Source organism: Lytechinus pictus, chromosome 4 (genome assembly GCF_037042905.1).
Source record: "Lytechinus pictus isolate F3 Inbred chromosome 4, Lp3.0, whole genome shotgun sequence".
Taxonomy (NCBI): domain Eukaryota; kingdom Metazoa; phylum Echinodermata; class Echinoidea; order Temnopleuroida; family Toxopneustidae; genus Lytechinus; species Lytechinus pictus.
In genome coordinates, this window is record NC_087248.1 from 23,649,277 (window position 1) to 23,714,763 (window position 65,487).

The 65,487-nt window shown below is 35.9% G+C and overlaps 2 protein-coding genes and 1 long non-coding RNA gene across 4 annotated transcripts in view; all 3 read right to left on the reverse strand.

The window, feature by feature from the left end:
* Window positions 1-20,662: 20,662 nt before the first annotated feature.
* Window positions 20,663-22,700, reverse strand: LOC129259312 (axoneme-associated protein mst101(2)-like). The gene is made up of 2 exons (XM_054897608.2): window positions 22,688-22,700; window positions 20,663-22,308 (listed from the first exon to the last, which is right to left on the reverse strand). The coding sequence occupies exons 1-2, from the start codon at window positions 22,698-22,700 to the stop codon at window positions 20,672-20,674; spliced, it is 1,650 nt and encodes a 549-aa protein (XP_054753583.2). The 3' UTR covers window positions 20,663-20,671.
* A 7,726-nt stretch (window positions 22,701-30,426) lies between these two features.
* On the reverse strand, window positions 30,427-50,950 carry LOC129258795 (glyoxylate/hydroxypyruvate reductase B-like). Of its 2 annotated transcripts, none has more exons than XM_064098677.1 (6): window positions 50,816-50,950; window positions 44,092-44,341; window positions 39,675-39,834; window positions 38,194-38,386; window positions 36,290-36,462; window positions 30,427-32,256 (listed from the first exon to the last, which is right to left on the reverse strand). In XM_064098677.1, exons 2-6 carry the CDS (start codon window positions 44,311-44,313, stop codon window positions 32,027-32,029), a joined length of 978 nt encoding a protein of 325 aa, XP_063954747.1. In that variant the 5' UTR covers window positions 44,314-44,341; window positions 50,816-50,950; the 3' UTR covers window positions 30,427-32,026. The 2 variants fall into 2 exon arrangements, with proteins under 2 accessions (XP_063954747.1, XP_063954748.1); XM_064098678.1 differs by having other exon boundaries at window positions 49,695-50,824.
* An 11,421-nt stretch (window positions 50,951-62,371) lies between these two features.
* Window positions 62,372-65,487, reverse strand: part of LOC135153987 (uncharacterized) — a 4,225-nt gene continuing 1,109 nt past the window's right edge. Inside the window, exons 2-4 of the long non-coding RNA XR_010293454.1 lie at window positions 64,415-64,516; window positions 63,894-64,013; window positions 62,372-63,406 (exon numbers count right to left, since the gene is read on the reverse strand). This is a non-coding gene — a long non-coding RNA (uncharacterized LOC135153987). The remainder of the gene's footprint in view (window positions 63,407-63,893; window positions 64,014-64,414; window positions 64,517-65,487) is intronic.

Genomic DNA, 65,487 nt, shown 5'->3' on the forward strand with positions numbered 1-65,487 from the left:
ATTTGCTGAAATCTTTCATGTGACCAGTTATTTATTTTAGTTAAGAGGAAAATTTGCAAATGATTGGTACTGATGACAAATTCTGTCCATTCATAAATTGTACACAACTCTGATAGGCCAATCTATTACCCCTAAAATGAAAATGCAGTAACTCTAATTTGCCACACCCCCCCCCAAAAAAAAAATAATGATGCTTTTATTCAAAGTATTAATAATAATTAATCAAAATTCACTAGTAGCTTTGATATATCCTTAAAAATCTTAAATGTGCATCTATCATAAATTAAATCACACATGATATTCAATGATTACATAATAAAGCATGTCACTGAATGGTGAATTTCATTGATTTCAAAATATTATTACATTATCAAACAAATCAAATAAATGTGATTGGAGGCAAATCTGCATTATTAAAAAAAAAGATAATGGCTGAGAAAAGGGATAATAAAAGAAAGAGGAAATGTATTATATACAGGTTTTTTCAACACAAATGACCTTTCAGCAAAATAATTTTGCCTGGGAGCAAGACTACATTGATGGATGAATTTTCTGAGTGCTGTGCTTTGCTAAGTTCTGTCATTTAAAATGGATGACTTGGGGATTGTACTAGTGCATGGGGTATCTAGCATTTTTTGTACTTTACTTTTGTCTTTTCTAACCTTGCTCCTCTCATCCTCCCTCCCATGGCAACTGGACTACTAGCCCCCTCCCCCTTTCCAGCATCTTCTATGTTACCCACTGAGGTTCCATTACATTTGCTCTGGCGACAATTGCTCGGATGGAAAATCTGCACGTTTAACCGAACATAACATCTAACCTCAAAAACTCAATGAACCATAATCATTATCTTAGCATTATTCTGAACCCCCAAAATTCTCATTACAATCTTATGTCGCAGGAGCATATGTCGTGCCCCCCCCCCTTGAACTGTCTTGCATTTTGGAATGAATTCACATCGGACAGCAGAAAATGCTCAGAAGAGATTCAGCATCATCAAGATCTTTAATAACCAAAAATAATTTATGTAAGGGTGCCGACTTGTAATGCTACATGTAGTTCGTTTAAACTGGCCATTGGCTACTTATGGAAACTACGGAATCCATCAAAAATTAGATGCATTCTTCCACTGCCCCCTTTTTTTTTCTTTTTTTTTTTAAATTCATATTTATTTCAAAATATCTTTCAACCATATAAAACATACAGTAACATAACATATTAAATAGTAATATGTAAAATAATGTATGATTTAAATACAGCATAATCAAAATGATACGTCTACAGCAAAATTATATCTCTCCATCTACTATCTACCATCATGCATGCTTGCTTGCTTGAAACTCACCTCACCTGCAAGAGCTAAAGCTATCATGATGTCACTGTATATAAAAAGGGCTGACATAAACCAAGAGGTATCCCCTGGTATCTTGACTCCCTTGCAATATACCTTTGCCCACAAGGAGGCTGAAGGGGGAGGGGGGGGGCTTTATCCCCTATCCCCTATAGATTCTGATAATTATATTATTCTCTTTACAGTCAAAATTTAATTGAAGGGGAAAGACTTTTCTTTTGATAATGGTAGTGACTTTTAAACTTTTGTTGTTTTTTGTCAGAATTAAATCTTTTGATGGGAAAGTTCTTCCAAACTACCCATTTTCTTGCCCCTCCTGATCAAATTTGCCAGATACATACCCACTACCAAATGTTGCCCCTGGACTTGGGATGGGATGAGAAAGTAGGTCACATCAAGAATGCAAAGTTCAGAGCAATAAATGACAGACGATATTGCTCCCTTGACAGTAACCCAAGGGCAATTTGCATGAACCATTCTTTGAGCAAATACATGAAATTCAAGCTTTTTCCCCAATCTCCAATGCTTGCCATAGAAAGTGGTTTCTGTGACCATTTTAAAGCTCTTTGACTGAAAGGGAACTTGGCACGACCCGAGATTCGAGACGACTGTGCCCGATCAAGTGTCAATTCGACGAGTTAACAACCTAATGTATTAGGGGAATGGCCACAGTTAATCCTAATCACAAGGCCTACTATGTAATCCATAGATTTTTGTTTTACATCTAGCAGCATCTCGATCGAAGTACAGTAGTACCATGGAGCTATTACTGTAATAGCTCCATGGTATGGTGGTACTTAAAAGTTAGTGAACCCAACTGGAAAATGAAATTATATAAAGTGTTCAAATTCTGCCATGTTTTAGATATTCAAAATTTATGAAGTCAGGTGATAACATATTTCATTCAATAAAGTTTGTTTCTCCGGGCTCGCCAAACATTGCAGTGTTGTTGTCTACATTCAACACTCAGCATGAAGGAGTGCATTTTGTGGTGGGGTTCACCAACTCTTTTAGCAACACTGTACCTGTCGCTTACATACTGGAAGTGGACAACCTACATGTACATGTACATTTCAATTCTTATATCACAATGGCCAGTATGCACATAGATCCTGTATACATAATTATGTACATGTTGAGAGAAGTATGCTGCAGAAAAGAGAATACTCTTCAACCTCTAAATAGTTTGTCATTTCCTGTCCATCAGTTAAAGTCAGTTAAAGGACAAGTCCACCCCAACAAAAAGTTGATTTGAATAAAAAGGGAAAAATCCAACAAGCATAACACTGAAAATTTCATCAAAAACGGATGTAAAATAAGAAAGTTATGGCATTTTAAAGTTTTGCTTAATTTCACAAAACAGTTATATGCACATATACTGGTCGGTATGCAAATGAGGAGACTGATGACGTCATCCACTCACTATTTCTTTTGTATTTTATTATATGAAATATGAAATATTCTAATTTTCTCCTCATTATCACGTGAAATGACAATTAATTCCTCCCTGAACACATGGAATTAGTATTGTTTAATACTATATGGTTCAGTCAAGTTGGTTCTTATTGTCAAATTTGTAAAAAATGAAATATTGTATAATTCAAACAATACTAAAACAAAAGAAATAGTGAGTGATGGACATCATCGATTGCCTCATTTGCATGTCACTGAGTTGTGAATATCACTGTTTTGTGAAAAATAAGGGAAATTTTAAAATGCAATAACTTTCTTATTTTACATCCGATTTTTATGAAATTTTCAGCGTTATGCTAGTTTGATTTTTCTCTATTGAGTCAAATCAACATTTTTCTGGAGTGGACTTGACCTTTAATAGACAAATTTTTGTTCAATTTCCAAAAGAGTGTCATCTGTGAACTAGCTTCCCCCAAAAAAGTGTTAAGTCGATATTCTGGTTTATCATTACTATTAGAATATTGTTTTTGTGTGTAAGTGGATTTATTTTGTGATTTTACATTAACAAAAGTTTGTGGTCACTATTCCATTTCATTGCTATGAATGCATGCATTTGTCCTATAATTGTTGCTGATATGAAATCGCATAATATTTGAGTTGATGACAACTTGATGTACATGTTTTTTTAATATATTCTGATCATTTTTCAAATAACTCCACAATATTTCCAGAAAAAGGTTCATCTGATTTGGGTTCATGTTTTCTTCAAGGTGAAGTGTGGATTGATGTCTTTAATACCAAAGTTACGTCAGTTGTTAAAAATGAATTTTTATTTGTGACAGGAAAGGATCCAGGAATTTGCATATGGGGGGGGGGGGCACATTTACCCCGAGGAAAATTTGACAAGGAAAAAAAAAGGTTTTAAAAAAAAGGAAGGTCCGATCACTTGTATATGAATCAGAATGACATATTCCCATTAAAACATATGCTGTGACTTTCAGGGGGGGGGGGCACACTTGAGTAATAATGGCTTTAATATTTACATTGACAATTTTCATAGTGGCTTTAAAAAGGGGGGCACAGACTAGATGTGCCCCCCCCCCCTGAATCCGCCACTGACCTGTGAATTACGCTTAATAGATTAATGGTGATTTCATGTATATGGTTTAAAAATATCCTTTCTAAAAGGAAATCAATATTCTGCAAGTGACCTTACTCCATACATTAATTCCAATATGGATCGAATGCAAAATAGATCGATAAAGTAGATTAGTATCAAAAGTTCAATTTGACCATTCAAACCTGCAATTGTCAAAAGGCTACGTTGTGAACAGAAAGAGAAATATACCGAATCGGAGCAATATAGTGAATGTCCATTTATTTTCGACAATTGTATAATTTTAATCGTTAAAAATACCTCAATTTGGTCTTGGGAAAATATCTTGCTGTATATACTGCCCCCGGGGGGCTACTCGAATTATAACATGATACCTATGTGCCACCACACCAAAATAAAAAATAGGGGGCTCTGGAACTGAGCACATAAGAATGGGGAAAATTACGAATTTCTAAGGCTTTCTAAATTGGTGATGCTCTGGAAGGAAAATTGAGGCTGAAAATGGGGGTCTCGACCATATGGCACGTAATAATAATAATAATAGCCAATTTTTATAAAGCGCTTTTCCCAGAATGGCCCAAAGCACGTTACAGCATATTATTACCCCGGTCATTGGATTCATTTCAATCAAGCACGAAAAGTGCACAATTTCCACTCCCTGGGGAGCATTCCTTGCATTCGTCGCAGCCACATTATGGCGCTGGCAAAATCAAACATACAATATCTTTCGCATCCTACCGGGTACCCATTTAGCACCTGGGTCGAGAGTGGCAAAGTGTGGATTAACGCCTTGCCAAAGGACGCTAGACCGCGGTGGGATTCGAACACATGACCCTCTGTTTACAAGGCGAGAGTCAGAACCACTACACCACGCGGCTCTTCGTACGTATCATACATTTATACTAAGAAGCCCCCCCCCTGCATACTACCCAAATTGTCCAAGTCCAATGCTAATGTAATCAGTGGATAGAACTATCACATATCTCGCTTGGATAGAAGATTTGGATAGATTCCATGCTCCAATGTTCACATTAAATATCAAACATGTTTTCATTTCAAAACCAGGTCAAAGACCGATGATATTTAATAGGTATGCAAAGACCTTTTAGACTTACAGACTTTGGACCTCGGGGGGCCCTTGTACCAATAAATTGTGTTGAAGCCTAAATTCTGTTCTTGCCCACTCATAAATATAAAATGATCTGCTATGAAAGTACAGTGTAAATATTCAATCCTTACGGTTTCTGGGGACAAACTTTGTGAATTTCCTTTTGAAAGAAAGAAAAATAGATTGAATAGCAGCCAGATTTTCAGAATAGAATCACCCCTAACTGCGATGAACTAGTATTTTTGCTGGTAAACGTACTGCCCTTCAACAACACCTCAATTTATAAATGGAACCTAAACTTTGACAATATATGACAGTTTCACAATATGCCTTGCTATTGTCACACACTTATTCACAACCTGAATTTGTCATGCTTCAAGAACTACAGCATGTTTACAACACCCAAATACATGTACACTGCACCCATGGTCAAGGCTAAGTACATTCAAGCGTGTTGGACCATTTGTTGTTGTTTTTAAACTGAAACCCCATCCTACATCACTTTGTATTTGACCCGGATTAATTCCGGCCCAACATCCCAAGTTTTTTTCTGACTAAAACTATTTCATATCCACTGCATATTTGACCAGGATCAAATCGGACCCTGGGTCTGTATCCCAAAACATGGTAAAAATGTCAATAAAAAGATTGTGGTAAATGAAATTAAAATTTTGCTTAAACTTTGAAAAGAGAAATAAATAACTTTATTTATAATTATATTTATAAATTTCCAGCAGATTAAAGCCACAAGATTCAAGACTACATCAACTGTACCACATCTCCTGTTTCTAGAGTGCACCTCTCAATGAATGTATATCATTATTTTGAGCCACATTATAGAAATGTATGGTAAAATTGGGGTGATTTTTTTTACCTGAGTGCTAAGAACGCATGAAATGCTTGTAAGCCAGCAACCAGATGACCGACGGCTTAACGTCCTAACCAAGGGACCTGGTATTGAGGATTAATGCCTCACCAAAAGGCACTAGCGCACCAAGTGGGAATTGAACCCAGCTCGCTGGAATCGGAAATCCCTTACCCCTCTCTACCGACTGAGCTATTGCGCCTCTATTTTGCCTCCACAAATGTATGAATTAGCTTTTGGATGAAGACTTAATCTGGATTTAATCATGATTTACTCTCTTTCAACTCCAGGTGTAAAAGAGGCATTCTACCAGGTAAGCCTTTTCTGAAATAGAATAGTACATGTAACTCAGCCCCTCAAATAAAGCCTTTTTATCATTGGTAAGTATGGCAATATCAAGTGACTTATAAATGGGGTGAAAGGTGGGCGGAGCTAGCGGGTGGGGTTTATGGGGGGGGGGGGGACACTCCTTTTCATGAGAAATGCCACCAACCAGGAGAGGACCTGAAAGATAACAAATATTTTGTTTGTGTGTGAGTGGGATGGATGTGCAGGTTTGGTTTTCTGTATTTCTATATTTTCAGTGTAATATTTCTTAAGTTTCTTTGAGTGAATTGCAAAAATGAATGGACCAGTTTAACTGTTTTACAGATTAAAGTTTATGAATTACTTATTTTACTGGTAACTGGATGTATTATCATTTTTGTAGTTATTTGTCAGTTCATGTTTGCTGCTGTTTTGAAATGTCACTGAAAGAATCAATAAAAAAATAAACTTTAAAAAAAATTATATGAGGAATGTTTTTTTTTTACCTGACTAACATTTAGAGCTCAGAATGAAAACCAAAAAAAAATTATTTTCTTTAATCAGATTGTAATTTCAAGTTGAAAAACAATTTGATATATGAAGATCATCTTGCACAATATTCTGTACTTGCCAAATATATCCATGTTTTATTAAAGTGCTGATAGACAGACTTGAATTCTGAAGAATTTTTTGTTATTAGACTTTTTTTAATTTAAGTCAGTTGTGACTAAGAACATAACCACTTTGTTTACCTTTCTTTAATACAAATAAGAATGGATCAAAGTTTAAATTTGTAATCAGAACTACATGTACCTCTTAAATGCAAAAAAACACTGAACATTATTTCAATACTTTTTTTTTTCTACAATTATCATTCAAGATTAAAATATGACCTTAAAACTTTATCCATTTCTGTTTCTTTGTGGTACAATGAAACTTACAGTAAAATACATTTTAATTTGTGTGATTTTTAAATCATTCTCATGTAAGAAGGTATAGGACTTATGAGCTAAGATTTCCCCCTTTACTCTAAAAAATATTGGGTAAAAATGCTCCATGAGCATTTCTTTTGGGCATTTTATTTATCCAGTGTGATGAAAATTTTGCCCATTCTAAAGTAACTGCTGCTTATTTTTTAATCTTACTGGACAATGTGCTTCCCGCATTGGGTAAAATACTGCTCCAAACTGGTTGGATACATAACTACTCTCGTGCTGGTTAAAATTTTACCCAATATTTTGTTTCTACAGTGAGGGAGATGACACAAACACAGCAGCATTTAAACGTTTGTGATTTATCATGTCTTTTTCGAATTCCCACAAACAGTACACCGCATTCGAAGAGCTTGAGTCTATTCCACCAACTGCCCCACTAAATCATGAAAAAATTATTGATTTAAAGGGGGAATTTCATTTTATATAAATTTGTATACTGGTATGCATGCAATTATAAATATGAACAGGGTCTGCATTGCAGTCTTAAAGCAAATCGGGCATCTGTTTCCTAAAACTTGTTTTTAAATTTGCAATAACAGTTAAAAGTTACTGAAATCATTTAATCTGATTGGTTGGTAGTGAACTTGTGATAGATATTGTGCATTTGTTAAAAAAATCGACCAAAGCGCATACCTCATAAAGAGTTAAAAGTGTGGTAACTTTACCAATAACTATGTTCACAATGCAAGCAGCCAATCATAATCAAGGTTTCTATGGCAGTTTATAATAACGACAAAGTTACCATAATAAGCCAGTTCACGGTTAGCTAATGATCAACTTTTCTCAAATGACCTTTGTGATTTTTCATTAGGATAAGCACTATCATTTTCAAATGTAGATGTTGCGTAAGCTTTACCGGTAGAGTATTCAAATTCTAAGAACAAAAGGCATTGTACAGACCAGGTGACTAGAATAGTACATCAGGGATCAAGTTTGGAAATTGCCTGCCTTTGGCACATTTGACTATTGTTTAGGCTACTGTCAAATACCAGTGATTATGAAGGCTCTATTTATTACTCTTCAGCTTGGAAGTGATAAATATTTTGAAAGGAATACATGAATAATCATCAAATCACAAATGCCTATGTCAGTGAATTTGAAAGCCACCTTCATGGTTGTCTCCAATGACCTTTTTCTCCTCGTGCCCAGTTTACAACCGTGATCAGGCTTATAAAACATGCATAATTATAATTGTACCACATACTGTACAGTATATGTTTCTTAAACTATTAAACTTTGTGAATGAAGAAAGGGAAAGAAAGAGCTTGGATGAAAGCTATACCGGGGGAAGGGGGTGTTTCACAAAGATTTAAGTATGAACTAGAGTTTCCCTTAAATACTAACAAGTATATGATATGCAATGTGCACAATATTATTGATTAATCTTAGCATGATCTGACCAATGCAGTCATGCCTTTTATACCGCCTGCAACAGAAAATTAAGTGTGACTCTTAAAAGACATACTTAAATCTTTGTGAAACACCCCCTGGAAACTCGGCTGCAGATCTCTGCCCTTTTCCAGTACATCCGGCAATATTTAAAGGTATTATGGTAATTCTTTAAAGGCCTGGTCCCACTGGCCAACGGACACAAAACGTATTCATAACGGATACAGCGAACAAGCAGAATTTTCGGGTGGCTCCATCCGTTTTCATCCGCTCAAGACAATGGACAAAATGGGCGAACAATGAAATCACAGTAGACGGATTCTCAATGGATTTTTTACATCCTCTCTGAATCCGTACGGGGCCACATAGGATGGGGTTGCAGCATGCATTTTCCATGCAGATACACCAGGATGCAAATATATTTATTGCACTGAATTTTACAATGTAAACAGGGTCAGGGATGCAGTCCAGAGCAATCTAAGGCGGGCAGTGGTAGGAGCATCTGCCCACGAGTGACTCACTAATTTATTGAGACTTTTCTCTCCAACTGGTGCTGATCTGATCCCAATTTATGGACGCGATGAGTGAGCGCTGTCCTCATAATTATTCCCAAAATGGAAGCCAATTTGGAGGTTTCAAACTATAAAGCTCATTACACTGCCATTGGATTTGTTGGTATATTTCCAGCAAGGATTTAGTTTCACTCCCATTTTTTTTAAATGCCATCCACTGTCATTACATTCACTCTCTCTCCTAAGTTTCACCTTCCCTCATTCCCTATTCCTTCTTTTCTTCTTTCATTTATTTCTTTCTTCTCTCCCCCCCCCCCCTTTGCTCTCTCCCATCTCCCCCTCTCTCTATCCAAATCCACACACACACACACACATAATATATATATATATAATATATATATATATATATATATAATATATATATATATATATATATATATACAAATTAAATTGGGATGTATCAAGTTCAGGGAAAGTGCTCGATGTTTCAACTGAAGCAGAGCGTTGTAGAAATTTTCCTCACCTCTGGTCTACCAATGGTTTCGCGCCTCGAAATATATATTATATATATATATATATATATATATATAATATATATATATATGTATATAGATATATATATATACACTATCCATCCATTATTTTATCTATATCATTCTTTCTTTTCCTTTCTCTCCCCTCTCTCCTACTCTGTATACATGTATCTTTTAATTTTTTTTTCACCCTCTCTCCACCCCCATTCACCATCCTCTATCTCATGTATATAACTTTCTTTCTCTCCCTCCCCTCTCCCAGACCCCTCTTTTTATCTATTATCTATCTTTCTCTCCCCTCTCTCTGTCTATTCTTTCCCCCCCCCCTCATCCCCTCCCTCTATCTCATATTGATCAATCTATCCATCTACATCATTTGAGTAATGGATTTTATATCTTGCCACATGTAACTACTTGCCACACTGCAAAAACTCCGGTGTTGATTTAACACCAGCTCGGAATCTATATATGTCCACACCAGAGAAGTATTGAAGCAACACCAGTTTGGAATCAAACCGATGCTGTTTTAATACTAATTGGTGTTGTATAAACACCTATCTGGTGTTAGACCAAAACGAAACTAGTGTTGTTTAACACTTCTCTGGTGTGGACATATTATAGATTCTGGGCTGGTGTTAAATCAACACCAGAGTTTTTGCAGTGCACATGCAGCTACCTGCCACATGCTACTACTTGCCACATGCAACTAATTGAAACTGATAGTGTGGAGCATACAGTTTATTCCCTTGGACCGATGAACAGGCATAGTCCTACAAGCATCATTGGATAAAAGTAAAGTATTAAAGTAAAGTATTACCTACTATACATCTGTCTGTTATCTGTCTTATCTCTTTACATATACCAACAGCCTCATAGCAATAATTTGTTCCATCATCACATTTTGAATTTGATGCAAAGTAGTCCTCTCATCTTATTTCTGAAATGCTGTGAATAGCATTCTTTTTTCTCTCTCTCTCTTTTTACACTTTAGATACTTTACATTGTTTTTATTATCTTAATTCCTGTATCACAGAAATGAAAACAGACCATGTCTTTCTGACTTTTTTTTGTTTCTGTGGTATAAAAAAATAGCAAGTTTAGGTGGTAAAGCTAACATTTCAATGAACCATCATTTTAACATAATATTAAAGCCATGAAAACCTTTAATGCTTTATAATATCCTAAGCTATGTAAATCAGAAAGAACAGCTAATCTTTATACAACCACTTTGGTCAAAATCTGTCTCTTTTTTTTTCTCGCAATTATGGAGACAGTAGATATCTATTTCCATTGCCTATACACCAATCTCAAACATAAATTTTGGTTTATGCCCCAAAATAACATTTACTTTGATATAATTATGTCCATCTGATAACTCCTCAAATTGATATTTTCATAATGTTTTTTTTTCAATCTTGCATGGTCCTTTCCCAACACAATGAACAAAAATAAATTTGAGGACCTACTGCCCCCCCCCCCCCTCCCAAGCAAAAAAAGTCACACACAAAACAAAATTGACAGCCTATTGATTCTCTGATTAGGAGGGATAAGCAACAGTGCATTATCAAGGTCACAGATACAAAGTCATATTAATTTACAGGATATTGTTTGGATAAGGAATTGTATTTGTTCAAAGATTCTGCATGGATGCATGAGGAGTGCATGCACACACAGCTATTCAGATAACCACACTGAGTTTACAGTGGCAGAATTTGAAATCCCATCATTTTTTATTTTTGAAGTAGGCCTCACAACCAAGGAAAAAATGATAATAATTTTGATAATACTACTAATAATAACATAATTAATAACAATAATAATAATAGAAATAACAATAATAAATAATACAGGTAGTAATAACAATAATATTAATAATAATAATAATAATTATTATTATAATAACAAAAATAATGATAATAATAAGAAAGCTTTATGCATCACAGCAATTACAGATATTAGTCTGGTCATCGGATCCTTGCTTGACCACATACAGTGTATGCACTTTTCCACTCCCTGGGGAGCATTCCTACAAGATTTGTGTACAATCATTTGGTGTCCCCTTGGATGACTTTTATTAGGAATTAAACAATTTCATATTTCATTATTTTTATCAATCAATTTTTGATCTGCAGGTCACAAAGTTTCTGATTGAAGGGTTTTCACTTCTTTTCTCTTTCTTTTCCAAGTATATTTATTGTTTCTATCATGCAATTCATATCTACATGTATTCACAACTTTAACTACTGGTAAATTGGGAGGGCTTTGCTGATTGGTAGAGATTGATAAACAAAAAATATTAATAACTTTTTTCATATCCTACCAGTGAGAGTTAATCTCATTTCAAAAAACCTTTCTACTAAAAAAAATGTGTTGAATTTATTTAATCTTGTATTGTATTTGCTATTTTTCTTGACCAAAGAAATGGTATCAACAAAAACTGACAAAATTGGAGTTTAAATAACAGAAACGACGATTGGTAGTGTTTACTTTGATTGACAAAAAATATCAATAACATTTTCATGTCATGCCTTTAACTGTTATATCTCCTTTAATATAATATTGAGAAAAATACTAAATTGGGAGGTTAACAAAAAAAAATATATTATTGCTTGTTGTTTGATAGATTAAATATAACTTTTTTCACAATCATTCAAATAATAACTAATTTGGGAGGCTAACAAAAACAGTGGTTGGAACAGTGTTTGATTGACAAAGAATATCAATATTCTATTAATATTTTTCCTGCCAATTACTGTTATACAATATTGACAATATGACTAATTGGGAGGTTAACAAAAATGATTGGTAGCAATTGACATACAAAATATTACAGCATTTTTTTTTCATATTATTGCATTGACTTTAAAAAATCTTTCAATTCCCAATTTATAGTCTTCTAACCCCAACTTGGGTAGACTAGTCAAGACGTCTTGACTCCCTTTAAATCAGACAGGTGGTTTATCTTCAGAAGATAGCAAAGTCGGCCAACTCCTCGCCCGACCAGACGGCGTGTGGTGTCCGATGATCGCATCATGAGCACAATGGCATTCCCAAAAACAATCATGAAGATCTTGTTTTTGGACATTGAAATTTCGTACATAATGGATTGTCTTACCTCTCTGTGGTCCAATAATGAAAATCAGTTACGTTGATCACAGCATCAGTAAATAATCCCTATATTAATCCAATTAGAACGCAACTCTCCAATAAAAAAACATCTGATTCTGGCTCCGTCGCTCTTATTTGGTCCTCAACACCGAGTCCATGCGATGTTTTGAACGGTGCCCACACATCGGAGCACGTGAAGCGTCCACATGCAATGATGCTCAAACACTTTGTTTAGCTATTATTGTTCGATACTCACGAAAGTTAGAATGTGTATAAGTCGATTGTTGGGTGACTAATCAATAATATCCTTTTCAAGCAATGGTTTACAGCTCACTACTTCAACAATACATCCTTTCCCATTCAATGTTTCGATGACAGTGTCGTCTGCAACTACTGGTAGACAACGGCGCAATCACCCTAGTGGCAGTGGCATTAAACTCCATTCGAACCACGGCGCTTTGTTGATGTTACGGCCCAAGCACAATGCACGCACGCGCATGTCACGCAGGCTTCCCAATTGCGTTTGGCTAGCACAACTTCGGACAAAGGAGTCCCAAATGGGAAGATTTGATCGCTAATTTCATGAGTTGGGTATCGGATTGTCTGCTAATTTATGCACGCATTTTAACTCCGACTCCGATAACAAAAGAATATGGTGAACTGGCCCGCCAGTACAGTTGGAGCATAAAGGATGCGGTGATGGGGTGATTCCCACGATGACTCATGCATCGGCGAGGGAGGTGATGAGGCGAGGGATGCCCTGAGCCTGCAGAGGGAGAGAAAAGACTCAATCGGAGGGCGTAGGATTAATAATACACCGTATACCTGAAAACCACCTTAGAGAAATCCCACAATGTTCAATAGATTGAGAGCAATCATTAATAATTCCACCATAATTTGATAGTTCCGAAGTTTTCAAACTGAGCTGTATGCCTACGACATGGGTGCGAGATTTTCTTGTATAAATATCATTTATTTGTTTCTTCCAGTGACTTCTATTTACAAACACGATAATAAAATAGAACAGTCAAGAACAACTAACAGTTAAGGTGCAATTGAAATAAAAGAGCATCGAATGTATAGGCCTATAGGGTCTATGTAGAGATGGAAAAACAGAATCAGATAGAAAAAAATATCAGTTAGTTCAGTAATTAAAAAAATGGTCCTTTCCTATTTTCAGTTCACTAAAGAAATAAGAAAGTCAAAGAAAATTGAAAAGAAACCCTAAAAGACAGACGCACATCATAGCACAAAATAATAAATTGCATCGAGTCCCCTTTAGTCGAACTAAAGGGGACTACCTGAGCAAAACATCCTTTCATGAATACAAAAAATATACGAATTTGCAGATAACCAATTCAAAGACACAAAACTTTTTCCTCTCTTATTCGAATTCATTTCATATCATCTTCTTTTGTTAAAGGACTTTTTCATTCATTCGAAATTCGAGGAGGGTCAATCAATTGCAAAACATATCCACTCCCCCTAGGATCCCCGGGGCCATTTTTATGTAAAAGATATTAAAAGTCAGATATACGCACCATGTTGAATCGTCAAAAAAAAAATTCTTGCGCTATGCAGTCTCATTTTTTTTTAAATATTTCATGAGATGATCGAGTATCATATCTATTGGCCCTATTTTTTTCTGGGACGCACTGTATATATATATGCGCTCCTAATTCGCATTATTTTGTTTAACCTTGTTAAACATTTCAAATGAAATATCATCCTGTTCATGAATTGCGCTTAAAATGATGTCCTATTTCAGGTCAGTATATAAGGCTATCAGTGGTTTTTTCATTATTATTTTTAAAGAGAGAGAGAGAAAGAAAATCATCCCACGCCTACCACTCCCAAATTATTATCTTTATTCAAATAGTATATATTGTGTTTATTAATTCTTACAAAACTGGTCCTAATAAATAAGCTCGCTCTTCGTGTAAAAAGTATTGTGTTAAAAGGTTTAGGTCCTCCACGATAAAAACTTTATCTGAATATAAAAAAGAGAAAAATCAGCCAAGTTAGTTTAACGCTTAAACTTTCATCGAAATTGGATGTAAAATAAGAAAGTTATTGCAGTGCATCATAATTTCGCGTGTTTTCACTAAACGGTGATGTGCAATCAAGGGAGTAGATGACTAATGTCACTCATGCAATTAAATCATTTTTGCAGATTTGATAATCAGTGAGGACACTCGGTGGCGGATCAAGCGTTTTGCTTGGGGGGGGGGGGGGGCTGCGACATACATTGTAATAATGAGTACCACGCCCCCCCCCCCCCACCCCCTATAGATCCGCTACAAATTTTGTTTTTGTTCTGCTTACCTGACTCTCGTAATGTAAGGATGGGATGTTGGAGTTTGATCCCACACTTTTTTAATTACTTTTAGGTAACCCGAGGTGGGGGAGGGGGGGGGGGGTGAAATCTCTACCCCCCCCCCAAGATTTACCACTAACACTGCAATCAAATCATAGTAGCCATAGCAAAAGGAACTCAACAGGTTTATAGGGAACTCAAACAATTATTATTTCGCACGCTATTTAGGAGAAAATTACAATTTTTCATATTTGATGCGATAAAGTACAATTTTTATTAAAAAGGATAACTTCATAAGTTCCGTAATTTGCATGCTAACCAGGATGTTCATTTCATTTCACGACCAAGAAAGAAAAGGAGATAATGAAGGAAAGGAAATCGGCTGAAATATTATATCATTTTTCATTTTTGTAATATTATATGTCATAATTTATTATAAAATTAGTTATTTGCATTAATAAGGTCTATCTGTTTTTAGGTGGGTGGAAAAAGCTTAGGGAAACCACTGTTTATAGAAAAGTATTCTCTATGAAAAAAAAAGCAACACATGATGGCGCTCTTTAAACCTTTCCGACAGTGCAGAAAACTGTCTCGAGCTGCAGCTTCATATTCAGATCACTGAGCCGGACCGCCGGGTGATGCCCGCCCGACCAGAGTCCAGAGGCTGGCAACGAGTCGTTGTAATTAATCCGGGAGCCGGGCTGGGGCGGGGGTTGCTTTGCTGGGAGTGAAAATCCATATCAGCTCAACCCCCCCCCCCCCCCGGTGTACGTCGCCAATTTGGAGTTTGGGGATGGAAAAGGGAAAACAAAACAACAAGAAGGAAATTAAGTTTTGATTCCATTCCTTAACACGTAGGGTTGCCATTGTTTTAACCTATAGGCGCATTTTTATTGTCACATATCTGCCCCTGCCCAAAATCATAAAACAATGAAAACATATAAAGTAGCGAGTGTGAAAGAACTTTTTGATTGAACTGTTTTGTGAAATAAGTAAAAAAAAAATTGGTGACTTCTTTTTGATTTATGCCGACTTGTATGTATTGATTATTCATGTAACTAATATTAAATCATCAAATAGATGCTACATGCAGGGGCTGCGGAAGCGGGGGTGGAGGGGGGGGGGGGGGGGGCTTGGAGGCTTCAGCCCCCCCCCCCCCCACTTTTTCCAAAAACGTGTACAAAAACGTAAAAATGACCATAATGATTGTGAATTTTAGCATGGTCAGCCCCCTCCCCACTTTTGGCTCAGTCCCCCCCCCCCCCACTTTGAAAACCGTTCCGCGGCTCCTGACATGTAGGCCTAAATATTGAAGCCATTCTGAACGTGTGTTTACATTCACTGTATGTAATTCTATCATAGTCTAATTTTTGTTGCAAAATGCCGTAAAAATAAATTCGTAGATTTTAAAAGGAGTGTAGCTCTCAAAAAATGAAGTGTAAAGTCACACTCTTCGTCAATGCCCATTACAGCTGCAATCCATCTTCTGCTACTGATTTTATGTTCATGCCTGATTTATTGTCAAAATATATTTGTTATATATATGTTATATTTATGCAGAAGACAAATAAATAATTCAAGTCAAATGATGTGACCCCCCCCCCCAAAAAAAAAAGAGACTTCAAAATGCTTCCTGAAACACTCGTGAAAAAAAAACCACGTCTGATCATGACATTTATGATATCATGTTTTTACACCAAACTGTTAACGAAATAAATTTCCGATTTCAATGAAAAAAGACGGACTTTAACTTGAACTTGAATTGTCCTGACTCTGTTATTCTACCTGTATCTAATTTTGACGAAATTCTATCATCATTATGCTCGTTTTGATTTTCTGTATTTTTAAAATAAACTAGTTCATGAGGTTGACTTCACCTTTTCTAATTTTGTTTTTAAACACGAGTACATGTTGGTATCGATAATTTATAATACGCATATAGAATTTTGATTTTTTTTTTAATGCAAGATTTAAAAAAACCCATAGATACCGTAAATGCCTAATTACTTTAAAAATGACACTGAGCAACAAAATTATTAATACAATTTTTATCACTATACTTCTTCTTCTTATTATTATTATCATCATCATTATCATTATTATCATTATTATTATTATCATTATTATTATTATTATTATTGTTATTATTATCATTATTATTGTCATTATTATTGTTATTATTGTCATTATTATTATAATCATTATTATTATTATTATTTCCATTGTCCACAACTTGATGTTCTGTTGGTATATTAAACAGCAACCGGACTTCTTCCAGAAATCTAGGGTTATTGTTCTATATTCTATCAAATGGGTCCTCTTCTCATTTTTCACTTCTCTTTCTAATTCAAGACCTTCCGTAAGATATGAGCTGTTCCAAGCATTATTGTTATTATTATTATTATTATTATTATTATTATTATTATTAGTAGTAGTAGTAGTAGTAGTAGTAGTAGTAGTAGTAGTAGTAGTAGTAGTAGTAGTAGTAGTAGTAGTAGTAGTAGTAGTAGTAGCGGTAGTAGTAGTAGTAGTAGTAGTAGTAGTAGCGGTAGTAGCGGTAGTAGTAGTAGTAGTAGTAGTAGTAGTAGTAGTAGTAGTAGTAGTAGTAGTAGTAGTAGTAGTAGTAGTAGTAGTAGTAGTAGTAGTAGTAGTAGTATCATTAATAATAATAATAATGATAATGATGATAATAATAATAATAAGAAGAATCACAACAACAACATTTGTAAGGCGCTTTGTACGAGTGTTTAAAGGTACACAGGTGGGCAGAGTACATTAGACAACTAGTCCATTATTAACAATTGGAAATTGAAAAAAAATATGCTACAGCATTGAAAATATAAAAGATGAGGTTGAAGTGAGAAAAAGAGGAGTTTTGAATAATAACCATAGAGATGTATACTAATAACGTAATTAGTATACATCTCTATGATAATAACCTAGTAGGACGCCCCCTTTCGACACCTATACAAGCCTTGTAATTTCCATTCGTTCAGGGCCCCGTCTTGTCTTAACAGTTACGATTGATCCAATCAATCTCAAATATATGGAAATCCATCAATGTCATAATTCTCTCTTTAGGAAATTTGCTCTATGTCCTTTGTGAACAAAGAGGAGAATACTGAATTGTCAAGAAAACAGTGAATGTATGAACATACGTCAGTTCTAAAATTATTTTTAAAATAAACATTGTATTTTAGATGTTGACGTTGTTGGCTTTCCATATTTACACTTCAGATTCAGATTCAGATATTTTTATTGTCCAGTTGCAATCAAGTACAAATGGAAATTCAATTTGTTCGGACAAAATAATTTAGAATATTACATGATACACACAGAAGATTACACGATACATACATGTATATTAAACATTATACAAATCAACAAGCAAAGATAAGAGAAAGTAAGATAAAGGCAGGGGGGGGGGGGAGGTAACATAATTTCAAGTATGGCTATTGAATGCACGAATTGAAACTGGAACGAAAGAATTTACAAAGCGTGAGGTTCTGCCGGGAAGGGATCTCAGACGTTTGCCTGACCTCATCAAATTATAATATTTATGAAGGGCATGGTTCTCATTGGTCAGGATCTCTTTGGCTTTTTCGATGACTCTACCTTCATTCTCGTCTACAAAGCACCCTTTTTCTTTTGTCATTTTAGAGGCTTGCTTTTCAACTCTTTCTACTTTCTGTATGTCCTCCAATTGATCTGATCAATCGAAACTCTTTGTAAGACGGGTCCCAACTGTCTTGATTTTCTTTTATCACATTCATTTTCTTTTATTGTCTATAATGAATGTCACATGATTGGAAATTAATATTATGTGCACATACATGCATGTGATGAATGAGATACTACAAACTAATATAAAGTCAATATGAAAACTTCGTTTTCCTGTTTTGTGTTTCTATTTACTTTTAAATTTTATGTTTGTGCTTATCATATTAAATAAATATTCATTCTTTCATTGTTTGGTTATTATTTAGCATATTAAAACAATCTTGTCTTTCCAGAGGGAGTACTTGTAAACTTTTGTTTAAAATTAAATATTGGGTGAATACCCACTACATATTTTAGATAAAAGTGAATATATGAATAGAATATAATTATAGAAAAATGATATCATAGAAAGCGATTATATTTAAGCAGAGAAATGTGTACTTTTTTTAAAGAAAACAAAAGAAAACAAGTGGAATGCCTCTGGCCGTCTCACCTGCATCACGCGATTCAATATAGCAGCAGTGCTGATTTTGAAAACTACTATAACTCGCACAAGATGTTCAGTGATACTTGGTTACTCTTATTTCCACGTTTTATGAACTAGACCAATACACTTATAGAGATATGATGGCAATTCAACAAATACCCCCAACGTGGCCAAAGTTCTTTGACCTTACATGACCTTTGACCTTGATCATGTGACCTGAAACTCGCACAGGATGTTCAGTGATACTTGATTACTCTTATGTCCAAGTTTTATGAACTAGACCAACACACTTTCAAATTTATGGCTGTAATTCAACAAATACCCCAATTTGGCCAAAGTTCATTGACCCTAAATGACCTTTGACCTTGATCATGTGACCTGAAACTTGCACAGGATGTTCAGTAATACTTGATTACTATTATGTCCAAGTTTCATGAATCAGATCCATAAACTTTCAAAGTTATGATGGTAATTCAACAGATACCCCCAATTCGGCCAAAGTTCATTGACCCTAAATGACCTTTGACCTTGGTCATGTGACGTGAAACTCATGCAGGATGTTCAGTGATACTTGATTAACCTTATGTATAAGTTTCATGAACTAGGTCCATATATTTTCTAAGTTATGATGACATTTCAAAAACTTAACCTTCGGTTAAGATTTTGATGTTGATTCCCCCAACATGGTCTAAGTTCATTGACCCTAAATGACCTTTGACCTTGGTCATGTGACATGAAACTCAGGCAGGATGTTCAGTAATACTTGATTAACCTTATGGCCAAGTTTCATGAACTAGGTCCATATACTTTCTAAGTTATGCTGTCATTTCAAAAACTTAACCTCAGGTTAAGATTTGGTGTTGACGCCGCCGCCGCCGCCGCCGCCGTCGGAAAAGCGGCGCCTATAGTCTCACTCTGCTATGCAGGTGAGACAAAAAATAGAACAAGAATTTAAAAAGTATTTGAATAAGGTATGGAAACGGTATAATCAGGATCCTGCAACACAGAGGCGTCGATCCGGGGGGGGGGGGCAAAGCGTTTCGCCCTCTCCTTTCTCTCTTTCTTTATTCCTTTTTGTTATTTCTTTCTTTCCTTCCTTCCTTCATTTTTCACACTTTCTTTACTTCTTTCTTTCCTTCTTTTCTTTCTCTGTCCTCTCTCTTTCTGCCTTATCATTCCCTCTCATTATTTCTTGATAATTATGTGTTGGGACCTATTCCTTAATCTTTCTTTATACTCTGCATCTTTTCCTATTCTTCATTATTGTTTCTGTTTCTTCTACAATATATCTCTTTCTCTAATACATGCTCGTTTTTCAACGCATACTTAGCAAGAGACCATCATGACATAAAAGGTCTTTTAGAATGCCTTGATATATAAATAAAAAATATTTATTTACAGGTTTATATATTATACAGTTAATCATCTATAATTCTAGGACCATTTCCTTTTATTCTGAAAAGCGCCTCCTCCGCCTCCTCCAACCAAAACAACAAAGAAGTTTCCACCACTTGGTTCTCCTTCCAATATCTTTCTTCTCATCATCCCCCTCCTGCTCGCCATCTGCCTTCTCGAAATCCACCAACTCCACCGCCCCCGGCTTCTCCATCTGCTCGTCAGCCTCAACTTGCTCTTCAGCCTCCTTAGACTGCTTCTCCTCAGCCTCCTCAGACCGCTTCTCCTCAGCCACCTCATACTGCTTCTCCTCAGCCTCCTCAGCCTGCTTCTCCTCAGCCTCCTCAGACTGCTTCTCCTCAGCCTCCTCAGACTGCTTCTCCTCAGCCTCCTCAGCCTGCTTCTCCTCAGCCTCCTCAGACTGCTTCTCCTCAGCCTCCTCAGACCGCTTCTCCTCAGCCACCTCATACTGCTTCTCTTCAGCCTCCTCAGCCTGCTTCTCCTCAGCCTCCTGAGACTGATTTTCCTCGGCCTCCTCAGACTGCTTCTCCTCGGCCTCCTCAGACTGCTTCTCCTCAGCCTCCTCAGCCTGCTTCTCCTCAGCCTCCTCAGACTGCTTTTCCTCGGCCTCCTCAGACTGCTTCTCCTCGGCCTCCTCAGACTGCTTCTCCTCAGCCTCCTCAGACTGCTTCTCCTCAGCCTCCTTAGACTGCTTCTCCTCAGCCTCCTCAGACTGCTTTTCCTCGGCCTCCTCAGACTGCTTCTCCTCGGCCTCCTCAGACTGCTTCTCCTCGGCCTCCTCAGACTGCTTCTCCTCAGCCTCCTCAGACTGCTTTTCCTCAGCCTTCTCCAGAATGTGCTCCTCTACCTTCGCCTTTTTGGCATTCTCCTCACACATCATGACCTGCTCCCCCTCAGCCAGAGTCTCCAGCTGCTCCACAACAGCCCCATTCCGCTCCTCTCCATCCTTGATCGGTTCCCCCTCAACCTTCACCTTTAATTCAGCCGAGACTACTTGCTCCTCATCAGCAGCCACCTCCTCTTTATCAGCCACGACTTCTTGCTCCTCAGCAAGAACGACGTGCTCTTCTTTTGCCTCCACCTTTTCATCGGCCATTTTATTATTTGCCTCAAACTGCTCCTCTTGTAATTCCACTGCATCTACCCGCTCCGATGCATTGGTTGCCTCCTCAGTCTCCTCTTTTGCAACCACTTCCTGTTCCTCCTTAGCCATCACCACCGGCCCCGCCTCAGCATGCTCGACCTCAATCTGCTCCCCCTCGACCAATACTGTCTGCTCCTCAGCAGCTACCACCAAATACTGATCTCCAAGCTCCATCTGCTCCTCTTCGATATCCAACTTCTCCTCGTCCGGTAACTTTTCTACCACTCTCTCCATGATCTTAACTGCCGAGTCCATCTCCTGTGTCTTCTCTTCTTCTGCGTCGATCTCCATGTCTAATGTCTCCTTCTTCTCCTCCTGCTCTGCCTCTTCGACCTCCTCCTCAGCCTCCATCACCCTGTCTTCCACCATCTCCTTCTCCGTCTCTAACTGGTCTGCCACCGACTGGTCTCGGAGATATTGGATGAACGAGTCAATCAGATTCGTCTGAACATCGTATATGAATGTGTATTCCTCGAAAGCGATTACGTCCGCCAACTTTTTCTGAAAGTCGGGGACAACTGAATTCGCTGAAAATAAAGCAAACAAAATACAAATATTTATTTTAAAAAGCAGGTTATGATAATATCGGATCATTAAGAATATGCAAAATTATATCTTGCCTATTCAGTATTTCACTTCTTAAATGATAAGATTTACACTTTTGTGTTATACACAGTCATGTACAGCAACATGTTGGGAAAACGAGCTTTATTTAGTCTTGGTATTTTTCTCTTTCTAAACAATTTTACTAGAAATACAATTATTTGTAGATTATAGCCTTATTTTTAAGAGAAATGAACATTTTCTTGTAAAATAAGAAATTCCACTGCTTACAAATTAAAGGAACATGAATATAATTTTAAAGAAGCATTAAAAAAAAATTGTCCGTATTTTTTTAAAACTCACGTTCGTCACTCATATTGAATCGAGATAATACTCAAATAGAAAACGATAAGTTCGCTAGAAATAGAATAGCTGTGTACGCCGCATCAATAATGATGAAAATGATAATATACAAATATACTTTGCCTTGAGAGTTTCTGGTTAAAACTATAGGCAAGAGGTGACTCCAGAATAGTACTATTCACTGAGGGGCGCAGCCCCGAAGTGAATGGTACTATTGGAGGCACCGAGGCCCATAGTTTTAACCAGAAACTCGAAATTATGGCAGAGTATATTTGTTTTATATTTTGGATTAAAAATTTTAAACAAAAGGAAAAAACAGAATAATGGCTTACCTTTTATCCTCTCTTGTCACTCTGATGGTCTTGTGCTCTTTTCTTAAATAATATCCAATTTTAATGAAATCCAAGTTTTAATAGTCAATGAAAATGTCTGAAAAAGTCAAAGCATAAACTGTAGTCTAAACATTAAAAAACGTAGTCGCCACGTCGCGAGAGTCGCCCATGGTAAGCACTCGAGGTCTCGTATACCCCGCTGAATGTTGGTGATTTTGATATCACGCGCATCAGGCGTATGGCGCCGTGACGTCATTTCCCCAAATGGTTTTACTATTTGGGGAAATGACGTCACAAAAATGACGTAATTTTCCCAAATAGTATGCCTAGCTGCCAACATTCCAAAATAGTTGAAAATACACATAATCACGTGAAGCTCTTTTAGCCAATGACCGGAGGATAAATTTTTGATCCAAAATATAATAATGCATATGGGAAAATAAACTTTGTAACTATGCAAATCATGTTGCACGCGCATCTCCATCATGACGTCACAAAATGAACGCCCGAAATGCAGTGTCAGGATTCTTACGTCACGTCAGCTCAGGATAGGAAGGAAAATGCGCAATTCTATTTAGAAAGCGAGAGAGCGCAATAGAGAGAGGGCCAGTGGGGGGGGGGGGGGTGTACACAGCTCTCTCTTCGCCCTTTCGCTCTCTCTCTTACGATGTCTCTCTCTCACTCTCTTTGGTCATTCTCTTATCCAATATTTCTCTCTCAATTATTCTTATTTCTGCAATAATTTCTCCACTCCCATTCTAGTTTTAGGCCTATATATTTTTTCTCTAGCATATCTTAGTTCCCTTTCTGTTTCCGCAATACTCTCTCTCGGTATTTTTCCTTTGGTATTGTAAAAGTGTATAATGTTAATAGCAAAGTAAAAAATTTCGCGTGTTTCTATTGTTACACTATCCTGCTAAATATAAGCGAGTTTAAGGAAATTGATCATAAATGCTATTTAGGTTTATGATACGTCTTGATGATGGTGGCGAATCGGGGGGGGGGGGGGGGGGGGGGGAGTTGAACAACCGGCCCATGCCGACCTTTTGAGAGCCAGCAGTCAAGCTGTTTATACAAGTGTACTTTTTTTGCTTGAACATTTTTTCGTGGACAAGATGACCTTCATTTTTGGGAGAAAACCTTTTTTTTCTTGGGGGGGGGGGGGGGGTCGCCCCACCCCTTTTGGAAAATTCTGGATCCGCCCCTGCTTGATGACATAAATCACGGCATAAAATATTTGATGCAAGAGGGCCCAGATCGACTATTTCTGTCGGTTTGGTTGATGTCTCTTGGCGGTAACATCGAACCGTCGACGCGTCGTGGCATCATGATCGATGCTGGTTTAATCAAGGAGATATCACCTAGGTGATGTCTCCTTGGTATAATCTAGGCCTCCCGCATAACTCGGTTTATTTCAGATTCGTCTAATTTCCAACTCTGGTCTATCACCAATTCGTCCACTATCAGTAAGTGCTATTTCGCCCACTCACCATTTCGTCTAATAACCAGCTGGTCCAATAGCCATTTAGTCCATAAAACATTTGGTCTAATTGGATAACTGTTAATTTGGCGAAATGAATGAAAAATGGGTATTTGACCAACTGGTTATTAGATGAAATGGTCGCAGATGAACTGGTGATTAGACGAAGTGATTATTGCACCAAATGGGTATTGGACCAAATGGTTGTTAGACGAAATGTTGATGGACGAAATGTCATTAGACTGAATGAAGGTACGTAGACCATGTGATGAATGGACGAGTTGGTAATAGACAAATCGGGAGTTTACTGCAGGCGCGGATCCAGAAGCAAAAATAAAAAATTGTAATGTAAAAATGCCATTAAAAACAGAGGTCTTCCCCCTTCTTTTTGAAATTTAATACTTTTTTCTTTGTCAAATTTTTTCGTGTACGAAACACCCTTAATTTACGGTTGAAAACCTTTTTTTTCTTTGCTTGTCAAATGTTATCGGGTACGAAACATATCCTTAATTTGTGGTTGAAATCCTTTTTTTTTTTTGGGGGGGGGAGGCTTGTCAAAATTTTCCTCTGAAAATTTGCCCCTTTTTTTTTGTAAATCCGGCATCCGCCCCTGGTCTACTGCACGAAACGACCACCACCTATCAAACTGTTGTAGAGTTGAGGGGGGGGGGTGGGCATGGACCCCAAAAAGTTTCAGGACCCAAGAAAAAAAAATAAAGGGAAAAGGGTGAAATTCACTGCACTGTAAAAACTGTGGTGTTAAAACTGACACCAGTTGGTGTTAATAGAGGACCACACCCTGAGGTGTTAAAATTACACCCTAGAGATTGAACAAAACACCAAAGAGTGTAAATGTAACAACCAAAGGTGTTATAATAACACCTATGGGTGTAAAACTAACACCACTAATTTAACACCGGTGTAAAACAACTGGTGTGGTCCTCTATGTACACTGGTTAACACCACAGTATTTGCTGTGTGTGTTATTAACTTTTTTTTTTTTTTTGGGGGGGGGGTCCCAATACAGTATCCCTCGAATGTGTTGGTTCATTGTGCCAATGCCCTACACTGTTAGAAAATTTATCCTTAAAATAAAAGAAGTTCCCGCAGCAGTGTCTCGAGAACACCTGTAATCTTACCAGATTGCATAATCTTACAGGAAATTGGTATTTGGTGTATGGAACCTTACAAATTTCCTGTTCTGTTAAATTGCAGAAAAATTCATGTTTTATGAATTTACAGAATGATTATGTTATTGCTTTATGCAAAATCTTTCTTTATCAGTAAAATCAGTTTTTTTTTAATCAGTGTATCATGACTCATTTTCACCCCAATAAAAAATGAAAACATATGTATTGCACCATGAAACCTAGATATAAAGAAAAATGAAAGATTGCCAATGATCAAATGAGACCACAGAATATAAAGGGTTTAATAATTCAAAGAAATTTTCATCTTTTATTAAGAAATATAAAAATACTAATAATTTCATAAACATGTAATCATAATAAATCTATCCCAACAATCCAATACATACAAAATGCATTTATCAGCATTTGCTTCACTCTACCCAGGTGAGGAAAATGGGTCGGCAAGAATTATTAATTGAAATGCCAAAGTGCCTTATTGGCGGCTATGCTAGATCCGAGGTAATACTTAAGTAGCACCAGGAATGTCACCTTTGACATACATTTCGAACCAGACCTTGACTTCAGTGGAGCAAATAATGTAGACATGTGATTATATCTTTGGCTCCATGGACTGATTCCCACCAAATTGGGGTTGTGGGTGTTTTTCGGTATGCCGTGCCGAGGCATGGTTTTAAACATGCTGAAATGCATTTTTTATTTTTCTTATTTTTTACTTATTTATTATTTATTATCATTATTATTATTTTTTTTTTTTTTTTGGGGGGGAGGGGTCACATGACAATATGGTACTTCCCTAAGATACGATGTTCCCATTCTCTTCCAACGGAATTGGATTAATACCCAAAGTTTAGGCCAGCGCCCTTTTTACAGTGCAAAAGCATTTAAAGGAATTAATCTTGCCAGGTGACCATTTCTTCACCTGGGTTGAGTGCAGCAGTGTTTTGTTAAATCCTTTCTGAAGGAATCAACACCAAGGCACGGATCTGAACCAACAATCCTCTGACTGAGGTGTTTCAAAGAGATATGAGTGACGTAGAGTTGCAATTTAAGGCCCAGTTGCATGCTTAATCTTTCATGGATTTTCCTCAAACCTTCACCAATATTTTTTTCTTTATCATCATTCATGTTATTTTTACGACAAATTTCTGGTCAGGATGAACTTCCCCTTTAAAGTCATCACAGGTTAATTCAACAATACAGCCCTCAACAAGTCCACTTGAAGGGAATAATAAATGATTCATTTCATTTACAAAAGGCACATATTCACTTATAATTTTCCAATTACAAAAAGGTGTACATATAATAAGAGAGCTAGTATAAAAGAAGCATGTTAACTAATTCCAGAGTTAATGTAATTCTCACACAGAGTACACAATGCAATAATAATAATAATAATAATATAGGATATTTATATTGCGCACATATCCACCTTGTTAGGTGCTCAAGGCGCTCCTATATTACCCGGCTAAGCTAGGCGTTCATAGCCTACATAGCCTACAATGTCAAGTACTGGCCATCTTGAAAATAAACACTTTCATTTCGTGAAATCAAAAGTGACAAAAATGATAATTTTTATCAAAAAAAGTTATTGAAGCACCACAATTTTCCCCATCTATTTTCTGAAATCAAACGAAACTTTGAAAGAATGGGCAAGTACATAAGACCTAGGTATGACTAATATATTTTGATAAATGTATTTAATCAATATGTTGTGCTATTAAAAATATAAGACTCTTTGGATCACAAAATACACCATTAGCACAAGAGGTAAAATATATTACTTTTAAAGGTTAATATAACTATCGGCGTGTTTCTACAGAGAATTGTTAAGAACGGTTTATCTTTTCCGGAGTCGAAAAACCGTATCGGCCTTAAACCAACCTGTTTCCACAGAGCGAATACTCTGATCAACTCACATGTGGAGTGTTGTGGCCCAGTGGATTAGTCTTCGGACTTTGAAACAGAGGGTCGTGGGTTCGAATCCCAGCCATGGCGTAATTTCCTTCGGCAAGAATTTATCCACATTGTGCTGCACTCGACCCAGGTGAGGTGAATGGCTACCCGGTAGGAGTTATTCCTTGAATGCTTTAGTGCCTATATGGCTGCTCAGCGACAGCCGGGGTAATAAAAATATACCAAGTATATTTCAGCGCCTTAAGCACATAATCGATGTGGATTTGGCGCTTTAGAAATACTCAAAATTATTATTACTATTATTATTCCACGTCGTCTGTTTCTACAGGGAAGTTTTCCAGAATTCTGGGTAATACCGTTTAACAATTCTCTGTAGAAACACGCCATATGTGATGAGCTTTGCCAAAAATACAGTTGATAATACATGATTTAATCATAAACAGGCAGGTAATCTCTATCTTTATCAATCATCTCTATTAAATTCTGACAAAACAATAAAAAATGTAGCAATCATATGAAAAGGTATAAATGTAACACGCATAATATAAAACATGGAAGCAAATTACCATAATACTGATAATACGAAATTCAATCATCATCAAAAAATAATTTTGAAATTTTTTTTAAACAAACAAAATTCATATATTAGCAATTATCTCAATCAATTTCTGAAAAATAAAACTTTTAAACAAATGCAGCAATCAAAGGGAAAATCATATATATAAATCCAATAATAGCAGCAAATCAATACTGATTTCACCATAAACAAATATAAAATAAATTCAGGTGTTGTGAAAACAAAATCAATCAACCATCATTTTCTGAAAAACAAAAACTTTGAATGAACAAGTGGAATGCCTCTGGCCGTCTCACCTGCATCACGCGATTCAATATAGCAGCAGTGCTGATTTTGAAAACTACTACATGTATAACTCGCACAAGATGTTCAGTGATACTTGGTTACTCTTATTTCCACGTTTTATGAACTAGACCAATACACTTATAGAGATATGATGGCAATTCAACAAATACCCCCAACGTGGCCAAAGTTCTTTGACCTTACATGACCTTTGACCTTGATCATGTGACCTGAAACTCGCACAGGATGTTCAGTGATACTTGATTACTATTATGTCCAAGTTTTATGAACTAGACCAACACACTTTCAAATTTATGGCTGTAATTCAACAAATACCCCAATTTGGCCAAAGTTCATTGACCCTAAATGACCTTTGACCTTGATCATGTGACCTGAAACTTGCACAGGATGTTCAGTAATACTTGATTAACCTTATGGCCAAGTTTCATGAACTAGGTCCATATACTTTCTAAGTTATGCTGTCATTTCAAAAACTTAACCTCAGGTTAAGATTTGGTGTTGACGCCGCCGCCGCCGTCGGAAAAGCGGCGCCTATAGTCTCACTCTGCTATGCAGGTGAGACAAAAATCATTTCCTGAAAAACTAAAACTTTGAATGAAAAATGCAGTAATCAAACTATAAAAAGATACTTGCAACATTCATAATACTTTTCAATGGCAGTCAATTGCAGCTAATCATACATGAATTTATCATAAATAAGCATATAGACTCTTTTTTTAGCGTTGGGTTTCGTAGATTTCAAATCAAATATTCACACACAGAAACAATTAATGGATAGCATATATAATTCCTTTCTCAATCATTTTCACATTAAGCCTTGAAGAAAAAAATGTTTCTTTACCGTAACCCCAACGATCCCAGTAAAACTGCTGAATTTTATCTGTATAAATTTGACCCCATATATGTGCTGAGTGTCAGTATTTTAATAATTTTTTCTATATTTTGGCTCATAAAGTTAAGTAATTGCAAGAATGATATTTTCAGGTATTTAATGACCTTGTTGACCTTTGACATTAGCCAAAAATATTCAGATAATAGACATTGCTCGTGCATACAACTTGGACCAAGTTAAGTTTGAAGCTGATCCGTCAAAATTTTGTTTAGTTTTTGTGAGAATGACAATGGACGGATGAAAGGGTAATGCCTTCAAGTAACCACCAATGGTGGGCGTAGGCTCCACTAAAACTTAATAGTTAGAGTTCGAGGGCCCCGTTGCATAAAAGTTTACTATTATGGTATCTTTGTTTGTCTTTATATAATGTACTAAAAAAACCAACTAAACCCAGTATCTACATCTTTGAAATATGAAGAAAAATAGCCTGCAAAGCTTGACGAAGGAAAGAGTGAATACCAAAGCACCTAGACCTCCATTCTGAACCGAAAATTCAAGAAATATAGAAAGACATTGAATGCTGTCATTATCAATTATCATAGAAATTCACTAACAGATACCCATTTGCCCCAATTAAGGAAAATTGCGATGACTAACATCATTCTGGCTTTAATTTGCAAGCGTATTTCAAGGGCTGGGGCCCCATAGCATAAAAATTACCATTATGGTAACTTGCAAGGTATCCTCGATTTTGATTGGCTGTTGATCAGCGTTACTATGGTAGTTACCATCATATGTCAAAGTTACCATAACTGTTACTTTTCATTCCGAAATTGCTCACAATACATCCACATACACAGTCACGAGGTGCATTATCTTTGGTAGCGCTAAAGATACAAAGGCAGAAAAAAAAAATCAAAATAGGGATGAGATTTTTTGTAATTTCTACCTTTTTCGTTCCCTCAGTGGAGAAAGACTATAATTATTATCCAAACTTATAAAAAAATGCGAGTGTGCAAAAACTTTTCATCCCTGAATATAATTCATTTAAATAAACTACACGGACAATATATCTTTGCCTTCATCTAATTAGATTACCACGATAATTTTCTACTAGAAAAAATGAAAGTTTATCCGAGGCCATTTAAAAAAAAATAAATGGTAGGTCTATTATTAGAATCTGTGATATCATCCATTTTTACCATCGATAACCATAGGCTGGATGGAGCTTGCACACACACATGCAAACCAATCAAAAGTTATCGTGAGTTGATTTGCATAATCCGTGCAAAGCCCCTCTTTAGGTTGCACCCTTAAAGAGCAATGCCAGTTGCAGTAAGCACTGATTTCATGAGAAAGTCTTTAAAACCAGGCTTAATTGTCAGTATATCATCGAGGATCTAGATCTGGTACAGTTACATAAACTGAACTTTGTGAAATCTTGAAATCTACGCTGAAAATGTTCACACTGAAGTTCACCAACACAGATAGGCACAGTGGGACAGTGTATTATTATTGCTGGAATAAAGACCTGACGGAAGTGACCGAATCTGCGCTTATTTTGCTTATTTCTCAGCAATTACACAATTTCTTCCAGAATCCTTTGGCCCTAATTTTTTATTCATACAAACAGACAATTGGGTGGTCATTATATTAGATTCTATAAAAAGTCATTTTGAGATCGTTGGTACCAGAACTGGAATTTATCATTAAATTAATAATGTGACACAGGAAGGATTGTGTCCGTGGTGGGCAAAGAGTTGAGCCATTTTTAAGTTGTGCATGACAATGTGCACGACTGTACACTAAATTTTCGCTATCGACGACAACCAAAAGTTCCCGGATGCAGCTCACCCCGTTTCCTTGAGTGACCCAGTGGCCCGTATTCTGAACTCAGGTTTAAATTAAACCCTGGTTTAAAGTTGTGGTTTAAAAACTATGGAGAGCCAATTGGAGCAGATATCCCTTACAGGACACATTCAATTTACTAACTCATGATGACACCTAAATTGCTCATAATTGTCTGGGAATGATAAGTATTTTTCTTCATTATGAAAGCAAAAGGAAACAAAAATAGTAAACATAAGAAATATACAATATAAACAGAATTTTTGAATTGTTGGCTCCCCATAATTTTAGCACCGACTTAGACCGTGGTATAAGTTAAACCTGACTTCAGAATACGGACCAGTGACTTCCAGTAGCTTGTAGGTAAGAAAGGTATATAAGAGGGGATAACACAAGTAGCAGGTTTTACGATGATTCATCCCTGAAATGTAAGACGAGATTGAGATGGCGGTACGTGCGAAAGCAGATGCGCCTTGACAAGCGCTAGCCATGGTACGAGTAGAACGGAAGTCGTTTGGTCACGCATCACTGAACACAAAGTAGAATTTCTGATTCAGTGCACAGAGTGAAAGGCAAATTCACACCATGCGCTGCGTCCGGGAACCTTCAGTTGGTTCCATGACATTTGCTCTGGCGACCATTGCTCCGATGGAAAGTCTGCACGTTAAGCCAAACAAAAAATCTGACCTCCCAAAACTTAATAAACCCTAATCCTTTATCTTTACATTATTCTGAACCAAAACTCTATTACAATCCAATCTCTAACCCTATGCCCTCTGAGGTATTAAGATCGGAGCAAATGTCGCAGGAGCAAATGTTGTGTCGCCCTTTGGTTATTGTTAATAGCAGGGATTGGTGAACATTTATTGTGGTAAAAACAGCTTTACGAAACACCTGCCTGATTACTCTCCATCATCCATGGCTGCTCTGACATCCTCCGCGGAAGCCAGAGTAATCCTTGAGACGCCCTCGCGGGTGTACATGCCCACATGGGGGGAGATGATGACGTTCGGCATATGCAGCAGTGGATGTTTGATGGGAAGGGGCTCGGGGTCGGTCACGTCCAGGGCAGCGCCCCCTATCGTACCGTCCTTCAGCGCCTCCACCAAGTCATCGGTCACAATGATGGGACCTGTCAAATACAATGGAAAGTAATTTTGAAATACAATTTACACCAAAATGATTTCCTTGTATTTGTACAAGTATTTGTACATGCACTGGACTTAGACCAATAATTGTCAATGCCTGGTATTTTTGTTTATATTTCATTTCCCATGCTGACCAGGGATGTCATAATCGATTTTGAGCTAAGATTTCATGATTTTTATACAAAAATACGTTTACATTGATGTACCAGATCTAGATGTATGATAATATTTTGACAATTATACCTTGATTTAATAGACTTTCTCATGAAAGAATGGTTTGCTGCAACTACTGTCTTCTACCTTTAAGATACCATGTAAAAAGTCAAAGCCACGTTTTTCCTGCAGGAATCTCATTGTCTTCCTATATGCTCTGGACTTTGAACGATACTGTCACTGTTTGGCCATGAAGCGATTATAAAGCTTGATAATGATGGTCTTGTACAAAGGTGATACATAATGGCACAAATTCACAAAGGTGGTTTTAAAAACCCACGGTTGAATCCATGGTTTATGCAGATTTCCTGTATAAATTACGCTTAATTGAGCGCGTAACGGGCGTGTGTATATTAAACAATGTCCAATGCTGATGCACGCTTTTGTCATACATGTAGTGTGCCAATTTGATGCCTGTTACCATGGTTAGATATGCTAAATTGTATGAGTCCACTGTTTGAAGAGTGGACTCATTAAATAAAAAACAATTGACTCATGAATAAAATAGCATCGATAACCACGGCAGCAGGCGTCAATTTGGCGCACTGTGACAAAAGCGCGCCTCAGCATTGGACATTTTCTAATATACGCGGTAAATAAGCGTAATCTATACAGGAAATCTGCATAAACCATGGACTCTATCGTGGGTTTTCAAAACCACCTTTGTGAATTTGGGCCTTTGTATATATTGTGGAAAAGGTGTTATAAATATATCAAGAATCAGTTTCATCATTAGGTGCTTGGGACAAACTTTCTGAAGTCAAAGCAAAACCGTTTGTCAGGAGATGAGTGTAGCAAACAGAGGCTTACACGATATTAAAGATGAATACCAGTTGCGCTAACAATCTCAAAATGAGTTCGAACAGAATCCAATGAAATTACCACCAAAATGTTTGTATGTATAAATAAAAAATATGTGCCAAATAGCTCTGGAAGAAAATGCGTAATTGCTGAGGAATGAGCAAAATTAGCGTTCCTTAGAGTTCCTTCAACTTTTGGGTACTTTTCGAAGCAATATTAATACACTGTCCCACATATGTTTTTCTGTGCTAGTGATCATCAGAAAATTCGATTTTGAGATTTCATGATTTTACAAAGATAAGTTTACATTAATGTACCAGATCTAGATGTATGATAATATTTTGACAATTATACCTTGATTTAATAGACTTTCTCATGAAATAATGGTTTGCTGCAAGTACTGTCTTCTACCTTTAAGATACCATGTCAAAAGCCAAAGCCATGTTTATCCTGCAGGAATCTCATCGTCTTCCTATATGCACTGGACTTTGAACGATATGGTCACTGTTTGGCCATGAAGCAATGATAAAACTTGATAATGATGGTCTCGTACAAAGGTATATTATATGTCTTTCTTCATTGATCAAGTGGGTGCAATGCAGGTGCCAACCTGATTATTATGAAGTCTGAAAATCAGTATTTTCACAGAAATGCCAGAGGACATCACACAAACTGAAACTTTCGAAATCAGTAATTTGCATGAAACCACCAGTATTCAAAACCAGTACTACTTGGCAACTCTGTTAACCCTGTCCTAACTGGGCTACTTCAGACCAGGATATACTGGGAGGGGGGAGGGGGGAGGTCAATTCCCCCCCCCCCAGATCTCCTCCGCTGATTGCACGATCGCCACAAAAATTTGCACGCGTGTAAAGCCGGATGTAAACTACAAGACTTTATAGTAAAATTTTGCAAAAAACTAATTAATTATTTAACAATTAATTAATTATGCAAATAAGTATGAAATTTGCCCTAAATTTGTTTTTTGTGTGTATGTTTTTGCCTTTGATTCAATTTATATTGCTAGTAGAATGCTAATTTTGGTGGGAGTATCAATTATTACATTTCTAACAAGTATCTACAAAATTTCTTATGTATTTCATCGTTTTTTTTAAATTCTCATGTATTTCTATGTTCCTTCAAACGCTTTGTTTTTTATTGTTTTTTCCGATGAACTTTGTCGGGGACCCTTTTGCGATCATAAATAAAATAAAATACATCCACATTTAAACAAACAAAAGTAAAAATAATCACACATTTATGACTTTTGTGGTTGAAAATCACATTTGCATTGACTTTGTACAAGCTAGGAATCACATTTTCGGGCAGTTTATAATCACTCGCGTCGCGTGCAGTTCGTAATCACTCGCGTTTTGAATTTTTGGCGATTTTTTTTATTTCGGTGCGATTTTTTTTTTAACGGTGTCTTCAATGGGACCGACATGCAGGGAAAATAAAATGAAATTGAAATTCGAGTTTCGTTTTAAGCCGGCAATTAAGTGCCTTAAAATAAAATGTACTCGACTACTGTTTTAACATAACAAACAAGCAAATCAGCCATGTGGCTCAACTAACTTAGAATAGATCCGGACTTCTACTGTGTCTTATGCGAGGACTCCGAGTCGGAACTTGCCATATCTGCCACATCGATATTACATCGTATCATTCCCATATGCGGACATGCCTGCATGCAATGGCCCCAAGGCGGCCGGACCCGGCCGCGGTCTGACACGACGTGCATCGGTAAATAATGAAAAACAAATAATCATTATTTATAAATAATGAAAAACAAATAATCATTATTTATAAATAATAGAATGTCGAACTATTGTTATTTACAAATAATGAAGTATTACTTGGAATTATATATAAATAATTAGAAATTTTATTTTATATAATATTAATTATTTACAAATAGAATGTAAATTATATATAAATAATAGTTATTATTTAATGAATAATGATTATGTAACAAATAATTGTTCTATATAATATTGGTACAATCGGCGCCTCATATGTAACGTGGGAGCTAACTCAGCTCGACTCACGTTAGCTTGCTCCATGCTACCGATGCACGTCGTGTCCGACCGCGGCCGGATCCGGCCGCCTTGGGGCCATTGCATGCAGGCATGTCCGCATATGGGAATGATACGATGTAATATCGATGTGGCAGATATGGCAAGTTCCGACTCGGAGTCCTCGTATAAGACACAGTAGAAGTCCGGATCTATTCTAAGTTAGTTGAGCCACATGGCTGATTTGCTTGTTTGTTATGTTAAAACAGTAGTCGAGTACATCTTATTTAAGGTACTTGCCGGCTTAAAACGAAACTCGAATTTCAATTTCATTTTATTTTCCCAGCGTGTTTGTCCCATTGAAGACACCGTTAGAAAAAAAATCGCACCGAAATGAAAAAAAAAAAAAAAAATCGCCAAAAATCAAAAACGCGTGTGATTACCACCGCGACGCGAGTGATTACGAACGCGAGTGAATATAATAAGCCCATTTTCGAGCAATTTTGGGTCTAACAGGCACTTAAAATGTTGCATAATTTCGGATCTGCGTACCTTGGCATCACAAAATTTGGTCTCAAAAGATGAGTAAAAAGTCAGCGAGCGGCATGGTCAAAAATTTTTATGCGACGGCGTGGTCACGAAATTTCTCAGGGGGGGGGGGAGGGTCACTTTGACACCCCTTGACAAATTTCTTTGACCGCCCCCCAGTTTAATAAGGGTTAACTGCAGGGAATAATTTTGCTTCACAAAATTGAATAGCATTTTTGGTTATAAGAGAAAAGCTCTCAACTGCGTAATGTACAGTCCTATGTAAAAATATGCCTAACAAAAGACTTTATGCACAGCAGTCTTTCCAAAATGTGGAGCAAATTGCAATGCGATAACAGGAAAACAATTCCCTGAGCTAGATATACTTGTCCACTCAAACTCATTTTTAAATTGTTGGCATAGAAATGTATCTTTTGGTCCATACATATCAACAACCCACCTCTTGATACATTGATGATAATGGCAGATGGTTTCATGAGTTTCATTTGATCCCTTCCCATCATGCCCCTGGTTTCCTCCGTCAGGGGTGGGGTCAGCATCAGGTAGTCGACATGAGGCAGAAGATCTTCTAACGTTGGGCAATATGTCGCTCCGACCTCAACATCGTCATCTCTGCATGGTGGGGAGACAAACAATAGACAGTCATGGCCCGTCGTTCCGTGCAAGCCTGGTGTGTGACTTGCGGGTAACTACTTCTATCCCCATTGACAGTATTGCGCACGCAACTCACATGTAGAAACACACGCAAGTCTGATTTGCAAGCAGAGAAGTTCTGGGGCCTGTTGCATAAAACTTTTTACAGGAGAAAACTGTGGTAAAAACTGAAAACTAAGGTCAGTCAGATTTCTGCCATTCACTTTAACACAGGGCAAAAACTCCGGTAAAAACAACCTGAGTTTTCTCAGGTAAAAAGTTTTATGCAACGGGCCCCTGAACATGCTCCAAACTCTTTTTTTTTTGCGGGTGAGTTGCTGGCAATCACCTGCATGGCTTGCATGGAACGATGTGACAGGAACTTCATAAGGAACAATATAAGTTTATTTTCAATCAGTTTATTATAATTTTGGTCTAATTGCCATTTGGCCTAAACACACTGGCCCGTATTCTGAAGTCAGGTTTAACTTAGACCATGGTCTAACTCTGTGCTAAAATGATGGGAAGCCAAAAGTGTCAAATTTTTTATTAAGTTGTAATATTCTCATGTTTACTGTGTTCTCTCCTGATTCATCCATGGTGAAGACAATCATCTGTTTATACTTCCTAGACAATTATGAATGATTTGAGAGCCAAATGAGCTGGAAAATGATATCTCTACTGTTAGTGATTTATGTAAAATTGGCTGTCCATACTTAAACCACAACTTTAAACCTGAGTTTAAGTTAAACCTGACTTCAGAATACGGGCCACTTTGTCTAAAAATCAGGGATTAGAACACATCTATAGGCACAACATCATCCATCATATGTACCAAAAAAATTGATATATTTTTTTTATTAAATTATGATGATTTTAAAGAAGAATCATTAGGCACGTGGTACACAAAACTCAGGGGTAGTCATATTGTTTTATGGAGCACCAAGCCATGACATCAAATAATTTTGTTTTCCAGCATTTTTTATGCCATATCTCGGTGGAGCATAATGAAAAAAAAACACCCGCATCTAATAATCATTACCCACAACTCAAATAAGCTGGCAATGGGCACATGGAGGGGAGGACCAAGATGTGGATGAATGAATACCTACTTAATTCCAATAAAACACATGGTAAAAGACATTTTAGCCCTTTGTGTAGTGTCGTTATCTATTTCTCAATTTGTTGAGCTTAATCTCATGTTATAAAGTGATTACATTGTTCACAAAATTCAATATTATTATTAACCCTATTTCTTTCAAAATTTAACATTTGAATTGAATTCATTTGTTTTACTTTACAACAAATTATGTATGAAATTATGTATATAACAAATATAAGCGATTAACATAAGATACACTACAGTATATAATTAAAAGTGGCAAGCCTACATATGAATAAAAAGCAGAGCTTGTAGAAAATTAGGCTCCCATTGGGAGAAAAATAAGTTGTTGCGTCATAATGTGAAACGTAATAAATCATGCTTAAAAATACATAAAAGAAACCTAGTTACCAGAAAAAAAGGGGTAGAAGAGGAAAAAGAAATAAAAGGAGTAAGATGGAATGAAAATGAAAAACAACAAAAAAGACCCCCCCAAAAAAGAGCAAGGGGAAGGGGGAGAATCGAGGCAGAATTGAGGGCATATTAAAGAACAGAATAGAAAACATAATTCACGCAATCATCATGCAATGGACAGCAACATCACTCACCGTCTATGCCGATTGTGGTACAAGACTTTCATCTGAAAACCTTTGGCTCGTCTGGCTACTTCGAACCCGATCCATCCCATTCCCACAATGCCAAGGGTGGCGTGATGAACGTCACGACCAACAAGTCTTAAAGGTACCTTCCAAGACGACTTCTTCTCTACAGACCCTGCGTAAGTTTTGACTACTTCAACGACTGCGGGCATAAGAGACAAAGGACAATACTTGATCAGCTAACGAATGGGCAGTTATGTATCAAAATCTGAATTTAGTAAATAATAGCCCAAACCGTGTTGATGGAAAACATCCATGTAATCAGATGGACTGATTTCTCTCATACTCTGGATAAATCATTGAAGTGTTTCAGATGTTGATTGTTTAATCCAGCACAACCAGCAGATCATCCGAAGATTTACACTGGACAAGCAATTGCAAATATGTGGTTGTCAAGTCAAGAGATTCCGATGCTTAGAACTTGTTACACTTCCACTTACCCTGAGTCCTCCTCTTCCTCTTCTTCTTTTTTCCTCTTCTTATTTTCATCCTGCTCATATTTCTTCTCCCCTTCTTCTTTTCTTCTTCACCGTCATTATCCATTGTAATCAATATTATTTAACACGTTGATTACTGATTTCTGACAGTCCCAGACTTTATTCAGAGACCAAATGGTTCCAGTAGGCAGGCGATTAAATACATGCAGTATCATTTTTATTATTATATCATCATGATCTTGCTCTTTCTTTCCTCCAAAAGTCTCATTTCCAATAGTTCCGACATCTTGAAATAATAATAATGTCATATTTTAGCCAGGGTAGCCACTTCAGTTCTGAAAACTGTTCTACTAGCAGGCCCTGTGTAACATGATAATGTTATTATTACCCCAGCTTTAACCTTGATCGGGCGCTTGAGCATTCAAGGAATTTCTTCCTACCGGGTACCCATTCACCTCACCTGGGTCGAGTGCAGCAGTGTGGATAAATTTCTTGCTGAAGGAAAACACGCCATGGCTAGGACTCGAACCAACGACTCTCTGTTTGAAAGGTGAGAGTTAGAACCACGATGCAAAATCTCAGATCTTCTTCTTCTACACACTTGACCCTTTCTCCTTCACTTCGGACCTTTACTCGCTATGGTCAAGGTGATTTTGCAGTTAGTGCTCCCAAACTTTGGAATAATCTCCCTTTACATATCCGTCGGTCCACCTCTCTTAAATCCTTCAAATGTCTCCTCAAAACACATCTCTTCCTATCCTAATTTATCAAGTACATGTATTATCAATTGTAATTGTAGATATCCGTTATTACCTTTACTTGACTTAATTCTTGTCATGATATAAATGTACATCTTCTCTAATGATTTTGTGTTAATTCCGATGTAAAGCGCAAAGAAACACATGATAAAAGCGCTATATAAATGCAAGGTATTATTAATATTACTTTTATCAGTCACCTCCCGTTTTCATCAAATCGTGAATATTTACTTACACTCCATTATACGCCTGCTAGCCATCATAATAAGTAGGAAGCCCTGATCTGCCGTGGTTTCGGCTGTGACTGAACCCGAGACACTGCATACCTTAACGTTGAACTTTCGGAGTAGCGGTATATCGATGTGGCTTATTCCCGTGCTTATCGTCACCAGAGCCTAATTGCGATAAGACACAAGACCGTGCGGTAGTGTGTGGACAAAAGCTGTTATCTGGGTCATGTAACACGAAGTATAGCAATTGATTGAGGTTTTATTTATTTTATTTCTTTATCTTATTTCCAGGCAAAAGACAACAACAATATGTACAAGAGGAAGAAATTACCACCGACTAGTGCCTGAGGATGACTAAATTAAAGAAAAACTAGTTTCTGTTATGAAGCTCTCCTCACTAGTCGGGGTTTACAAATATACAAAAATAAAATCGGTATAAAATGGCAAATAAATGTTTACCGCTAGATGCATTACTTATCACAACAAGAGTGTTTGTTTCCATGTGCAATTATAATATCTAGTCAATATGAAATGTTCATGCATTTAAATAAACAGCGTTATGCTATTATTAGATAGTAAAGCCTAGTCAGAAAACATAATTATCATTACTGATTACATTCATAAATTATATTATTGAAAACACTTAGCTGATTTGAAGTATTATGATAAACAATTATGAAATTAAGATGTGGTTCGGTTCTGAATTCTATGATTGATTTCAGTGATTATTATTTATGATCAGTCGTAAAAATGATCCAGATGATCATTTTACTGGGACCTGATCATGTCCTGCATAGAAAGCTGAAACAAAAAGATTACACATCACACAATCGAAGGTTCTTTATTTTTCATTTATTATTCATCATTATTATTTTTCATTTTGGGACATACATGTATATGTACAACAAGCCTCTGGCTGTCTCACCTGTATCGCACGATTCAATATAGCAGCAGTGCTGACTTTGAAAACTACTATGAAATAATTATTAAAAAAACACCATTCACATAATGATAAAATACTACGTTCATTGACAATAAATGACATTTGACCTTGATCATGCGACCTAAGACTTGTCAGTGATACTCGATTACCCCTATATGTATATCCACATTTTATAAACTATATCTATAAACTTTGAAAGTTATGACAGCAATCTAATAACTACCTCTAAAATGGCCAAAGTTCAATGACCTTTGACTTTGGTCATGTGACCTGAAACTCGAATGAGATGTTCAGTGATACTTACTCTTATATGTCCAAGTTTTATGAACTAGATCCATACACTTTCAGAGTTAATGTATGATGGTTATTCAACAAATACCCCCAACATGGCCAAAGTCCATTACCCTTTGATCTTGGTCATGTGACCTGAGACTAGCACAGGATGTTCAGTGATACTTTATTACTCTTATGTCCAAGTTCTATTTACTAGACCAATACACTTAAAGAGTTATGTTGTTAAAGAACAACAAATACCCCCACCATGGCCACAGTTCATTGACCTTAAATGACCTTTGACCTTGATCATGTGACCTGAAACTCACACAGGATCTTCAATAATACATGTAATTGATTACTTTTATGTCCAAGTTTCATGAATCAGATCCATAAACTTTCAGAGTTATGATGGTAATTCAACAGATACCCCCCAAAATGGCCAAAGTTCATTGACCTTTGACCATGGTCATGTGACCTGATATTCACACAGGATGTTTAGTGATACTTGATTACTCTTATGTCCAAGTTCTATTAACTAGACCAATAAACTTTCAAAGTTATGATGGTAATTCAACAAATACCCCCAACTTGGCCAAAGTTCTTTGACCTTACATGACCTTGGTCATGTGACCTGATATTCGCACAGGATGTTTAGTGATACTTTATTACTCTTTTGTTCAAGTTTCATGAATCAGATCCATAAACTTACAAAGTTATGATGGTAATTCACCAGATACCCCCAACTTGGCCAAAGTTCATTGACCCTAAATTACCTTTGACCTTGGTCATGTAACTTGAAACTCAGGCAGGATATTTAGGAATACTTGATTAACCTTATTTTTAAGTTTCATGAACTAGGTCCAAATATTTTCTAAGTTATGATGACATTTCAAAAACTTAACCTTTGGTTAAGATTTGGTGTTGACGCCGCCGACGCCGTCACAAAAGCGGACCTATAGTCTCACTCTGCTATGCAGGTGAGACAAAAACGTAAAGACTACCATCTGATTGTGATATGTTTGCATGGTCAGCCCCAGCCCCCCTTTCAAAACCGTTCCGTGACCCCTGCATAGATTTACAGCAATTGGGAATTAAGACACAGGTACCCCAACTCACTGAAACATAATTATAGACCTAATAAATCATAGAATTCCAAATCAAACCATATCAATCTCTTTTCTATTTTTATGGCCATATCATGGATAAAATATTAGTCTTCAGATTGTTGTATCAACAAGAAAAATAAGGAACTTTTTGCTTTGCATGATGGATACCTATACGACAGTTGACAATCCTTTCCGTGTCGTCGGGTGTAATGGTACTTCCATCCTAGAATGAATTATAAATTGTTTAGATTTTTGTAAGGACCGGACATACTTGCATCGATGTAATGAAATAGTATCACATGACCAAAACTGTATGGTCGTATTGTTTTATTGTGTCTGCACGACCCTGAGTCACCCTGAAAAGAGTCGTTAAATCTGTAGGACAACTAGACAAAACTTCAGAGTTGATGCATTCACAGATCAGGGGCCCGTTACAGAAAGAGTTGCATTCAATCGCAACTCTAAAAATCATGCGTAACTTGATTTACTATCAAAACAGCATGCATTTGGGACTTGCGATTGATTTTATGACTTGCGTTTAAACGCAACTCTTTCTGCAACGGACCCCTAGACTGATAAAACACTCTATTTCGGTCAGGATATGCTCTGCTGAGACTTAATCTGGCTTCGCGGTATCCACGCAATAGACCGATGATGGCCATAGGATTGACGTTGGTTGGCCCGACGCTCAACTTCAGCATCTATGAAAAAACTTGACCCTGTGGCACGTATTCTGAAGTGAGGTTTATCTTTACCATGGTCTAACTCTGTGCTAAAAATTATGGGAAGCCAAAAGTGTCAATAATTTTATGAAGTTGTATGTTTCTTACGTTTACTGTGCTCTTTCCAGATTCATCAATTGTGAAGACATTTATCCATTTATATATATATTTAGACAATTATGAATAATTTGAGAGCCAAATGAGCTGAAATATGCTATTTCTACTGTTAGTGATTTATGTAGCAATTGGCTTACCATACTTAAAGTTAAAGGAGAATGAAACATTTAGAAGAAGATAGCTTGTGTGAAAACAGAAAAATAAAAGAAATAGATCAACAAAAGTTTGAGAAAAATCGGACAAATAATGAGAAGGTTATGAGCATTTGATATTGCAATCACTAATGCTATGGGAATCCTCACTTTGGCAATGCGACAAAGATGTGTGATGTCACTTGTGAACAACTTTCCCCATTGCTTTAGTATATATTTCACTTAAATTGTCTCTTTTATCAAATCTATCAGTAGATCATGTGTTCTTTCTATAGGAGGGCATGTAATACAGATTTTTAAAGAATACATCATGGATAAAGAGTTTGTATCACCAGAAGAAAAAGCAAAAAGAGACATTTTGAGGGTATTCCATAGTCCATCAAAGGGAAAGTTGTTCACTTGTGACATCACACATCCTTGTCGCATTGCCAATGGGAGGATCTCCATAGCATTAGTGATTGCAATATTCAAATGCTCATAACTTTCTCATTGTTTGTCCGATTTTTCTCAAACTTTCGTTGATCTGTTTTTTTTTCTTTTTTTTTTCGACACAAGCCTACTTATTCCAAAGGTTTCATTCCCCTTTAAACCACAACTTTAAACCTGAGTTTAAGTTAAACCCGACATCAGAATATGGGCCTGTGTGTTTGTCATAAAAATTCAGTATTTTCTGCAAATATTTCAGAAAGGTGGTACAAGTTGATTATATTCATTATTATCTTTTTAATTCTTGTGCCTTTTCGCCCATCAAAAGTGGGAATTAAGCAGTAATCGAGGAGGGTGCGGTAGCACACCCTTTTCTCAAAAAAACGCTGTAGTTATTCACAGGTTGAACGTCCACCATTATGAGCCCTATGGCCGACATCCGTCTGTGTAGGAAAAGGACAACAAAAAATCTGAAAATGTTAAAAAGCTCATCCGAAACTGCGGATATATCAGTCTAGCACAGATCCTGACAGAACTTCAGTTGATGCATGCGCAGATCATGGTACAATCATCGGTGTCATAGCCGTAATAGCATTCGTCGTGCAAAACAAAAACATCTTGTAACTAATGCAATTATACAGCTAGGCTGTAAATCTAATCCTATTCAAAATACAGCCTACCTTCAAATTCCTTGTCTTCCTTAAAAACTCTTCATTGATTTCCATCCCATTGTCAGAAGGCGAAAGGATGATGACTTTTAGTTTGTCGTAGAAGGATTCTCTGTCCTTATCGAAGTCCGTCAAAAAAAGGATGTTGTAATCCTCCCTCAACCGTTTCAGATGCGGTGAAGCTGTAAATGAAACCTCAGGAATCAAGGACAGGATCCAACGCTCATCAGCCATTTCGTAAAATATGATTCAATTTCAGGCCCTGGAGGATGAAAAAAAAGACCCAAACAATAATTTCTAAAACCTGTTCAGCATTAATAAAATGAAAGAAACTTGTGATTGATTGATTGGTGGGGATTTTTTAATACCTGATTGCTAAGAAAGCATGAATGCTTGTCAGCAAGCAACCAGAGGACCGACAGCTTAAGGTCCTCTCCGAAGGACCTGGTAATGACGATTAAAGGGGAAGTTCACCCTGACAAAAAGTTTATTGTAAAAATATCAGAAAAAATAATACAAAATATTGCCGAAGGTTTGAGAAAAATTCATCAAATATTTAAAAAGTTATTAGAATTTCAATTATTTGATTTGTGACGTCATATGCGAGCAGCATTCCTACATAGCGAATGGTAAAAAATCAATGAAATGTCATTTTCTCAGAAAATTGAAAATGGTTTTCACTGTACCTTTTGTATATCAATGGACAAATCATTTCACACCCGATCATGAATAGAAAACAAAATTAAGTCATCAGGAACCATACAAAATTTGAAATTCATGCATTTTATTTTACAAATAACACATGGGGCAGCTGCTCGTTTATGACGTCACAAATCCAAAACTTTGAACTCTAATAATTTTCTTACTCTTTAACGGATTTTCCTCAAACCTTCACCAATATTTTTTACTATTTTTTCTGCTATTTTTACAATAAACTCTTCTTCAGGGTGAACTTCCCCTTTAATGCCTTACCAAAGGGCACTAGTGCACCAAGTGGGAATCAAACCGGAATACGAATCACCAGAATACGAATCCCCCACTCTACCGACTGAGCTATTGTGCCTCCATGTCTACATTATCTAATCGTACAGACACAGTACCATTACGATCATCATCCAAATGATTTGTATACACATAGATAGCACTACTATGATATGAAAATCGTTTGTACAGTGTTCATTGACCCCATTTTAACTGGGCTATTTCAGACCAGGGGCCCGTTGCAGAAAGAGTTGCGTTTAAACGCAAGCCAAAAAATCAATCGCAAGTCCCAAATGCGCGCCGATGATTGGTTGGAAATCAAGTTGCGCATGATTTTATAGAGTTGCGATTGATTGCAACTCTTTCTGCAACGGCCCCCAGGATAGATATACTGGGGGGGAGAGTCAATTTGACCCAGGCCATCAGATCTCGAAAATTTGCACGCGTGTAGAGCCGGATGTAAACTGCAAGACTTTATAGTAATATTTTCCAAAAATTGTTTTTATTTTATTAATTAATTATGTAAATAAGCGTACCGTATAAAATTTGCCCTAAATTTGATATATTGTGTATGTTTTTGCCTTTAACTCACTGTATTTAGCTAGTAGAATGCTAACTTTTGGTGAGAGTATTAATTTTTACATTTCTTCTATATTTCATTGTTTTTAAATTTCTTATGTATTTTGTTTTCAAACCTTTGTTTTTCATTGTATTTTCTGATGAACTTTGTCGGGGGCCCCTTTGCGATCATAAATAGCATAAATTAATCCATTTAAACCAACAAAAGTAAAAATAATCATACATTTATGATTTTTGGTTGAAAAACACAATATGCATTGACTTCATACACAGAATCACAAATTTTAAGTTGGTCGAAAGAAATACAAATGTATGTTTTTCTTGGAAAAACGGCAGTCAGTTTAAACATTGAACAAAGAAAAAAAGCAGTGCCCCATTTTTGTGCATTCGGTCCCATTCACTTAACATTTGATTCAGGGATTTTTTTTACAAAGGCTGTATTATTTTTCAGGCTGTTACAAGAAATGCCTGAAATTCAATATACCGGTAGTATTTTTCCACGATTTTGACTACATCTACAAATACATTGCAGCTTTTGCAGATGTAAAGTTTGTGGTCATTGCAGGACTCCTTTTATACGGAATTGGGCACATATACATGCAGTGGCGCGATAGCTCAGTCGGTAGAGCAGGGGGATTCGTATTCCGGTGACCCGGGTTCGATTCACACTTGGTGCGCTATTGCCCTTTGGTAAGGCAATAATCCTCATTACCAGGTCCTTTGGAGAGGACCTTAAGCCATCGGTCCTTTGGTTGCTTGCTTACAAGCATTCATGCTTTCTTAGCAATCAGGTAAAAAATCCCAACCAATCAATCAATCAATCAAAACCGTGAACCGGAGGAGACTATCGATTGGATGGGCACTGTATTGTTTGTGATGCAATGCTGTGCCCCTCCAATGCTTTGTCTCCTCCGGGTCACGGTCCGCCACTGTATACATGTAAGCAGACAAGGGGCACCGCACAGAGATAGCTTTAATAGGGCACCTTAACATACTTTTTTCTATGGGTGTAGATCTAGAGCACCCATGGGCTCATATCATCTCGCGTGCGAAGGAATATCATTCATAATAACGCGACACACACGACACATCCATAGACCTTATCGCAAATAGCGTCTGTCGCGTGAGGGCGTCTGTCATCGCAGAGGATCACGGGATGCGAAAGGGGGCAAACGCGGAATCGGCTTTCGGGAAGCCATACAACGCCATATGTTTTGTGTAGTGTCACTCAAAATCCAGGCTTTTTTTAAGTCTGATTTCTTTGTATTTAAATTATTTTGGATACTTGAATGTAGATTTATAGAACAATCTTTGTATCATGATTGCCCAGTGAAAGTATGAACTCAATACTCACCGTATTTTCGAAGTTTTCTGGGGCTAAACTTGGGAAGATTTTGTGGGAAAAGTGAGACGGTGATTGCGGGTCATTGCCGATCGTCTTTAGAAAAGAGCACGTCGATCGGTGATCCAAATTAGATAGCATATTTTTCCATTAAAGAATATTCATGAGAAACATAATGTAGACCATATATCTCCATATAAATTTAGCTAGCCAAGTTTTTTGTTATTTTGGGGGAAATATAGTCCTTTTTTTGGAAGTCGGGCTGTTTAGTTTGATCATACAATTTCTATATAGGGGGTGCATGAGACAAATCTAAAGCCAAAAATAAGCTAGTATATATATATATATATATATATATATATATTTATATATACATAATAATAGGCCTATGACATGCAGAATACTATAAATCTGAATTTATTTAAATTTAAAACATTTTAAGTTTTAATAAAATTAAAAACATTTTATGATCCCGTATAGGCCCTATCCCTCAAACCTCTGTAATTTTATTTTGTCTGAAACTGGATATTAAATTCATATAAATGATATATATTCCATTCATTTGAAATAAATCTTATTTCAACATTTACATATTCAATTAATTTCATCGCATTCAGTCACTTCTCTTTCAGATCACCTTCCTCATTAAATTCTTTTTTCTTTTTTTTTTTTGCTTATTTTTCTATCAATATACTTTCATCTATTCTCATTTTTTTGTTATATTTCATTCATTATTTTGTCTATGCATGCCACTTATAAAACTTCAGAATGTCCGACCACGATCCTGAATAATTTGCAATAATATTATGTAGCCTATCTGTGGAGAGAAAAAGGAAACACAGCTCGGTTTAATTATAGGCCTACTCTGAATAAAATCATGATTGAGATAATTATTTATGAAACATGTATTCTTGACTATCGATTGATATTACAAAAATATAACACTAGAATAAAGTAATCAAATCTACTGCAGAGTTTGTTTTATTGATCATCATTTTATTATTGCTTGGAATTCTGGGACCAGTTTCCTCCACTGCCTCGCCGACGTACCCCTGGGCCGAGAGTGCATGCCCGCTGTCCGTGCATACAATTCAAAGCACACAGCAGCTGCACAGCTCAAAATACGCACAGACAGTGCGCGAAAATGAAAGAAAATTGCACTTGTCTTCATAAAATCTGTGGTAATTCTTGCAGCTATAGACGGCACATATATCTCTGCCACCTATGATTAAGAAGAAAAGTAATGTTAGACTCTGGAACAAATATGACGAGGCGTTTACTGGAAGTTAGCAAAATGTTGGCTGCGGGCGTCGATCGTATTTTGATACACTATGGAAATCGTACACTTTATTGTCGGCTGCTTGCGCTCGCATGGTCGCATCCGGACAACAGCGGCGCTATTGCCCCCTTTGCGATCCCATGATCCTTTGCGTGAATCTATTTGCGATAAGGTCTATACTACTGGGCTTTCGCCCACATAAAACATCACACATAATTTGGGATTTCACATTCTGCTATGACACTTACCGATTCATTTAGATCCTGCAGTGACTTCTCCTTGAAGTTTCTTCTAAAAAATATGTATATTTTCTTGATCTTTAGTGAAGATTTCACGGAGATAAAAATTGGTCAGCGCCGATATCAATTTTCGTCTAAAGAGGGCGCGCGATTTATATTCATATCAAAGACACGACAAGGGAAAAACTAGGCACCTACACTATTTTACACGCAAATCGACGCAAGGCATTACGCAAAGTCCGTGAAGTGTCTAATCTTTTCATTGTATAGACTTTGGTATACCGTATTATTGATGTTCGTTAAAGGGGAAGTTCACCCTGAAGAAAACTTTGTTGTAAAAATCGCAGAAAAAATAATAAAAAATATTAGTGAAGGTTTGAGGAAAATCCGTTAAAGAGTAAGAAAGTTATTAGAGTTCAAAGTTTTGGATTTGTGACGTCATAAACGAGCAGCTGCCCCATGTGTTATGTAATATAAAATGCATGAATTTCAAATTTTGTATGGTTCCTGATGACTTAATTTTGTTTTCTATTCATGATTGGGTGTGAAATGATTTGTCTATTGATATACAAAAGGTACAGAGAAAACCATTTTCAATTTTCTGAGAAAATGACATTTCGTTGACTTTTTACCATTCGCTATGTAGGAATGCTGCTCGCATATGACGTCACAAATCAAATAATTGAAATTCTAATAACTTTTTAATTATTTGATGAATTTTTCTCAAACCTTCGGCAATATTTTTTATTATTTTTTCTGCTATTTTTACAATAAACTTTTTGTCAGGGTGAACTTCCCCTTTAAAGCCTGTACTGCTGGTTTCGTTCCAGGCACGTATATTTTTTTCAATTTTTCTTTATTAGTCATCGTTTTAAATTAATTGCAGAAAAGTGTTATCATCGCCAATAATAATCTTGAATTATGTTTTTGAAGGTATTTCATTTATTGGTGCCCATAATTAGTAAATTATAATCATAAGAATTGCGCATTCAAAGAATTTAGACACAGTTATAAAATTACCGAGGAGCTAAATCAAGGTTGTGAAATTTATTAGCGCCACCAACGGGCCTCTTTGTATTTCCGTAGAAGAGACAAGCGAAGTCACTTTCCAGGCCGAGGTAAGCGAAATTTGCTCTTTTTGACCGATTATTATATTCAAATTACATTTTAAATTTTTTAATGTATTGGTACTTACCGGAAAGAGCCCCGGTGAGTAGCGAGAAGGAGTTTTGGCAAATATTACTTCAGCAATGAAGCGATGTTTGCCGACTACTTCGAAATCCAGGGTCAAACACGGTCCGGTGTACGAGATTAGTATACCGGTACGGTATATACTAACCTCTTCTTCTTCTTCTTCTCTATAAGTACAGGCCACTGTCTGGCGTATTGTCGTACTAGTGTGAGTGGATCTAGAGTAGTAGTACGGTATATTACTGATTTCATACTGAAATTCAAGGAGATATTAAAAGATCATCGATGGTATCTGGAGCACTTTTCTAATAAAGCAGAGCTAACTACAATTACAATTTCCTCCAAGCTGTTCTTATTGCCTATGACTCAGTCTCAGAGCTCCCCATCATGGATATAAATAATGCTAAGCTATTAAAAGTGAGTTTGATATATATCACAAAAATCCATATTAGCCGCTCCAGTGCTCTCCTGAGTCCTGGCCTGAAGAGTCACTAACATTCAGTCTTCATGATACTTCACATGCGGGTTGGACCCGATGATCTCCGAACCAAGGGATGAGAATTAACAGAGAGAGAATATGGAATGGAAGACACTGAATTAAGGAGCAGAGACTAAAAATAGCTGTAATGCCAATGGAATCTGAAAGTGTTAAACAATTGAGCATTTGTTCCAAAGAAAAAGAGAAAATTAGCCAAACATTGCCAACCTCAAAAGGTCATACCCGGTAATCAACCTTGTTCATTGAATGAGTGCAGTGAGTGAGCTTTTTGTTTTACACAGCTAAATTATTAAAAGTTTAGGCCAACCGCCAAGTCCATCATAATCACAAATGAAATTTTGGTCTCGCTATTGATCACTAGGAAAAAGTTAACCGCAAATAGTGAGCCGGCCCGGAAATTTGTTTGGTAGGTAGACGCCATCATCGACGCGATGCCGCTTCTTCGATTTGTGGGGGGCGTTCCGGGTACAAGAAGCTGGCCGGCAAGTTTACCCGGTACAACAAGTCAAGACTCAAGTTAGGCTACACTGATTTAAACCGAGATCTAGTTAAATGATTTCGCACATGACTTGTTTTGTAAATTAACTTGGAAAGCTCCTAACGTTTAAGTGGTGGGTGTACTTCACCTTAATACTAAGTCGTTCAGCAACTGTCCGCGAAAGTTTGGGACTTGTCCTCCGCGTCCGTCTTCGTTTGTTAGCCTCAAGCCCCCGAAGCTACCGCCATTTTGTTTAATCCATTAGAAGCTAAAATAAGCCCTCATTAATATTAATTTCGTACGATGCTCCCTCGTCAACTGTGGTTTTGTACGTGTATTAGACAATACGCACATCAGCGCAATGACAAAGGTCAACTTGGCAAATTCATTAATGTATTCATTTTGTTACGCGCTCGTGACGCGAAGGATTCAGCGAATCAAGCAAGCGCAAATCTGAGACGATACTTTTTTTTGTTTTGTAATAATATTTATTAATCATTCAGTTCAAAGTAATGTTACATTGTAAAATATTACAAATCAATATTAACAAAACACTGTTCACAAAAGACAAATAATTATCCATAATACAAATAATCGTACATGTCATGGTATTAACATATATGATATACAGTGGATAAATTCAGTAACAAAAATTAACAATTAATAACCAATATAAATTCACAAAATCATACAATAGCTATGCAGAAAATTGATTGCTCGACATTGATTAAACTGAATGAAATTTATAATATAAAAAAAACCGGAAAGGGTTCGAGAGCTCACTCCCCACACACGCCCATAAAAGAACGAAATCGCTCTCACACCCAACCCCCCCCCCCCACACACAGACAAGACACAAAACAATTAGACAATACAAACAAAAACAATACAAAAAATAAGAAAAGCAGGAAGAAGGAAAGAAAGAAAGAAAGAGAGAGAGAGAGAGAAAAAGAAAAAAAAAAAGAGAAAGAAAGAAAGGAGATAAGTAACATGCAAAGTAAAGAAAAGCGGACAGTTTATAGTGACAGACAGACCAGCCAACCCCGCACGTGTGCAAACCGGATAAAGCCATCCCTTCCTCATCCCACTTAATTAATTGCTTTTTAGGTGTTCCCACTTTTTATAGTGCTGTGTTAATGTTTTTCGCTCTATAGCAATTTTCTTTTCTTCTTCTTTACTTTTAAAAAGCTTTACTTTTATCTCTTCAGCAGTTGGTAGTTTATGATTCCCCCTTCCGTGATATATTAAAAATTTGATAAGTAAAATGATATGATTTAATAATTGTCTATTTTCTGTTGTCTCTTCTAATCCAACATGGATATCCTTCCACTGTAAGCTTTTAAGAATCGGAAATTTTAATATATTGCTACACAATTTCCATAATACTTTAACCATTTCACATTCGTAAAAAATATGTCTATAAGTTTCTTCATCTTTACCGCAAAAAGAACATTCATTACTCGATACAAATCGAAACCTATATAAATGGTGGTTAACAAAGATAATATTGTATAATAATTTATATTGAAACTCTCTTAACTTATTATCTAATGTGCAAAATCTTGGACGATAAAATACTTTTTCAATTTCTTTTTCAGACATGTTATATGACGATTCGAGATTGTAAAAACTGACAGGAGTGTCGGCAATCTTGTTCATACATGATCTATACAGCTGTTTTGAACAAACTGACTCAAACTGGAAAACATTTTTAAAGAAAATAAATTCAATCTTCAAACCATCAACTAAGGTATTATTTTTTAATTCGACTTTCCATTCTACAGGAACATGTGCAAATATTTCATTAATTGTTACTATTTCGTCGTCATTTACACCCATAGATCTAAAATAAGTATTTGATTTAAGTTCACCGTGTTCATCTACAATATGGTGCAATTTGTATGTGTTTTTTAAGAAAATATTTTCATGAAAATACGCTTTTCCTTCATTTTTAATATACCTGTTATTGAAAAAAATTTCATTTCTTTTATTACTTATGTCCTTTTTGATGAACACAGTTATATCAAACCAAATACTTAACATTTCCTGGTAGTACTTTGGAATTTTTATATTGATCATATCAGGTGTAAAATTACAGTAAAAAATTAAATTACCACCTAATGGTCTTAGCAGAAATTTGAAATATTTTTTCCATTTCACTTTCTGGTCACCGTTTACCAGTCTTTTGACCCACATCACTCTCTGTACCATTACAAAAAGTTTAAAATTGAGCATTTTTATTCCCCCTTGTTTATATCCCAGATACAATGTGTTTCTTTTAATTTTATCTTTTCCTCGCCATAAAAAGTCGAAACAAATTTCTTCAATTTCTTTAAAAGCCCATTCCGGCATAGGCGTTAAAGAACTTACATAAATCAATTTAGAAAATGCATATGTTTTTAGCAGATGAATCTTTCCAAACAAAGTTAGATCTCTTTGTTTCCACCAATTTAATAACTTTTTAATTTTGCTTAATATTTCTTTATAATTCATTTCTTCAGTAACGTCAGGATTTAATGAAAAGACAATACCTAGAATTTTAACCATATCAACTTGTTTCCCAAAAGGGAAAGGGTGAGTAAGGCTTACAGAGGGTCCTAGAGGCAAAATAAACGTTTTATTTTTGTTCATCCTAAGTCCAGATGTCTTCCTAAAATTTTCAAGAATTAATTCTAGTCTATATACTGAATCTAAATCTTCTACGAATATAGTCATATCATCAGCATAAAGTATTTGTTTAATTTCCGTTTCACCAAATCGAATACCCTTTACTAAATTATCATTACGAATACAATGCGTTAAACATTCTATACAAAGTATAAAAAGGTAAGGGGAGAGGGGATCCCCTTGTCTTAGCCCCCTCTCGATTGCAAAATAACCGGTCGATTTCCCCCCATTAAAGACACAACTCAGCGAGTTGGTATAAAGAACATTAACCCAGTTACTAAAAATCGGCCCAAAACCAAACGATTTAAGCACCCTTTGAAGGAAGGAATGTGAAATTGAGTCAAACGCCTTTTCAAAATCGATTGCAACTAAGTATCCTGGTTTATTAAAATTTGATGTATGGAAAATCATATCGTTTATTATTCTTACAGCATCGCCAATATTCCTATTAGTTAAGTAACCTACTTGGTCGCCTGACACAATATTATCCAAAATGGTCTTAATTCTTTTAGAAAGTATTTTGGTTAGGATTTTATAATCTACATTCAGCAAGGAAATTGGTCTATAATTGCTAATAAACATCGGATCTTTACCTTCCTTATGTATAATTGTAATTATTGCTTGTTTTTGTGAAGGTGATAATTCTTTATATTTCATAGCATCATTAAAAGCATTTAAGACTAGGTCACCTATTACCTGCCAAAATGTAATATAAAACTCGACATTTAAACCGTCATTTCCTGGTGATTTATTTAATTGCATTTCTTTTAAAATTTCAATACAATCCCCCTGATTTATTTTCACTTCGCAATGATTTCTTTGGTTTTCGCTTAGTTTTGGTAAGTTACTAGGAAAAAAACAATCACCAGGTTCTACCTCTCCTTTAGAATATAAGGAAGAATAAAAAATTTTTATTTCTTTTAAAATACTAGTTTCGTCATTAATTACATTTCCATTAACTTTAAGTTCTTTAATAAAACCTTTCCGACCATTATAATCTACCAGTTGTTTAAAATATGCAGTTTCTCGTTCTCCACTTTCAAACCATGGGGCTCGAGATCTGATTTTAATACCTTCATTTAAGTATGCATATATTGTTTTTAGCTCACTTCTTTTTCTTGCCAAAAGATCAATCAAAATATAATTTGTGTTCGATGATGTTTGCTGTAATTGAACTTTCTCTTCCAATTTCATAATTTCCTTTTCTAACTTATCAACCTTCTCTTTTCTTTCTTTAGCTTTTTTCTTAGAATATTTTCTTGTGAAATTTCGAATTTCCATTTTAACATAATCCCACAGTATTCTATTATCCATAATCTCTTCAGACAGCTGAAGTTTTAGACGAGTTATTTCCTCTTTCATTCTTTTAACATATTCTTCATCGTAACATAGGCTATTGTTGAATTTCCAGTATCCTGTCTTTATAACAGGGTGAGTAATGGCAAAATTAACATTTAATTCTATTGCAGAATGATCAGGCGACAAAGCCGGTATTATTTCACATTTCGATACTTTTTCAACAAAAATGTCTGATATCACCCAGTAATCTAATCTGCTCTGCATGTAAGGATTTTGTTGATGATAAGTGTATTGCATCTTATCGATATTTCTAAATCGCCATATATCTATTGCCTTATGATTATCCAAAAAACTTTCAAAATCAATACTAAGCCTAGATTGTCTTTTATTAATGCTACTTCCTTTGTAATCTAAAAGTATATTCCTCGTCATATTAAAATCCCCTCCTATAATAAAAGGTTTATTTTTAAATTCTTTCTCCTCCAAAATCTGGGAAATATTTTGCAAAAAATCTAGTTGCTCCTGTTCTTTACTTCCTACAGGAAAATAAACATTTCCTAGTACAACCTGCTGATTTTGCAACAGACCGATTATGAAAATGTATCTGCCATTTGGGTCAATAATTGTATGTTTTATCTTTATGTTGACCCCTCGAGCAATAAGTATCATGACTCCTTTACCATGGTTTGTACCATGGCTATAAATACAATTCCCCTCCCACAATGAACTCCAGTTCCTAACTATTTCTTGAGAACTAAAAGTTTCCTGTAAAAAGATTATATGCCCATTTTTGTCCTTACACCATTTGAAAATACTTTGTCGCTTATTTTTCTCTCGAATCCCCCTTACATTTAAAGAAATAAAATTACAAACAGATTTATTCATTTAAGGATATGTTGAAAAGACACTACATAGGATGAGAAATGGATGGCTCCCTCCACGGTCTACCCCACTCGAAGTCGATCATGATCAAAGTGTCACTGCAAACTGACCTTAAGAAGATAGAGAAAGAAAAGAAACAAGCAACAAAAAAGAAAAACGACACAGACAAAAACTGACCACGAAAAGACATACCTAACTCAAACATAAGACACTCTAAATTGTGTAACGCCCACCCCTCCCTATACCTTAACACCCGATGCTCTTGGTTATTTATCATAAATACTTAAACAATAAACCCGATTCATTCTTATCAGCCTAATAAAAAAAGGCATAATCTAATAGAAATGAAAAGGAAATAGATTATTTTCTGGAGAAAAAAAAAAAAAAACCGACTTCACAGCAGCCAAAACCATTAAAAAAAAAAAAAAAATCTTTTCAAATTGCCAATAGCATTGGACATGATCGTTACAACCTCTTTTATACAACGATGAATATCTTTTCCGAAGAAAAAATATATGTATCAATGCTTTGATGCTCTCTTTAAGAAAAAAAAAAGAATGAGAGAGCTGGAGAGAGAAAAGGAGGGGGAAAAACCTCGATGTCTCAAGAACCCACAGCCGATCATTTATGCAAATGATTCTTACAATTGATTGGTGCGCTACATATATGGATCAATGGAAACGGGTGTTGATAACAATGAATAAAAAAAGAAAAGAAAAAAAAAGATCCACAATCAACAAGAGGAAGACGAAAAATAGCACCTTAACTAACCTGAGCTGTTGAAATGAACAGAGGAAAATAGAGAGGAACTATCAATAAAGCTCCTGCGCAGACCATCATGACGCAATATTTTGTTGTTTTACAATTTCTTGAATTAAACGTAATTTTTGAATGCGCAAAATTCCTTTTCTTTTTTCAGAAAAAAAAAAGAAGAAAAAAGTCCCAAGCTGCACGACAATGTGTCAAATTCCGTCTCTCTTTCTATTCCTCTCTCTTTTTTCCAAGTTAGCATTTGGAGTTATTGTACAAAGATTAAAGGGTGTTTCACCTCTTATTGATTTCATGCACAAAAGCTTGTACGGTGAACTGTACTAAAAACCATTACAATTCATACCAAAAACATTTGATTGAAACAAATAACTTGGTATGTCAAATTGCGAGTTTACTAAGGCAAGTTACAACAACTACTTTGCATACCATCAGATCAATTAACGTAGGAGTCAGTGAACGTTTAAAACATTTCTATTACTGGTTGAGCAGTGAAACATAATGATTTGAACCAAATTGAATGAAATGGATTCTTGTCTAAAATAGATTAAACTTTTTAACAAAGGATTGGAATAGTTGTATCTTAGTATTGAAGTATAACATCGGTTATAAACAAACAAAATATTTTGTTAAGTATTTTGCAATAGATGCAAGCACACACAATAACTGGTTTTCAGTGAAAAAAGAAAATTGATGAACTATATCATTGAATGTGCTACATTGTCTGATTATACATTCTTCGTTAAGTTAAAGAAAAGAAGAAAAAAAAAATAACCCCGCCCATTTGTTTAGCGTTAGAAAATGTAAACCACTTGAATGCCACCAGCATGTCTGTGACTTGAATAACTTCGAGATTACTATAGTAATGTTGATTCTTACCAATAGAGCCCTGCATACCGACATACAAATTTAAGTGGAAGTTACGTTAGCAAAACGTTTAAAACATTTTTATAACTGGTTGAACAGTGAAACATAATGACATAGACTTTAAATAGTTTCAGCTTCTTGCTTTAGAACCATCGATTCCTTATTGGATTTTTTGCATCTCAGTATTTGAATTGTAACCGAGCATCCACCATATTCTTGTTTGGAATTTACAATTGACATACACACAGAAATCCAACACATTTTCGGTTCTTCGAGAAAGAAAAAAAAATAAAGAGAATGATGAATTATCCCTAATAGACGTAATGCATTGTCTGAATCTATTCTGAGAAAAGTTGCCACGCCCACTTGTTAAACATTTAAATTTCAATGCAGCTTTCATGACTGGAGACATGCAAATTAAGTCAAGGTTACTATTGCACGGTTGATTCTCACCAATGCCTCCTTTACATGCTAATTGAAAATTCAAATTAATTCAGTGAACGTTTAAGAACATTTCCATGGCTCGTTAAATAATGAATGATGGGGACGTTGAACTAAAAAAAAAAAAACCCATCATGTCAAAGAACAAATTGTTTCTTTTAACTTGTGCAAAGAAAAAAAAAAAAAAAAAGTTTGACTCCACCTCTCATTCATATCTACTTTGCATATATATAAAAAAAAAAAAAAAAAAAAAAAAAAAAAAAAAAAAAAAAAAAAAAAAAAAAAGGGCATGTCAACCCTCCCAACATTCAGATGTTTGTCAGTGTATACCCATTTCCAACGTGTTCGTAAATCGATTTACATAATAATCCCGTGCATGCAATAAATATGGGATTCTAAAACTTGGTTGTTGTTTTTTCAAAGATAACCGAACACCTTGTTTTGATATGAAATTACCTTGAAGATTTGTATTATAAAAGCACATTCTTTGTATCTATAATAAGAATATGCAGAAAAACAAACACGCCAATGTTTCATGAATCCGCAAACTTAAACGATTTCTTGTTACTCAGTACACAATCATGTTCACCGCACACTGATAGCAATCTTTTATGAGTTTTACTTAACGACTATTTTTTTTCAAAGCTTTCATCGATGATATTTCGTTAATCTAGATAAAATGTTACAAGATACTAAATTCTCAAATCGTCCACATAACAGAAGGTTATCCAAACAGATCAATATACTGTCAAATTCTCCGACCGAATCAAATCTTTTCTTTTTCAAAACCAATAAAAACAAACATTGTATATTTAATAGGCCTGTATTATCTCAAATGATTTTGCGTAGATCGACATTTTGAACATACTCTGATATTCCTCTTTATTTCTTTTTGTTTTGCGAATTAATATCAACAATCTTTAAAACATCATGCACTTCTCTCCATAGGCTTTTTCAGAATTATCAACTCTACTATCATTGTCTTCAGTGAGATTTTACAAAATAACTTCTGCTCATTTCCTAATGTCATCATCGCTTGAAATAACGATTTTTGTTGTTGTTAAAGTTGTCAAAAAACCCATCACTAATCATCTTCCAACAGATCAAAATACTGTCATATTCCCCGCTAGAATCAATTCTTCTCATCCTTTTTTTCCCCCAAAAAACCTGTATAAAGAAGCATTCATTTTGTATATACTCGATAGCCCTAGTGTTAACTGAAAAGAAAAAAAAACATAGATTATTACAATTTGAATTCTCTTGGTGTTCCTCTTTATTTCTTTTTGTTTTGTAAATTAATTTTATCAATCTCTAAAACACCACTTCTCTCTTTTTCCCTTTCAAAGCTATCAACTCTATTATCATTCTCTTCAGTAAGATTTTGCAAAGTAACTTTTGCTCACTTCCAGCAGATATTCAAGTAGTTATATTCTAATTCCATCATTGCTTGAAATGATTATCTTTTTTGTTGTTAAAGTTGTTTAAAAAAAAAACACTAATCACCTTCCAAACAGATCAAAATACTGTCAGATTCCCCTACCGAATCAATTCTTCTCATTCTTTTTTTTCAAAACCTGTATATAAAGCATTCATCATGTATACTCGAAAGGCCTGTGATAACTGAAAAGGAAAAAATAACATAGATTATTACAATTTGAATTCTCCTAGTGTTCCTCTTTATCTCTTTTTGTTTTGTAAATTAATTTTAACAATCTCTAAAACACCCTTTCTCTCTTTTTTTTTCCTTTTCAAAGTTATCAACTCTACTATCATTCTCTTCAGTAAGATTTTGCAAAATAACTTCTGCTCACTGGCAGCAGATATTCAAAATAGTTATAACCTAGTTTCATCATCGCTTGAACTAATGATTTTATTTTTGCCATTAAAACTGTTTAAATAAAAAAGAAAAAGAAAAAAAAAACATTAATCACCTTCCAAACAGATCAAAATACTGTCAGAATCCCGAACAGAATCAATCCTTTTTTCCCAAAACATGTATAAACAAACATTCTTATTGTATATATACTCAATAGTCCTGCGTTATCTGAGAAAAAAAAGAAATTACATAGATTTTTAGATTCTGAACATCCTCCTGACATGCCTGATGTTCCTCTGTATCTCTTTTGTTTTGCGAATTGATGTTAACAATCTCTAAAACACCTGCACTTCTCTAAAAAAAAAATTCTCCAAAGTTGACAAAACTATCGATCTGTTCATTGAGATTTTGCAAAATAACTTCTGCTCATTGCCAACACATATTCAAAATAGTTAAGTACTATCTGTTTCTCCAAATCAGAAATGATTTATTTTCATCCAGCAGGTTATCAAAAATCATTTCATACATTTCTATAATCATCAACGTAAATGTTATTATTCTTAATCTTCTATTGGCGTATAGAAAGCATTCTCTTTACCTGTTTCATCACTCGCCGAGTTGGTTAATCACTTCATTCCATCACGATCAAATCCTCTGTGTTTTGGTTCACTTTCCTTGTTATTTTCTTCCCTTGATCTTCCTCTGCGATATGATTCATATTCACATTTGCCATTGCTTTTATTGCTCGATTATCTCCAGAATCCTTTTCCGCGTTGGTATTTCTACTTCTAACTCTCGTCGCGTTCCTTCCCTCGTCCTCTCTCTCGATGATGACCAGCTTCCACGGTTCTGCTCTTGAGAAAAACGCAATTTTTCCTTCTTCTTTAGCGGCTCGAAGAGCTGGGAGTTGGCGGCTACGCTCCAGGCGGACTCTCTTCGGAAGATCATCCAAGATGTAGAAGGATGTGCCTTTCAGTAGACGGCCATTCTGTTGAACTTTCACTTTATCAGTATAACGTAGAAAGCGAACTTTGATAGGGCGTGGCTTTGTTACCGCAGGTACTCGATGCACTCTCTGATGCTCTATTTCTCGTATCACTCCTTCTTCCATTTTCAGGCTTCTCCGATAGAATTCTCTAACCACTTTGTCGGTATCCTCCTTCTCTGTGAGCTCCGGGATCCCCATTATAACAAGATTCTCCCTGCAAATGTAAGATGAAATCCTGTCTATCTCCTTTTCACGATTCAGTCTTTCCTCTTCCAATTTGTTTTGGATTCTGTGTATTTCTACCTTTTTCACTTCTTCAATATCTTTAGAAAGGAAGTTTAAGGACTCCGCAAAGCTATCCAGCTTACTTTCTATCTGCGACACCTTCGTAGCTATTCTGCTTTCTAAAATATCGAAGCGACTGTTCAGTTTATCAATCTTTGCATCCAGTAGTTTCTCTATTGCAGGTAGCAGATCCCCTGAGCTTTCCGGTAGGGTAGGGCTGGTGGGCGTGATTGGCCTACGCCGTTTAGAACCGGCTTGTCCCTTGTTCATTCTTGCGTTTTTCACTGTCCAAACTTATTTCGTGTTAAGTGTATAGGGATTGGAGCGGAGCACTTATTCGTGTCGTCTTGTGGCCGTCATGGTTCCGAAGCAACGTTGCACTCTATAAAGTATCGATATCACAAGCGATATCACTTAAAAACAAAGCATTGTTTGTATTGCGTCATATAGGCCTATGCTAATTTTAAAAGGGAAGATGAAAAGAGTAATCAAGTCGTGATTAGGTAAAGAGTTCTCCAGTGCTTTTGCCATCCCCAAATTGTCACATGTTAAGATGTACAGCAATCTTTTAACAAATGTAAAGAATCAATATTAATTAATCAATATTAGGGGGGCCTACATTACACAAGCTCTGCTTTTCAGTTGGCCCTCCCTCTCTTTCAATTATTTATATTTCGATTTGATAATTGTCTATTGTAATTTTATAATGTTGTCAATTTTTGTATGTACTTCAAATGTGATTATATGTTACTTTGTCAATTGTATCATAATTGTAAAAATGAAATTGAAAGTGGAAAATAAAACAATTGAATTGAATCTAGACTCTAAATAGCCGGCAGAGGCCGCCGAACGGATCAAAGGGGGCTGTTGCACTGACCCAAAAGTCTTGTTTTCTTTTTTTTTTCTAGGGGGAGGGGGCGGGTGGGGGCAGAACAAGGTTATTACAATTTGATGGTAATTTTCACTGGTTGTGGTTACTGAAAAAAATAACTGTCACCACTAATAGAGTACATTTCTTGTTACAAATTTCGAGAAGCAAAAAAAAAATCTTTTGTTCAAGGTATAATACGTAAGGGGCCGGCCCCCTCATGGATCCCCGTGCCTGTTTTCTTCATATGGCGTCCGTTTCATAATGAATTACAGCTATTTAAACATCGCTGTTATTGTGATTACCGTGGTAACCTAGATTATGATTGGTTATAGCAGTTACCTACGATGGTAACGGCTATAACCAATCATAATTACCATACTTGTAACTCATGATGAAACGGGCCCCAGTTTATCATTTTTAATACGTTTCCTTTCCCCTTTATTCTCCAGCATTTCTTGCTCTGTTTTCCATTTAACAATTTTCCCACTCACGTTCTTTTGGTGCTGCCTTTCTCCTACATATATTTCCTTCTTCTTTTCCCACTTGTTATCTGTCTCCTGGTTTCCATAAATCTCGTCTTATTTCTCTTCCACCCCTTTGTTCCTACTTCCCACCATTCGTGCTCTCTTACCCCCCCCTCTAAATTATCTCTTCATATGTGCCCCTCCATTTCTTTCTCATCTCTTTTCAACCCCCTTCTCATCACTCTTTCTCTCTCGATCTCCATCTCATTTTGAATTTTGCCAATTCCAAATCCCTTTCATTTTAGCTCTGTACAAATACTATATGAATACAAATGAAAGACATGAAGAAATGTTTTGGTTAGTTGTGAATTTTATTAATAGCGTGAATTTTATTAATAGCCAGAAAAAAATATCACATTATCAGAGGATTTAGCCTTACTTTTTTTCTTAAGCGTATGTTAATACTTTGAATCGAATGAAAATGTTTTTTGTATGCAGGGGCAGCGATCCTGGGGGGCACAGTTCCCCCTACTTTTTGAAGCACTGAAAAGTGCCTTTAATTTTATGTAAGAAAAATGCCCCCTCACGAACGTGTACTGTGTCCCTTTCACCTGACGAGAACCTGTTTTGGTGTTACCAAGTGCTCTTCCTTGTATGCAAATTTTTACCAAAAAATGTCCCCCCCCCGAACGTGTTCTGTGCCCTTTCATCTGAGGGCCCGTTTTATGTGTTAAAAAGTGCCCCTCACCTTCTTGTAAGTGCCCTTTCTCGAATAACTGCCCCCTTTTACCCAAGAAAAGTGCTCCTAAAGAACTTGTTCTGTGTCCCTTTCACCTGAGAAGGACCCGTTTTATGGTCACCATGACGAGTGCCCTTTGAAACAAGAAAACAATAAGGAAATTCTTTGTGCATTAAGTTTAATAATTCATGTGATTGGGGGTAGATAAGCAGTTCCGTACACTACAGATGGAGGGGGGGGGGGGCTTGAAGGACTCTCCCCCCCAAAAAAAAAAGGGTGAAATATATCATTCTGAATATTCTGTCGAAATCTATCACAAAAGTGGATTTTCTTTTTTAAAATGTCAAAATTTTGCTCTCTCGCAACTTCTTAAAATTTTCACATAATACAGCATTTTCCCTGTGGCCCCCCCCCCCACTTTCAACTTCACTTCGCCGCTCCTATTTGTATGTTTATAGCTTCTCCTTTTGCAAGCAGTTTTAATTAAAATCAACAGGAAATTTCAATACTTTGAATTTGGGGTTGTATTTAAAAAAAAAAAAAAGGGACTTGAAAAAAAAAACTTTTCCATCTTTATCAAGTGCTTCCTAAGCTAATAAGTCACTCGTCAATTTGTTGGATTTCTTGAATGAAAACATCTGTTACACCAGTCCTGCAGATTGAAAAAATAGAGAAAGAAAATCAATGAATTCAAATAAAAATTGTCATGATTTGTAAAACATAAATGTTTTAAGAAAAGTAAGACTATACATACCGGTATATAAATTTCTTCATCACATAACATAGGAAATCTTACTTCTACTAATTATAAACTTGTACTTCTACAAAGCATATCACTTAAACCTGTTCTATGCAGTTAACATACCACTCTCCATTATAACTACATGTACTCTATAAAAAAACTGTCAGAGATTTCCCATAAATATGAATATATGAATTAACATATATAAATTATATATAATAGTCAGAATTAAAGTTGATGTTTTGTTGCACAGAATATTTTGATCTGCGAATAAGAACAACACCTAACTATAATCTAAAAACAGAATTGAAATGGTTTTTTCAAAGGCAGGTCTATTTGTTGCCTAAAAAAATTGTGAAAACCCCCCATTATCAAAAATAATCACTAATTAACTCACTCATATAACTGCTGTAGGTTGTATTTCTCTTTGTGGTCCTATCACTGTTCTATTAGGCCTACTTCACCAATTGTTTATCATCATCAATCACCTCCATGGAAATTGTAGAGCTGCATCATCCTATTGGACAAAATGTAAAATAATAAGATTTAAAAAAAATTGTAAATCTACTAATATGAAATATGAATATCACACTAAAGAATGAATAAAATGAATTTTATGAAATATAAAACATGAAAAATAAATATTGCTTTGTTTATAAACAAACAGGAAATAAAAAGGCCTTTAAAATAATAGTAGATCAAGGACATGACCTTATTTTATAAATTTGCCCAAGGTTCATAACTTTTGGCATTGGTTCTATTTTAGACTCGAGAGCCTGGATATATAAGAAGTGTATATTCAGTATAGATCCTACCTAGCTCTTAGCAGTGGCTCAGGTTATTTTTATTTAATGTAAACATGGTTAACATTCATTTCAATACATGTAATGTATCTGTAATTTAGTTTAACTTTTATACCTGGATGAGAATCTGCAAAATGATGCATGCACTTATGATCATCATGTTTAACCATAGGTACCGGGTAGACCTCTACTGTTTTTCTTGTTCTTCAAACTCAACCTGTTTGTGAAAGAAAAGAGAGAACAATAAGTGTCAAGTGATCTCTTTCATGGCCGTATGTACACTGTTAAAAAAAACCTGATTTTACAGAAAAAAACAAGATTTTGCAGAAAGCAATAGCAGAATCATTCTGTAAATTCGTAAAACAGGAATTTTTCTACAGAACAGGTCTGTTTAATAAGGGGAAAATGGTGTTTTATTTAAGGAAATTTGTAAGGTTCCATACACTAAATACCAATTTCCTGTACTTTTACATGATATAATGTAAGATTATGCAATCTGGTAAAATTACAGGTGTTCTCGAGACTCTGCTGCAGGAACTTCTTTTATTTTAAGGATAAATTTTCTAACAGTGTAGGGGGAGGGGTTTGGGTGGGAGCTGAAATGTGAAAACCTTCATAAAAAAAAGAATTGCATGAAATCCTTCAATTTTACTTTAGAAAATGCAAAAAAAAACAGCCCTAGGCAATATTGGTTGCTTCGGGCCCTGGCTTTCTGAATTTCAGGTTTCTCTAAATTTTTTCACATGTCTGCCCCCCCCCCCCAAAAAGAAAAAAAAAATCTGCATCTTTTTATTCCGAATCTTAATTCATTTAATTTTAACAACATAATTTCATAATCTCATGCACTAGGTCTAGATCTATTTGTAAGAAAGTATAGATCCAGTCCAACCAGAATCAGTGCTGCGTGACAGCATTCATGTATCTAAATAAGGTCTAGTCTAGATTAGACTATCAATAGACTCTCGATCTATCTAGACCTAGAATGTAAAGCTAACCCTTCGGTGACTTTACCTAGATGTATATCGATTAAGAAATTTTTGATGTCTGACTTTTATTCCTGGCTAAACCTTCATTGCCATTATTGACCGAAAGTAGATCTTGGTCCACTGACAGTCATATTCGTACATGTAAATGTAGTCGTTTAGGCCCAGACCTACATCTAGGCCTAAAATTATAGACCTAGATCCT

Coding starts and splice junctions, on each gene's coding strand:
- LOC129258795 (XM_064098677.1), bottom strand. CDS start 44,313: ATGGCTGATGAGCGTTGGATCCTGTCCTTGATTCCTGAGGTTTCATTT. Junction 39,835..44,091: donor GGAAGACAAGGAATTTGAAG/GTAGGCTGTATT, acceptor TATCGCAATTAG/GCTCTGGTGACGATAAGCAC. Junction 36,463..38,193: donor TACCACAATCGGCATAGACG/GTGAGTGATGTT, acceptor CCCACCATGCAG/AGATGACGATGTTGAGGTCG.